The 70,774-nt window shown below is 46.0% G+C and overlaps 4 protein-coding genes across 4 annotated transcripts; 1 reads left to right on the plus strand and 3 right to left on the minus strand.

The window, feature by feature from the left end:
- The first annotated feature begins 21,512 nt into the window (after positions 1–21,512).
- On the plus strand, positions 21,513–32,342 carry Mks1 (MKS transition zone complex subunit 1). Its single transcript, XM_051191059.1, has 19 exons — positions 21,513–21,650; positions 22,082–22,191; positions 23,336–23,406; positions 23,817–23,972; positions 25,028–25,125; positions 25,303–25,431; positions 25,677–25,781; positions 26,348–26,465; positions 27,049–27,105; positions 28,448–28,490; positions 28,680–28,745; positions 29,219–29,289; positions 29,602–29,671; positions 29,769–29,876; positions 30,454–30,587; positions 31,078–31,160; positions 31,272–31,369; positions 31,461–31,522; positions 31,609–32,342. The coding sequence occupies exons 1-19, from the start codon at positions 21,571–21,573 to the stop codon at positions 31,726–31,728; spliced, it is 1,779 nt and encodes a 592-aa protein (XP_051047016.1). The 5' UTR covers positions 21,513–21,570; the 3' UTR covers positions 31,729–32,342.
- An 854-nt stretch (positions 32,343–33,196) lies between these two features.
- On the minus strand, positions 33,197–44,380 carry Epx (eosinophil peroxidase). Its single transcript, XM_051182704.1, has 12 exons — positions 44,305–44,380; positions 44,102–44,195; positions 43,748–43,923; positions 43,485–43,602; positions 43,271–43,400; positions 41,547–41,753; positions 40,317–40,635; positions 38,765–38,925; positions 38,182–38,437; positions 37,333–37,503; positions 34,126–34,363; positions 33,197–33,404 (listed from the first exon to the last, which is right to left on the minus strand). The coding sequence occupies exons 1-12, from the start codon at positions 44,378–44,380 to the stop codon at positions 33,203–33,205; spliced, it is 2,148 nt and encodes a 715-aa protein (XP_051038661.1). The 3' UTR covers positions 33,197–33,202.
- Positions 44,381–55,607: 11,227 nt separating this feature from the next.
- LOC127221333 (olfactory receptor 4D2) lies at positions 55,608–56,543 on the minus strand. Its single transcript, XM_051183225.1, has one exon. The coding sequence runs from the start codon at positions 56,541–56,543 to the stop codon at positions 55,608–55,610; it is 936 nt and encodes a 311-aa protein (XP_051039182.1).
- Positions 56,544–63,346: 6,803 nt separating this feature from the next.
- Positions 63,347–64,282, minus strand: LOC127221339 (olfactory receptor 4D1-like). Its single transcript, XM_051183238.1, has one exon. The coding sequence runs from the start codon at positions 64,280–64,282 to the stop codon at positions 63,347–63,349; it is 936 nt and encodes a 311-aa protein (XP_051039195.1).
- Positions 64,283–70,774: the final 6,492 nt, after the last annotated feature.

Raw genomic sequence — 70,774 nt, forward strand, 5'->3', positions numbered from 1 at the left:
AGCAGGAGAGTGTACAAATGGAGGCTGAGAAAAGCTGGGGAATGTAGAGGTGTTTCGGGAGAACGTCCTTTCCTCGTAAGGGTTAGGGAATGAGGAGAAAGGAGTGGGAAAAGGAAAAACCCAGTAAGGCACCAGAGGATCTAAGAGGAATTTTTAGACTTATCTTAAATTATTTAACTTACATTTACATACTTTAAATCACTTTATAGGACCCTCGTGACTTACTTAAGCTTTTATATTTTTAGACCTTTGTGTGCTTTAAATTACTTTCTGAGACTAGCATAGCTTCTATCATTCATTTTTCTTTGACCTACATAACTTACTTTTCTCTTTCTCATATTCTTCAGAAACTCTTACAGTGTGAAGCCCTTCAGCAAGGTAAACTGTACATGTGAAATGCACCGGACAGCTATCTGGGTGTTCATTGTTGTTAAAGCTACAGTTGGCCATTGTAAGACCCACGGAGGGCATGGACCCTCACGCCCCAACTCAGGAAAGGCCCCCCCCCCAATCACTCACGAGAAGCGGTCTTGGTGCAAAAGCATGAGGTTTTTTATATTCCAGTGCACTGGGGTCCGCAGCCATACTCCACGTGGGGTACAGGACTGGGCACCCTGGGTACAGGGTTCAGACAGCTTTTATAGGGTTACAACAAAGCCCGCACATTACAAACCAATCATCTCAATAGCATCCAGTGTGGACCAATCAATTTGAACTATCCAAGCCCGCGCTTTGCCCAGGAAGTCCGCATTCGCTGGGGCTCCTGGGTAGTGTGACAAGCCCATGCTTAGCCCAGGAAGTCTGCTTTTGATAGGGCTCCTGGGTAGTGTGGCACAGCTCATTTCCTGTTCTCATTCACTCACAGGTGCTGTCAGTAACCCACCCTGTCATAAAACAGTCAAGAATGACCTTTTGCCTACTCACTGCTAGGGGGCAGAGTCTAGGGAAAATTAGGCTAAATTTTTTCATCTTTACAGTCCCCACTTCTTCTCTGGTTAAGTTCTAATCTTGGAACTAGCAGGACTAAAAGGCCATAATTTGGACCGCACTCATTCGCTCCCTAACAAAAGTAACAGTGAGCAACAAATAACAATGAGCAGTTGTAAGAGGCTGTTCCTGGGTCCCATAACAGCCACAAAGTGGGCCCCTCCACCAAATCTCAAGGTTGCTGTGAGGTGACATCTAAAGTAAACTGAATCTCCTCCAACTTGGAAGTGATGTGGAACTTTTAGATCTCCTTCAGCCAAGTAACCTTCCAGGAGTTGCTTCCATGTTCGCTGTCTCACCCATTTGAGCACCTTAAGCCTAGCAAACAAAGGCTTGGAAAAACAGCACATTAGCACCATGTACAAAGGTAATTTTCATCAGTGGAGGGCCCCCTCCCATAGAGCCAATTATAGGGGGTCAGCCCAAACAGTCCAGGGGTGTTTCTAACCCTGAAAGCACAAAGGTTAGGAGAGCTATTCAGTCATTAATGCCAGTCTCTGTGGTCAATTTAGTGAGGATCTCTTTTATCCTGTTTACCTGTCCTGAGCTTTGGGGTCTGTATGCACAATGTAACTTCCAATTAACCCCTACAGTCTTGGCCAGTTCCTGACTTACCTGGGCAACAGTATTTTTTTTTTTTTTTTTTTTTTTTTTAGTTACCATGGTTGAGGTCTCCTTCTTAGGGTAAGTCTCTACCCATCCTGAAAAGGTTTATAAAAACTAATTGGCAGGCTTTACCTCTGCGAAGTCCATTTCCCAGTGCCTGGATGGCTTTTCCTCAGTCTCTTTTAAGGTGGCATTCTTGCAGGGTTAGCATTAACCAGCTGACAAGGCACACAATGTTTTACTACTGAGTCGGCCATCCCCAATAGTCTCAGAACATGACAAGGAGATGCTCTAACCAGTCTCTGCAAATGTTTAGCCCCTAGGTGGGTTAGATGATGTATCTGCTGGACATACTCTAACCCTTCTGAGTAGGGTAAAGCTTCTTTTCATCTGAGGTATAGCAAGTCCCCTTTGTTTACAGACAGCCCCATGCACATGTACAGTTATAAAAGCATAACTGCTGCCCTTGTAGATGTTTACAGATTCCTTCTTTGGCCAGCTGCAAGGCCTGTGTTAAGGCCACGAGCTCAGCTTCTCGTGCTGAGGTTTCTTCTGGCAGGCTGCTGGCCCAAACAGTGCAGGTTTCATTTACATCGTTGCTCTAGTCCTTTTTTTACCTTGTACCATGTAACTGTTTCCATTGGTGAACAAGGTCAGTGCTTCCCCGGCCAGAGGGAAGTCCGTAAGATCTTTGCAAACTCCAGTCTCTTTAACCAGCAGGTGATGACCGTCATGAATTACTAGTTCATCAGTCTTCTCAGAAGAATGGCAGGCAGTGCATCAGTGAGTCATGTGAGCATTGGTCATCCATCGGTCTGGGGCTGCCAGACAATGCTCTCCTGCTCTCCAGTGCATGGGGGGCTATTGTAGTTACTTTCTGCCCCAAAGTTAACTTGTCAGCATCTTTGACCAGTACAGCCATGGCCGCCATAGCTTTTAGACAGCCAGACCATCCCCTGGCTACAGGATCAAGCTCCTTTCTTCTTTATCGGTAACTGATGGCTGTTCAGAGTCAAAATAAATCTGGGCTCCTGCTTTTGATAGGATGTCTCTTCTTAACAGAGGGTAAGGGCATCCTGGGATATCTAGGAACAAGTGAGACATCCGGCCCACGCCAAGGTTTACTGTTCTTTGGGTAGTCCATGCAGTTGTCCTGTGGTTCTGTTGCCCAGGCTTCCTGACTGTCTAGGGCCTGTTCTAAAATGTTTTAATTACTGCGGCCAAGATTTTAGTCAAATTTTTTTCCTGTCTTCTGTCACACCTATTCTCCCTCTAAAGGCCAGAGTCATCAGAGATCTCTGGGCTTCTGAGGTAGGGTCAAAGGGAGTAAACCGCCTGAAGGTCTCCATAAGCCTTTTAAGTAACACTGAGGGAAATTTGGTTGGTACCTGAACTACCTCTCTCACCTTAGTCAAATTGTGGACTGTCTCACATCACCTCGGAGACCCGCCATCAGAGCCTGGCAATAGACTTTTAAGCTCTCCCTACCTTTTGAGGTAGGGTGGCAGGCGAGGTATGGGACAGTTCGGGCTAGTGGTTAGAGTTACCACAGTCCAGGTGGCATCATCAGGGCAGTCTCCCATCTGTCTTCTTTGGAGAATTTTTAAGGGGGGGGGTCTCTGTGTATTGTAGGAAGTTTTTTTTTTTAAACATCTTAAATGCCATATAAAGCAGATAGATCTCTGAGAAGTTTGAAGACTATATTCATTAAGCATGCCTGATTTCAGGTTTAAACTTAAAAATATGCACAGGAAGCTAAATACAGCTTATTTGTATAATTAATCATGACTATATATATATATATATATATATATATACATATATATAGTTTTGAACATGTTAAAGAATTTTATTATTCATAAGATAGTATTAACTTGTATGTCTTAATTATCTTTAATAGTTCATAATAAGTTAGTAGATTGTATAAGATTTGGATTTTTATGGCTTTAGTCCTTTAAGTTTGAGTCTTAAAATTTAAGTTGAAGATTTAATTGAAGATCCTTTAGCAACAAAATAAACCATAAATGTAGTAAACTGATTTTGGGAGTTCCAAGACAAGGTTTCTCTGTGTAGACCCAGATGTCCTAGAACTCACTCTGTAGACCAGACTGATTACTAATTCACAAAGATCCTCTTGCCTTTGCCTACTGAGCTCTGGATTCAGGGTTGAATCATATATATAGACATAACATTACATCAAATATAATTTTTAATATCATACAAATCCATACCAATCCAAAATATTTTGTAGACTTCTCATTGTTTTTTAACCTAAAGGGAGATTCAATGATAAACTAAGTACTCAGTAGGACTAAGAAGATTTATAATTATTGTTGAATACCATGTGGTCATCTTAAGATGGTAAAGTCACATGGCATGTACCTTTTAACCTTGATAAAGAAGGCTTTCAGTCATGTGGTTGTTTCCATCTTGATGAGGTTATCAGCTAAGATGAAGGACAGCCACATGGCTATTATTTGAAACATCTATTATTTTTAGTTCAGGCAGTGGTGGCACATGCCTTTAACCCCAGGGCTTGGGAGCCACCAGCAAGTAGATCTCTGTGAGTTCGAGGCCAGTCTGGTCTACAGAGCAAGTTCCAGGACAGGCTCCAAAGCTACAAAGAAACCCTGGCTTGAAAAACCAAAAAACTAAAACATCTATTTTTTTAAACAAGAGTTGAATCTAAGATATATATATATATATATATATATATATATATATATATATAGTACGCTGCAGTAAATTAAGATTACCTATGTGTGGTGGTTTAAAAGATGATGGTCCCCAAAGGGAGTGGCACTATAAGGAAGTGTGGTTTTGTTGAAGTAGATATGGTCTTGTTGCAGGAAGTGTGTCACTCTGGAGGTGAGTTTGAGGTGTCATATATGCTCAAGCTACCCCCAGTGCCTCAGTTCATTTCCTGTTATCTTTAGAGAAAGATGTAAAAACTTTCAGCTCCTTTTCCAGCACCATGTCTGATGGGAGATTGCCATTCTGTAAATATGTTTCTTTTATTGGTTAATTGATGGGAGATGTCATTCTGTATATGTTTCTCATACTGGTTAATAATAAAGCACTGTTGGCCAATAGGAAAGGAAGATAGGAGGGACTAGGAGACAAGGAGGAAATAGGAAGTAGTAAGGAGGAGCCAAGATGGAGAGTCTGGAGAAAGCAGTATGCCGCCGGCTCCCCGGTAAGAGAAATACATGGCTCCCCGGTAAGAGAAATACATAGATCAGCAGAAATGGGTTAATAATTAAGATAGAGCTAGCCGATAAGAAAGTAGTAACTGGCCAACAGTATAATATCTAATACAGAGTCTCTGTGTGTAAGATAAGACCATGTGGAAATACTTAGATTTAAGACAGAGCTAGCCAATAAGAAATGCTAGTAAAAGGCCAACATCTATATATCTAATACAGTGTCTCTGTGTGTTATTTGGGGTTAATGGGGCTGTCAGACCAGGCTGGCAGGAAAACTGCTGGTAACAAAATGGTGCTTAAAGGTGGGTACTAAGAACTTCCAGTTAAAACTTAACAAAAGCTTAAAAAGAGATTTTAGAAACAAAAGAACAGAAACAAACAAGTCTTCTTGGTAGCAGCATTTTACTTGGTTGGGCTCTGTTTTGCTAGACACAAGCAGAGACTCAAATGAATCTTTTAAGGGAGGTTGTTAGCAGCAACCCCTGCTAACAACTTAATGGTTGTTAGCATTGAGAGCTGGCAATGGCAGTGACCACATCTCCAAGCCGGCAGCATGCTGCTTGATGGCAGCATAGACCAAGGCAGTGAGCACAGCTCTCAGTGCTGTGGGTAAACAAACATAACCTTGCCATCTTGGATAGACTGTGGCTAAAACAGCTGTGGCTTCCACTTTAGCAATGTTGTTTGGCAGATAAAAGACTCGTGGCCAGAAGAAGACAAAGATTTATAGTAAAGACAGATTCAGATAAAGAAAACCCCTAAACATTTACAGTGTGTTTTAAAATATGTGTAGGCTTGGGAAAGAAACAGGATAAAGTAGTTCAAAAAAAAAAAAAGAAAGAAAGAAAAAAGAAAAAGAAAAAGAAAGAAAGGAAGGAAGGAAGGAAGGAAGGAAGGAAAAAAAGAAGGAAGGAAGGAAAAAAGGAAGGAAGAGAGTAGCTGGGTGTGGTGGCACAAGCCTTTAATTTCAGCACTTGGGAGGCAGAGGCAAACAAATCTCTGTGATTTCTAAGTGAACCTGGTGGACAGAGTGAATTCCATGGCAGCCAAAGTTACACAAAGAAACCCTATCTCAATAAATGAAAAAAAAAGGAAGTAAAAGAAATAGAGTAATAAAAAGCCACTTAAAATGGAAAATACACTGAGTCTGGATACTGTATGCTATTGTGTTGTCTTTGAATTGCTCAATTGCTAAGGAAGGAATAACTACTAAAATACCCTTAATTATCAGTGCTGCTGAATTAATCCAATTTATATATTTTAAAAATGCTCTGACTTCAAAATTTAAGTCTAAGGACAGGTTACTGGGGGAAAGAATTTCTATTTTTGTTTCCACAGAAAATGAAAAGCTATTGATTCCTTCAAAATTTAAGTCTAAGGACAGGTTACTGGGGGAAAGAATTTCTATTTTTGTTTCCACAGAAAATGAAAAGCTATTGATTCCTTCAAAATTTAAGTCTAAGGACAGGTTACTGGGGGAAAGAATTTCTATTTTTGTTTCCACAGAAAATGAAAAGCTATTGATTCCTTCTAGATTAACATGTTTTGATCAAGCAAGACCCCCTGAAGAAGTGTCCCAGGTGATCCAACATTCAAAACAGCTAGGACAAGGCAGCCTTGCAGACCACTATAGCCAGGATTTCTGTGTCTTCTTAGGATCCCCATGACAGCGCCCCCTACAAGCAGGAAGCAGTTTAGAAAGAACGATGCCCAAATTCCCAAATATTGTTTATAAATGTTTGTTTTTATTTATATGGGGTTGGTTTCAAATGTAATGATTGATTACAGTTGATCTCTTTTTAAAGGAAAAAATGGGAAAATAATTTAGGAGTGAATACTTTGCAGTGGCATGGATTTTCATTTATTGATACAATTAAAGGTCAATTTTGTGATATGTATATTTCTCCCCTTGTTTAAGTATTGTGTTTATGTAGCTCATTTAGAAACGTAATGTGCAATGTAGTACAGATTAAACTTGTGAACTATAATTAAGCCACTCCAAATAAATGTTTTCCTTTATAAGAGTTGCCATGGTCATGGTGTCTCTTCACAGCAATAGAAACCCAACTAAGACAGAAGTTGGTGCCAGGGACTAGGGCATTGCTATAATAGGCCTGACCATGTTTTGGTTTGGAGGAATTTGGGCTTCGGGATTTTCTGTTAGGAAAGCAGTAAAATGCTTTAAGCACTGGTTAATGGGTCATACTAGTAGGGCCATGGAAGACAATGGTACTGAGAGTGATTTGAACTTGGGGGGAGGGTAGCTCAAGAGTTTTCAGAGGAGAATTTTGGTATGTTGCCTAGAGATCATTCTTGTGATATTTTGGTGAAGTGGCTGCTTTTTTGCCCTTGTCTGAAGAGTCTGCCTGAGGCTAAAGTGAAGAGATTTGGAATAATTCTGTTGGCAGAGGAAATCTCAAAACAGTCTAGTATAGACTCTGTTGTGTGGTTACTAGTGTTCAGGCTTATAAAGATTTATAATGAAAAGAAGCAAGCTGAGCAAGGACAAATACAGAATATGCAGATTGAGGAGAAAAGGGGACCAGGAAGTGGAATGGAGATAAATCCTGTGCTCAAGAAGGTAAACAGATTAAGAAATGGAATAAAGGTAGTGATGACCTCAGGGCAAGATCCCACACAGCTAAATTTCCTACTTATGAAAAGGAATTAAAGAAAAGCTTAGAGCTGGGTGTGATGGTGCACATGCCTTTAATTCCAACAATATGATAACAGAGGCTGCTGGATCTATGAGTTTGAGGCCAGCCTGGTCTACAGAGCAAGTTCTAAAACAGCCAGGCCTAGGAAATGAAGAAAAGCATTAAAAGCAGAAAGCTGGTGAAGATGTAATTGAGCAAGGAGGCCATGTCACAGCCCCAGCAAGCATCAGATCTTGGCTGCTTCAGCCACATGGCCCTGGCTTTAGAGTCAAGAATATAAGAAAGAGGTTATGGAATTTCCCTTCGTGACTAAGCCACTGAGGCCAAGCCTGTGTCAGGAGTGTCCTTGAATGGGAGGCTCAGAGAGGCCATTATGTAAAGCTGTGAAGGAGAAGCTTGGATTGCCTTGGAGACCCCAAGATGTTGGAGATGCCAGAGTCAGAAGATACCTGCCCAGGAGAGCTGCTAACAGGGAGTGGGACCAGCTCAACAGAAAGAAGTGTGTTTCTGTCAACAAAGCTGAAAGGAGTTGGAGATCTGAAGAGCACTTTGACATCAGACAAGGAGATGCAGAGTTTGGAGTTTGCCCAGTTGGTTTTTAGTCTTTCTTTGTTCCAGTATTTCCTTATGATGCTCCCTTTCTTAGGTTTTGGAATGGTAATGCATCTCCTGTGCCATTATATATTGAAAGTATGTGATCTGCTTTTTGATTTTGATTTTACAGAGAATTACAGTTAAGACACTACATAATTCTCAGAAGAGACTCTTTTTTTAAAAGATTTATTTACTTGTTTGTTTATTATGTATACAGTGTTCTGTCTGCTTGTATCCCTTCAGGCCAGAAGAGAGCACCAGTGTAAGGAGTATGGTTTTTCCGCCCGCCGCCGCTGGTCTTGTCCCGCCGCCGCGCCAGCTCCAATTAACACACAGAGACTCTGTATCTGATATAATCCCGTTGGCCAGTTACTAGTTTCTTATCGGCTAGCTCTATCTTAATTATTAACCCATTTCTATGTATTTCCATGTGGTCTTACCAAGAGCGGAGGAATGGCGGTTCTGTTCTCTCCAGACTCTCCATCTTGACCCCTCCTTCCTACTTCCTATTTCCTCCTTATCTCCTACTCCCGCCTATCTTCCTTTCCTATTAGCCAACAGTGCTTTATTCATTAACTAGTATGAGAAACATATACAAAATGACATCTCCCATCACAGCAGATCTTATTTTAGATGGTTGTGAGACACCATGTGGTCATTGGGAATTGAACTCAGGACTTCTGGAAGACCAGCTAGTGTTCTTAACCCCTGAGCCATCTCTCCAGCCCCAGAAAAGTCTTTTTTTCAGTATGTTTGAGACTGTTATAGACTATGGGGACTTTCAAAGTTGTACTGAATGCATTCTTGCATTATAATATGGCTACATGCCTTTGGAGACCAGAGAGTGGAGTGTGGTGGTTTGAAAGAAAATGGTCCCCAAAGGGAATGGCACTATTAGGAGGTGTGGCTTTGTTGAAGTAGGTCTGGCCTTATTGGAGGAAGTGTCATTGTGGAGGTGGGCTTTGAGGTCTCATATATGCTCTGCCACACCCAGTATCTCAGTTCACTTCCTATTGCTTGCCAATCAAGATGTAGGACTCAACTCTAACACCATGCCTAAAGGATGCCACCATGTCCCACCATGACGATAATGGACTGAACTTCTGAAACTGTTAAGTTACCCCATTAAATGTTTTCCTTTATGAGAACTGCTGTGGTCATGGTATCTCTTCACAGCAATAGAAACCCTAACTAGGATACTAGGTATAGATTTTTTAGCCATCATCCCTCATGCTATAAGTTTTCGGTTAACTTTTTGTTATAGATTTTACAGATCTTTAACTACACCCTGTTAGGAGTAGGTTTTCCCTGCCGGCCCGGGCCCACCGCCATGCCAGCCTCAAATCACACACAGATGCTGTATTAGATATAATTCTGTTGGCCTGTTACTAGTATTTCTTATTGGCTAACTCTGTCTTAAATATTAACCCATTTCTATTAATCTAAGTATTTCCGTGTGGTCTTATCTTACCAGAGAGAGGGGCTGGCGTTCTGCTCCCTCCGTCTTCCATCTTGGAACTCCTCCCTACTACTTCCTACTACTTCCTCTCTCCTCCTAGTCTCCTACTCCCGCCTATCTTGCTTTCCTATTGGCCAACAGTGCTTCATTCATTAACCAATAAGAGAAACATATATACAGAATGACATCTCCCACCAACACCCAATAAACTTACAAATCTTGAGGTACAGATATATAACAGTTTCATAAATCTTGAGATAAGAAATATACTTAGCAAATGTTTTAGAGAGTTAAACCAAAAACCAAAGAGTATGAGATAAGTAACAATAGTCCCCAGTAGGAACAACCTATCCCTTTGTCTTGTTTTGTTTTCTTTTATCTGTCACATAGTCAGGTGACCTGCCTGACAAGGGACAGAGATTTTGGAGGAAACCATAACCCAATTCCAGAGCCAGCCTTTCATTGAAGTAGAGCAGCAGTGTCATTGGTCTGGTTCAAGGTCTCTGATTTCTGCTATACTATTGATGCTGGGCCCTCACTGGGACTCCTCTTGGTTATCCTGTTGTTGCCCAGTGTTGTGGAAGTCCTACAGCTTTGGGTCTGAAGGACTGTGATTGCTGAACTTCAATACTTGGATAACTGGACCATGGTAGTCAACCTCAGGAATGAGTCTGGCATAAGAAAGTATCCAAATAAGGGAATAGATCTTGGTGGCTAGCTTTAGGGATGTAATCTATGATTACAAGGGAGAAGGAAGGAGAAAGGGCAAGGCCTGCCAACATTATGTTTGCCATGTTTGGGCCTGGTAGAGCTCCTTAGGATTACCAAGAATTGTCGCACAGAATAATTTATTTTACCTCTCAGTTTCAACTCCAGTTGAAATCAAGTGATTCTTTTGAGACAATAGTTAAAACATGAACAGAAAAAATATCACTTGTGCTGGGCAGTGGTGGCAGATGCCTTTAATCCAGGCACTTGGGAGGCAGAGGCTGGTGGATCCCTGTGAGTTCAAGGCCAGCCTGGTCTACAGAGCAAGTTCTAGGAAACCTCCAAAGCCACAGAGAGATCCTGTCTCAAAAACACCAAAGTAAATAAATAAATGTTGCTTGTATATGAATGTAGACTTTCAAGAGATCACTGGTGGTTTGATCAAGTCCATGGAAACATAATAAACATGGACGTGAAGGATTCTAGAGTTGGAAGAAACAAGTGAAGGAGAAAGTTAACTTTTGATGAAGAGACTGACTTCTTGCAATTTCCATAGAAGTGATGAGAAAAATAGGATCATAGAAGTCTGAATATTTCTTAAAAAGAAAAAAACAGCTATTGGAAATGGAGGAGGCGATATGGGAACCAATATCCTCAGAGGCCTACTACTTAGAACACTCTGTTGTCCCAGGTCTTGACATGTTTGTGGAAACCTGGGCTAACCTGTTGGGACACCGCAGGATAGATGGGACTAGACTGTTTAAGATAAAATCAGTCAAGTACCAGAAGCTTGGTATGTTTCTTGGGAAACAGTGTTTGAGATCTGCCTGGGCCATTCAAGCAAACTGCTGCTCAGACTGAGCTTCTGGGTCCTGCCAACCTCTCCTATCTTCATACTGACACTAGTTGTATCCGAGGTCTCACTTGTGCTGTTGCTACACTGTTTGGGAAAGAGGCTCACTCTCTTGGATCCCAGGTTAGCTGACTCAATTAGTTAGTTACTCTTGGGTGACTGTGACCAAAATATCTTTTCCTCATTGTTTCAGAGTTTTCTCCCAACACCTCACATAATAGTGTCTGATGAGCAGACTAGAGCAGTCAGAGGACAGGAAAGGGCCAAGGAGGGCTATGTCTCCCAAGGACACATCCTCAGTGACCTACTTCTTCCAGCCAAGCCCTACCTCCAATATACCAATATCCTGTACAAAATTGGAATCCATTAATGGATCAAACTACTCATTAGGCCATTGTCCTCCTGGTCTAATAATTTTTTGGAAACATACCAACCAACAGACACAATGAAGGGGAGCTTTGCTAATCAGGGCATCGCCCAACCCGATGGAGTTGAAAATCAAGATTGTTCTTTAGACATGGGTTTAGCCCTCATCCCATCTCCTGAGCACACCTACTGGATCCTGACATCATTTCCTCCAAAATGTACTTGCAGCAGAGCTGTTGCCATCTCTGCAGACCTGATTTTCCAATTCCAAACTTGCCAATTGCTATCAGGATCACTCTGGTGTGATGGCAGCTATCTGGACAAGGCATGCAAGAGGTTCCATTCTGCCCATTCTGTGAAACCAATTCTCCAAGGAACCCTGATTCCTATATAATGGAGAACGGATCTGGGCACTCAAGGTCTGGGCACTAAAGTGTACTCATGCCTACTGGCAAATGACTGCTTCTAGGTTTCTCTGGACAGAGTAGGAAGTACACACATGTATGCCAACCTATGCATTCCATTCATATATACATAACTATACTTAACCATATCGTGGTTTGGGCCTGTCTTTAGACCAACTTTAGAAAATGCCATGAGTTTTACTTCTACCCCATTCAATCCAGAGTCTCTGGGTCCATTCTTGCCTTTCCTCCTTACCTTGCTTGTAACATCTTTTATAAGACAAAGAAATGAGTGTCATTGGCTACTACATATGTACTTATTTTCAACCCTATTATGCATATAATTTCAAAATTGCTAACCTAACTTTGCTGAAAAAAAATGTATTAACTAGAGTTCAATGTTGGCAGGCAATTTGTTTTGTGTTTAGTCTGCAACTCTGTGTCAAAACACTGTTCCCAAAGTTAATCACTCAGTTCCTGTTTTCCTTGCTCCATTCAGTGTGGCTATGATTCATTTGTAGCATTTGCATCTGTCATAGTTTGCATTTTATTCTAAGTACCTTTCAATGCTGCTAATAACCAAAAGTTTACATGCAATAGAATCCATTCCCTGTGGTGATACTCAGTGGAGGGAATTAGGGTCTTAAAACTTCACTCAAGTTGTAACAAAACTCCTTTTAGGGCTTAATTTTTTAAACTCCTTTAGGTTGTAACAAATGCAGTGATCTGTATCCCATCACCACAGAACCATGTAAAGCAGTTATTTTATTTCCAACATTTCACAGTGTCCCTTTATTAGTCAATCCCTATGACCAAACTCAATCCCAGGAGCCACTGACCCACTTCCCATCTCTATACATTTTTGCAAGAATGTCACATAAAAAACAATGCGAGTATGTAAGACTTTTGTGCCTTTTAGAAATTTGGAATCACCTATGCAGTTTTGTGCACTGAACCATTGTTTATTGTGGGTTAGTGTTCCTTCCACAGATGCAATACACTTTCTTGAAGTGTTTAATATTGGTGAACATTATCACTGGTCTCTATTTTACTTTCATGAATAGCTTCTATGAATATTCACAGACATTGTCATTTCTCTTGGGTAAGTACTAATGGGGTGCTAGTCCATATGTTATGCAAATGTTTTACTTCATAAGAACTCTCCAGGGGCTGGAAAGGTGGCTCAGTGGGTAAGGATATGAACTGCTGTTCCAGAGGCCTGGGGATCAGGTCCCAGCCCCATGTTGGTTGACTCACACTCATCTGTAATTGCTCATTTCAGAGGACCTGATGTCCTCTTCTGGCCCCCATGGGCAATGTATTTGTACACTTACGCACACATGCACGTGCGCGCATGCGCACGCGTGCACACACACACACACACACACACACACACACACACATCTCTCTCTCTCTCACACACACACATTAAAAATAAAATGAGCCTTTTAAAAAAAAAACCCTAATTTCCAGTTTTCTAAAAAGGCTGTATTCTTCAGCGTTCTGATCAGCACTTGTGAGAGTCCTATCCTCTCCAGCATTTACTCTTGTCCATCTTCCAAATTTTAGCCATTGCAATATGTATATAGTATTATTCTATTATTTTCTAGAGTATCAAATAACTTGTTTAATGACATGCATTCATTTTAAACAATGCAAAAAAAAAGAAACATTGATTCATATAGGCAGACACCTACAAATTGCAAAAAGGGCACAAATCTTAGCATAGCCTAAACTGCTGGCTATGGCCCGATTCTGAAATTCACACAATGCCACCTATTCATGGTCATGATTCATAGGTGTTCTGAGATATTAATCAGAATTTACAGAATGATTTCTTATATACTTAGTTACAAGTCTGTAACCTAAGAAACTTAAGCAAGTTGCTTCTATGTGACAGGGCTTTAAACTGCAAATCTGCTACATATGATTTAAGGTAAAAAATGAGCAGCCCTGGGTGCGGTCAGGTTAGCTTTAACCCCAACAGTTGGGAGCCTGAGGAAGGCAGTTCTTGGTAAGTTTGAGGTCAGCCTTGGCTACATGGAGAGTTCCAGGTCAGCCAATGCTACCCAGTGGCATGAGGTCACAAAACAAACAAACAAGTGGAGAAGGAAGGAAGGAAAGAAAAGGGCAAATTATGTTCATGTGTAAGCTTTAAAGGTATTAGGTTTTTATATTTATATTTATATTTAAATTATCCTACAATTATAACTTTGCAGTTATAATTGAGGTGGGGCCTGAGTTTAAAGTGGCTGAGAAGTTCTTCTCATGGTGTTAGGTGAACATTTGCAAAGTGGAAAGTCTTTAGGGTCCAAATAGAATCAGGACCGACGCGCTGGTCTGCTAGCCACAGCTCGGTTACTGCTACAAACCTCTGACAGAGGGTGCTGAGGTGATATCACAGATGGCAGTCTTTGTAGGTAGGAGTGTAAGGAGTAGGTTTTTCCTCCTTCCGCTGGTCTTGCCCCGCTGCAGCGCCAGCCCCAAATAACACACAGAGACTCTGTATTTGATATAATGCTGTTGGCCAGTTACTAGTTTCTTATCAGCTAGCTCTATCTTAAGTATTAACCCATGTCTGTTAATCTATGTATTTCCATGTCGTCTTATCTTACCGGAGAGCCGGCTGGCGTCCTGCTCTCTCTGGACTCTCCATGTTGACTCCTCCTTTCTACTTCCTCTTTCCTCCTTGTCTCCTAGTCCCTCCTATCTTCCTTTCCTATTGGCCGACAGTGCTTTATTCATTAACCAGTATGAGAAACATATTTACAGAATGACATCTCCCATCATCTCTTCTGTCTAAAATAAAAGAAAGGTTTTAACCTTAACATAGCAAAATAAATCACACAACAGTTATCAAATAAGAATCAGAGTTAACAATATTTAGTCCATTAACATTTAGTAAGATTTAAGAAAATATTTCATCTTCTATCTTTGTGAATCTGAAGTCCTATATGTAACTTATCTTTAATCCTAACAAAGGAAAACTATAACCATAACTATCTGTCTTCAACTCCTTCAAAGACCACAGAAGGATAGTATATAAACTCTAGAAATGACAGAGACAACTCACTGCCTGGTCAGTCACCCAAAGTTCTTCTGTAATCTTTCATCTTCAGCCCATAGGCTATAGTGTGTTTGGCAGAGTCTTCAGCAAGCAGGAAACTTTAAACTGTCTGCCTGTGTTGGCAGTTTGTCAGTCACTTTTCTCTGTGTCCTGCAGGCTGTCTGGCAGACTCTTCCATGAAGCAGGAACCCTGTAGCAATGTCCATCTTGAATCAGCAGTCACTTTTCTGTGGGTCCTGCATATCCAGTTTATACAGCACAAAGTCAAACAGTCCAGACAAGAGCAGTATCTTGTCCAAATGGCTAGTCTTGCCATATTGAAAGCAAACTCCATAACCTGTTTCTTTAATGTCCATCTTCCTTTCTGGTGCAGATGGTGTTGTCAGGAGCAATTGTGCCTCACTGTTAAGAAAAACCCTAAACCATTTTAAATGCCATATTCTGTAGGTCTTTGAAAGGTTTGAAGAATGCCTATTCATTTCAAATACATCTCTGTATACCTATAAAATCTAACTAATCTAACTATAAGTTTTGACTATTATAGGTAACTATCTATAATCTGTACTAAATTATACATTACATTTCTAAATGAGCTATATAAACACAATACCTAAATAAGAGGAGAAATATACATATCACAAAATTGACATTAGATTTGTATCAATAAATGAAAATCCATTCCAAAACAAAGTATTCATATCTATACCATAATTCCCTTTTTACCTTTAAAAAGAATTGGCTGTGATCATTAATCATTTATAACCCCATTTAAATGAAAACAAACATTTATAGACAATATTTGGGAATTTGGGCGTCGTTCTTTCTAAACTGTTTCCTGTTGATAGGGGGCGCTGTTATGAGGATCCTAAGAAGTCGCAGAAATCCTGGCTGTAGTCTGCAAGGCTGCTATGTCCCACCTGTTTTGAATGTTGGATCACCAGGAACTCTGGTTCAGGGGGTCTGGCTTGCTCAAACCACATTAGTCTGGAGGGAATCTACAGCTTTTCATTTTTTTATGAAAACAAAACTAGAAATCCTTTGCCCCGGTAACTTGCCCTTAGACTTAAATTTTGAAGTCAAAGAATTTTTAAAATATATAAATGGAATTAATCCAGCAGCATTTCCTTTAACAGTTGTTGTTTCCTCAGCAGTCAAACAATACAAAGACAATATAATAGTGTACAGTATCCAGATTTTCTCCATCTGTGTTTTTTTTTTTTTTTTTTTTTTTTATTCCGTTTCTTTTCTATTTTTTGAGACAGGGTTTCTCTGTGTAACTCTTATCTGTCCTAGACCTCACTCTGCATACCAGGTTTACTTTGAAATCACAGAGATCTGCTTGCCTCTATCTCCCGAGTGCTGGGATTAAAGGTGTGTGCCACCACACCCAGATCCTCATTGTCTTTTTAAAACCATTTTATTCCTTTTCTCTCCCGTGCCTACATATATTTTAGAACACATTGTAAACCTTTAGTTTTTTTTTTTTTTTTTAATGTGAATCTGTCTTTACTGTAAATCTTTATCTTTTTCTGGTAAACAACATTGCTAAAAATGAAAGTCACAGCTGTGTTAGCTGCGGTCTATCCAAGATGGCAGCGGCTATTTTACTGCCAGCACTGAGAGCTATGCTCACTGCCTTGGTCTGCGCTGCCATCCAGCAGCATGCTGCTGGCTTGGAGATGTGGTCATTGCCATTGCCAGCTCTCATACACACCAATGAACTGTTAGCAGAGTTTCTTAAAAGCCTTGCGGGGTTTTGCCACTTATGCTGAGTCAGGAAACCTCCCTTAAAGGATCCGAGTAAATAACTGCTGTCTCTCCTAAATCAGAGTCCAACCGAGAAAAATGCTGCTACCAAGAAACCTTGATTGTCTCTGTTTATTTATTTTTGTTTGTTTGTTTCTAAAACCCTTTTTTAAACTTTTGTTAAATTTTAAGTGGAAGTTCTTATTAGCCACATGGGCACCATATGTAAGGAGTAAGGTTTTCCTCGTTCCGCTGGTCTTGTCCTGCCTCTGCGCCAGCCACAATTATTACACCGAGATTCTGTATTTGATATAATGCTGTTGGTCAGTTACTAGTTTCTTAATACTCTCCCGCAGTGCCAAGGTGAGTACTGGGATCCATAATGAAGCCCAATCAACGCTGGGCATTTATGCACCTAGTGACTGGGCTTTCATGAATTATGTCCTGTGGAGTCAGGTAAACTATAAAGTAAAAACTGACAGGAGAAGAGAGACTTTCCTGTTCTTATGTGGCTCATTTGGTGATTGGGGTTCAGGAGGCAGCAGTCCAGAGGAGGATGGGTTCATAGATTTGACATTTTTAAAGTTTTAAAGCACCAGTTTACTGAGGGTACAATTGATGTACATTAAATTGCAATGTTTAAAATGTATGTAGATGGTATTAATACATTCTGGCACATGTGCACACTGGTAAAACCCAGTACCACAATCAAGATAACAAATCCACCATCCCCCCCCCCAAAATGCCTTCATAATTGCTCACTCTTGAGTCTCAGGCAGACACGTTAATCTGTCAGTCTTTCTGTCTGTTTCTTCCTTCCTCCCTTCTTTCTTTCCTCTTTCTTTCTCTTTCTTTCTTTCTTTCTTTCTTTCTTTCTTTCTTTCTTTCTGTTGTTTTCCCCCTCCAAAGTCACCTGTTTGTTTCTGAGATTATTTGCACAAATGCCAAACATTCTGTCTAACATCATAGGTAACCCTCCCTCTTCTGTCTCAATGCAGAATGGCTCAGAATTGAGTCACTATGTATCACTAAAATGATTCATTGTTTGAAGAAACTTTTCAGTTTCATAGACACTTGCACAAAATAACCCCCAAACCCTCTGTACACATTTTATTGTTTTGTTTTTTGAGACAGAGCTTCTCTGTGTAGCCCTGGCTGTCCTGGAGGTCATAGGATATCACCATCAGGCCTAAAAAAAGCATGAGGTTGTTTGGACCTTCTGGACTTCATTGGATTGTCTACTGACCGCCTAGCATTGTCTGGCACAACTCAGTGACCCTGCTTCATTGAGGGCTTGTGAAGCATGTGAACATTAAAATATTTACTTTGGGGATGACAGCTGTGACCTCTAAATGGCCTTGTCCTTGGACTCTTATCAGGTGGGCAGACTGCCTGTGGCCTTTGGCTCAACCCATTGTACCTTCTGGTTTGTTTTGTTGTTTTCTTTTGTTTTTGTGATCTTGAAAGACAAGACTTGAACTTCTTTAAGGAAATGTGTTGTTTATGTTTTTTGTTTGTCTGAGTCCAGGTCTCAACTCAGCTGGCTGTGAAACAGCTGTCCAATCAAAGGTGACCTCGAACTTCTGAGCCTTTGACAGCCACTTCCCAAGTGCTGGTGCTACAGATTTGTACTGCTGCAGCTGGTTGTTTGGTGTTGGAAATCAAACCCACCGCTTCCTGCATGCTAGGCAAGCACTCTGCACACTGAGTGACATCTCTATAGCCCCGAATGCTTCAGATCACTAAGAATACACAATGCAACATAAATGATATGGAAATAACTGTTTTACCATATTGTTTAAGAAATTATGCGAAGAAAAAAGTTTAGCCATGTTCACTACAGATAATAATTTTTTCTTTCCTGAACATTTTCAACCTGTAATTGGTTAGATGTATGTACGGAAAACCCACAAATATGAAGGGTCAATTGGATAGATTGTTGGCAGTGTTTTCTTGACATATAAGTAACACATGAAAAGTTAATGACAAGATAATAGAGTTAATAAAATCCAGGTTGTTCTTGATATCAGGGTGCAAATTCTTTCCATACTCTGCTAAAAACTATGAACTCTTTTGAGAAAATGTTCACATCAGAAACCCAGAGGTGAAACTTTCACTCCTCCTCCAGAACCTCAGATTTTAAAGTCTGGATTTATAAGACTCAGTAGCCAAGGAGAAATATTTTTTAAATGTAATGTATTTGTTCAAAAATAATGTTATTTATGCTTACAGCCTATACCTCCACACCATGTGTACAATAACAGTTTTACATTCATTTTTGTCAGATTGGTTTTGGTGTAAGTTTGATTTGGTCATAAAACTAAATTGTGGATGTAGGATCCATTGTTATTTATTGCTCATGGAACACAGTAGTTGTCTATTAAAAGAATGTTCTTAAATGCTATCCTTTTTTTCAAAGTCTGATAATTTCTTACTCTTGAAGACTTGAATTTTTGACTGGACTCAGCAAAGATGGCCTACATCTCTTGGCAATCTCTTCCTGGCATTTTTCTTTGGCTTCCTTCACTCTCTTGGTGAAAAGTTCAGCATCTTCTGCAGCCTCCTCTGTGTTTTCCTTGATGAGTTGCTTCTTCATAGGCGTTTGTGTTGCAGGGCACATGGAATGATAAGGCATCGAATCTTGGGTGATTTGGCCCCAGGCTTCTCACCCTCTTTGTTTAAGCTCTTTCTGGCAACGTTCTGGTGAGCATCATCTTCTTTAGAGAGACTGGAAAGCTCTCAGATTCTTCTAGCTCTTTGGGGCCGCAGGTGCTGAGACACACGAGTATCTGTCAGCCTGGGAATATCCTTCTCTCCCCCTTTCCACAGTAACCAAGTTGAGAACACTGAGCTCAGCACCCACAAGGCATTTGTGAATAGACCTGAACTTCCTCTCTCCAGTTCTCCTTGGCCTATAACAAGAATGCCCCCTACTCAACACCAGGTGCACTCTGCCATGGGCAAGACACCTTGCTTTATGGGGAAACCTTGTTTGTCATTCCCACCACTGATTCTGAACACACAACCCTTCCACTCTTTACCTGCAGTATCAGCAGTTACTTCTGTGGCCATGAGCTTCAGGTAGAAAGAGTTATGTTTGCGCTCAGCATCCACTTCAATGATTCCTCATAGCCAGTGGCTGGGAAGGAGACCTTTGGCTTCATCTTGATACAGCCAATGTCCTAGGAGGTTCTATTAAAAAAACAAAACAACATAATTTTATTATTATTGGTGATGCTGCCCCAGGGTATGCATGTAGATGAAAGGACAGCTCTGTGGAAATGATTTTCTTGCTCAAAGGATCAAGCTAAGGCTATCATGCTTCGTAGCAAAGTTCTTCACCCACTGAGCTGTTTCTCCAGCCCTTAGTTGATTTTGTTGTTGTTGTTTTCTTGTTTTCCTTTTCTCTTGTTTGAAATCGGGTCTTAAACTTGAAATTCTCCTGCATTCATGTCTCATCTTTAAGAAGAAAAGCTAGAATGCCTTTCTCTTTAATGAGTCAGTTTCCATGGCTTCAGCTATTGGAATCATCACTTCAGTGGAAATTGTGTGTTCTTAATGAGGCGGCCAGGGGACAGTACGTCAGTGGAAGGTCAGATAAACTAGGAAAGATGATAAGCTAGGTTGGAATCCAGCATCTAGCATTTTAGGGTTCATTTATAAGCCCCTTACTGAACTCCTGGCCTTCAATGACTTCCTCTTTAACTAGGAATAAAGTACCTCTTGGAGCTGTTTTTATGAGGATTAAAGTCAATAAAACAAACTGTATTAGATACTGAATAAGTGGGCACAGTTTGTGGTGAGTTCTTGATGTACACAATGAGTTCCTCAGTCCAGGCAACAATTGCTTATTCGGATGAAGGAGCAGCAGGTGTCAAAGAATTAATGTTAATATTGCCAAACTGCCAGAATTAAACTTGTACCATCTTCTTTGACACTCCAGTGAACCATGACTTCTGAATGTCACTTAGGTGGTTTTTCACGGGTTGGTGAGGGATCTAAACTGGCTAATAATCCAGAACCAACATGCTCAGGGGGAAAAACCAGTTCTTAAAAACACCCCTTCCTTCTGTCTTGCTGGCTTCCTTGTTTTTACTGCTGACTTCCTTGTTTTTTTGTTTTTGTTTTTTTTTTTTCTTTCTCTGGCTCAGTGCATAATAAAACAACGACTAATATATCTGACCCATAGTTTTTTGGTTTTTTTTTTTTTTTTATGCCTCCAAGAATGCACAGTGACCAATATATCTGTCCCATTTGCTTTTTCTCCCAAAAATATGTTTTCATGTCTTCATGACATAATGTCCCTGGGACCTTGAGAAAAATGAATGTGTTCTTTCAGTCATATACACCGTTTAAGACAGTTTGTTTGTTTGTTTGATTTTTAATTATTTTATGTGTATGGGTACTTACTACATGTGTGCTGGAAGAAGGGACGGTGTTTGATCCCTGGAACTGGAGTTACAAACTCTGTGAGTGGCTATGTAGGCGCTGGGAAGCAAACCTACTTCCTCTGGAAGAGCTGCCACTAACCACTTAACCACTGGGCAATTTCTCCAGCCCCCTGGGCCTAAGTTTTCAAATGTTCAGTGGAAAGCAGTGTTTGGTTAGAAAGCAAGGACTCAGGGCACATGGTTCTGGGCCCCACCATTTTTACACCTAAATGAAGTGGTTGATGGCGGTTTCCTCGTTTGCGCTGTGCATCAACTCTCACCTTGGTGGTGGGTGAGCTTTATTCACACAGGACAAGCCATTTCTGCAGACCTTAACCGATAGCACCCTGAGTGCCTAGGGACTGACTCCCGCCGGAATGCAGACCTGCGTGCGCAGCGCCACCAGCGACTAAAGAGCCAGCGTCTCCGTTGCCAGGGGAACGGGGCACCGCGCTTTCCGGCGCAGTCGCGGCGCGAAGCAGCTGTCATGGCGGAAGCGGTGTGGAGCACTGACACCGGCGAGGCCGTGTATCGCTCCCGGGACCCCGTGCGCAACCTGCGCCTCCGGTAGTCACACCACTCCAGCACCGGGCCCCCCTAGCTTTATGCTCTTGGACAATCCCACCCCAGGCTTTTGGATGTTCGGAACCTCTCCACCACTTCCGCTTGCAACCCCAACTATTTCCTCTGCCATCTCTGCACATCTTGCTGCCAAGACCTTTTCCCACTGAAAGCTTCCAAGTACATCCTCCAAACCTCACCCCTGCCCAAGTCCCTAAAAGTTATCCTCACTTTCAAAACCCCCAGGTCCTTGTGTTCCCAACACGCCCTCTCAGTTTGCTCCCGCGGGCGCCCCTACCCACGCCCTCCCCTTGCCCTGCTTGCAGACGCCTTAGCAACTCCGCCTCTGTGGTTTTTTTTTTTCTCATCCTTGCTGTGTTTATCTCCTCGCTGTGTGTCTTTGACACGCGGATTTGAGGCTTCTCTTTTCTTGACAGAGTTCATCTGCAAAGAATCACATCAAGCAACTTTCTTCATTACCAGCCTGCTGCCCAGATGGGGAAGGACCTCATAGACTTGGCCACTTTTAGACCGCCTCAAGCAGCTAGTGGGTGTTTTTGGTGATGGTGATGCCTCCCCTTGAGACTTGAGGAAAGGGTCCGGGGCGATAGAGGTACAGAGGAGGGATGGAAGGCCCGGACAGGTTGAGTTTGTTGCCCAGTGTCCCGTAGCTGGGGCATGGGGGAGCATTTGAACCTGGGCAGTCTTTTTTACATTTTTATTTACTTTTGTGTGTGTGCATGTCTGTGCCACAGTGCAGGGGTTCAGTTCCCTTTTCACCCCATGAGCCCTGCGGCTTGACATCAGGTTGCCCATGGCCCCTTTACCCGCTGAGCCATCTCACCCATCCCAAGTGTGACTTGTGTGGAGTTTGTGTGTGGGGGGGGGCTTCTAAGAGAAATGTGTTCCAAACTCCAGATGTAAAACAGGAGTTTGCATTTAATGTGATTTTCCCTGTCTTGGAAGCCAAAAAAAGAGGACAGGTACAATGGGCCAATAATCTTTCATTATCCTGACATTTCTCTTAAGCAGAAAGGGTAGACTGGTGGATCACCAAGTATGCACCATGTGAAAGCCACACGGAACCAGGACTGTATTAAATGTTGTTTATAAAAAAAAAATCATTTGTTTGCTTTCCCTGCCCCCCCGTGACGCTGGTCTCCTGTCAGTGTTTATGTGTGATTCTATCGGTGGCTGCAGGGATATGAAAGAAACACAGCTCCTCATCTAGCACATGCGGATAGGCTGAGGAGGGCTGGCCTCCAGCTCTAACTACATATTCGTTCCTAATACTGGATTTGAGGAAATGTTTCCTGAAAGGCAGGACTGTGGTGATTGAGATGCCACAGGTCCTAATCTTGGCATCTAGCATTAACTGAAACATGCCCACCTCCTCCACTCATGCCTAGACTGAGTACTGAACGAACCACTGAACTCCAGTGGAGTTTGTGGTCCGTGTGAATAGGGACTTTGAAGGCAAGCCAGGTGGTATATGCACGTGATGTCTGCGCTTTTCTGGCTGAGGCAGGAGGCTCTGGAGCATGGGGTTAGACAGGATGGCAGAGTGAGATACTGTCCAACAACACTAGTGGATTTTTAAAACCAAAATGAAACAAGAATAGGAGCGCTCGTTCTAATCAAACACAGAGGAAGATGTGTTGCCGACCTGACTCGTTCTGTTGTGTTTGGAGGTGGACACCGCCCCGATGAGGAAGAGGAGGAAGAGGTTGTCATTGGGTGGCAGGAGAAACTTTTTAGCCAGGTAAGCCATTATTACCTTCCTCAGTCCACCACCTACCACTCCCACCTGGCTGGTGGTGATTCACGCTGTGAAACTGATTTCCAGAGAAGGTTGTGGATGTTTATACTTTCTCCTGTTGTGTTTATTTGGATATTGTAAGGCTGTAACATAACTAAAGTGCTCAGTGTAGTGCTCTGGATAAGGCATGCTGAGACTCTGTCTCTGAGGCATCTCTAGCATGAATTAGAATGTCAGCTTGGTTCCCTTTAACTATAACATCCTTAGATTCCCCTGCCCTTCCTTATTAAAACAAGTGACGGCTGGTTATCGAAACATGTCAACTGGCTCTGTAGAAGTGATTTGATTTGGTAGCTGTAGGAACCGAAGTCTGAGGTAGTCCCAGCTGATGTGTTTCTTTGTGGTGATTTCAGTTTGAAGTAGATCTGTACCAAAATGAATCTGCATGTCAAAGTCCGTTGGATCATCAGTACCGTCAAGAGATCCTGAAGCTGGAGAATTCCGGCGGCAGGAAAAACCGGCGAATCTTCACCTACACCGACTCTGATAGATACACTGACTTGGAAGAGGTACTCCTCCTTCTGAGGCGCCTTCTTTGTCTCCCCTGGCCTTCTAGACTCACTGGGTGGTAAGTGGGAAGCCCAGAAAAGTGAGGCAGGTGGCTCTAGAGGCTGCTGTGAGCTGCTGGCAGCCCAGCTGGAGAGGACAGAGTCTGCAGGTGGCATGAGTGTTACGCTCTTCAGCCTCCTGGAGGGCCATGGCGGGGTAGGGGAGGGGGAGGAGGCAGAAAAATCTAGAACAATCTTTTTAAAATTCAGTCAAAGCTGGTCAGCAGTGGTGGTACACACCTTTAATCCCAATACTTGGGAAGCAAAGGCAGGCAAATCTCTGTGAGTCTGAGACCAATGTGAGTTCTAGGACAGCCAGGGCTGCACCAGAAACCCTGTCTAAAAAACTACCTAAATAAATAAATAAATTCAATCAAAACTCATGAGTTTACTAGTGAGAAGAGGAAATTGCTTAGGGGAATGCCTGTGTTTTTACATGTACCACTGTGCCCTTGTGGACTTGTTTTACATTCTCTTCTATCATTATGTATGTCTTTTCAGGAAGATTGTAAAGTCCTTGAAGTTAGAACTATGTTTTCTGATTTTTGTGTTTTTGATCCTTTGGGGCTCTGGCGGGAGCAGGCATTAGTCTGTGTCTCTTGAAAGATTTGTACAGCTTTTCTTCAGGAGACTTGTGAGCGGGCAGCAAATAAAAATACAGTTGCTGCTAGCTTACCCAAGTGAGAATTTCCTCAAAAACCCTGGTGTCCTATTTGGCATTTTTGACCACCTAGTTAGCACCAATATTTACTAGGCACACTTTCCCAACTTTTTGTTGGCATGTGTCTAGAGAATGCAGGCCGATCTTACTATTAGCACAAACAACTCGTTTCTAGAACCCTAAAGAAAACCACGATACGGTGCCATCTCTCCCCTTGCCCAGCACAGCTAACTCTGAGGGTCTGCGGGTGGGGTTTGCACTCTGGAGGCAGGTCAGGAGGTAGGCTTCCCCTCAGACGCTTTGACCCACGTGGCCCTGACCACACGGCACCCACAGGACAGCTCTCTTTTCCCAGTACTGTCAGGAAATAACCACTGCAGCCAGCGAGGTGCCATCATTTCTGGTTGAGCGGATGGCGAACGTCAGGCGGCGGCGCCAGGACAGGCGAGGGATGTGAGTGCAAGCGGGGACCGGGGGACTCTGTGCAGCCTTGTGCTAATGTCCCTGTAATTTCTGCTGACTAATACTTCCCATCCAGTTAGAGACCCAGTGGGGGAAGGGCTCCCTTATGATCTCCTTTGCGCTTTTTTGTGGGGTGTCAGGGAATTGACCCTTTCGTGATGCTCCCAGGGAGGGCAGCAAACTCAAGTCTCGCATCATCACCTGGGAGCCCTCGGAAGACTTCATCAGGAACAGCCACGCCATTAACACCCCTCTTCAGACCATGTACATAATGGCTGACCTGGGGCCCTATGGAAAGTGAGTGACACTTTGCCCTGCCAGCTCCTGTCCTTTCCCTTCTCTCCTGTCAATCATCAGAAGCTTCCTGTTACAGCCATCTGGGACCATTGGGACAGTGGGTCTTTTCTCTTTTACTGTACTCAGAAGAAAGTGTGTTTCCATGAAGGTCCTTACTGTGCCCCCTGTCCTGTCCCTGGGGTGGCAGACTGCCTCTCTCTTTCCATGGTGACCCCAAACCTTGATGGCGGTTTCCTTGTTCCTAGGCTTGGCTATAAGGCATATGAGCATGTCCTCTGCATTCTGAAGGTGGACAGCAATGGAGTGATCACGGTGAAGCCTGACTTCAACGGCATCAAAGGACCCTACAGGTGGGAATGGGAAAGAAGTGTGTCCAGGCTTCCCTGCCTGACCCCTTGCCTCTGGTTGATCAGAATCCAGAAAGTCCTTCATCTGCTGCTAAACTTTTAGTTCTCAGGCACTGGTTCATGTTCTGTTCTGGGTTATAGGCCTTTAGGAAACTTCCAGGAATTGCATTAGCTGTGCAGTTAAGCGAGAAGGGCTCATGCATTGCAGAGTACAGGAATTGGCTAGGACAGGGGAAGTGGACTCAGACTCAGCCAGACCAGGTCCAGTTTCCTCTTCTGTCTGAGCAGACAGCACTGTGAGTTAGAGACCAAACTCTCCCAAACCCTACAGCGAGAGAACTGAGCGCTGTAGGATTTCCTCTGCCTGTGAGGTAGATCGGGGTTGGAACCCATGGGTCTAGTCTGGCACCTTTTCTGCCTCACTGCTATTTCCCTGTCTCGATCATCCTTGTGGCCATCTTCATCATATACCTCAAGTGAGCTGTGTCGCCAGCCATGTTGACTTCCTGGGCTGGGTCGGGAAGGCCACACCTCTTGCCAACAGAAATGATCCTTTTTGTGCCTTTCAGAATTGACACTGAGGGAGAGAAGCAGGAACATACTTCTGCTTGGAAATACACAATTGACAACGTGTCCTCCCTCGCACAGCCAGAGGAGGAGGAGCGGGAACAGCGAGTGTTCAAGGATGTAAGCACTGGTTTACATGAAACTATGTCTGAGGAAGAGGGGGTTGCCCCCACCTTCCAGAAAACACAACTGGCATAACAGGCAGCTTTGACCATGCGGGAGCATAATACCAGTGGCCACATACCTGAGTAATGATCGTGTGTGTGCTGTGCTGGGCACATCACAAGCGTTTGATTTTGCTCTACAACCCTGGGAGGCAAACATTTTTACCAGTTTGTACACAAGGATGCTGAAGTTAAGGGCCCAAGTAATAGAGCTTGTAAACTTGAGAGCCAGGTCCATTCCCAGCCTGGCCAACTTCAGAGCCTCTGTGCATCACTTTAGTTATTCATTAGTAGGGATGTGTGTGTATGTTGAGACTGTGTCACTCTAGCTCAGACTACCCAGCAACTCCCTTTGTTTCCCACTTGCCTTAGCCGCAACAATATTGAGATAGCAGACACAAACCGCCATACTTGGCCTGTAATCTCCTTAAATGTCAGTATCTGACTCACTTGTCCTGCCCTGACTTTCTCCCAGTCAGAACTAAACCCTGGTCTGGCTTGGGCTGCATTTTGAGGATTGGTTCGCTTTGTTTCCTCAGCTTTATGGCCGCCACAAGGAGTACCTCAGCAGCCTCGTGGGCACAGACTTTGAGATGGTGGGTAGCTCGGCTTCCTGCACGGCTGTGAGCTCTTAGGCAGCGTCTGACTGTGGAAGCACTATAGCACCTTTCTTAAAAGGCTCCAAGTCAAAGAAGCATTTCATAACCCTGTGGACCGTTGGCTTGCACAGAATGGGGTCTGAAAGGGACACACACACTGTGGGGGCCTCTCTCCTGGAACAGGCTGGGTGGGTGGTGGTGAGTGGGTATTGGGCACTGAGAAAAATAGATCAAGCATTTTGACTTCCTGTTCCCCAGGTTAGGTGGTTCTTTGGTTTTTATCGGCGGTAATACATTCATGTATTAATGAAGAGTGGATTAAGGAAGTCCACGAACGCCCGAGTAAAAGAATAGCACATATTTATTTAGGGAATACACACACTGAAAGGTAAAGTGCCGCCATGGTCTTCTGCCCCTGGAGGCACAGTGTGCTGCGATGCAGGATGATGGCAGGCCTCAGCCCATCACTCCAAGAGAGAGAGCGCGTGCTCGACCCCTCCTCTTCCTTATAAGGGTCATGTCTGCACACCAAAGCCACGCCCTAAGACTCTGAAACTGTCATTGGAAACAAACTCCTACTACATATTAATTTACAATTAATTTTTTAAAAAGATTTATGTATTTATTATGTATGTCTGCATGCCAGAAGAGGGCACCGATCTCATTACAGATGGCTGTGAGCCACCATGTGGTTGCTGGGAATTGAACTCAGGACCTCTGGAAGAGCAGCCAGTACTCTTAACCTCTCAGCCATCTCTCCAGCCCTACAATACATTTTTAAGAAATAATATAAAGATCAAAAGATGTCTTCCTCGTCCTTCAAGTGGCTATTGTTCCGGAGCAACACAGACAGGGGAGGAGATGTCATTTCTGCTGATGGAGTCTTTTGGATCTTAGCAAGTGAAACCAAAGCAGCTTGGGCCAGTCACTCTGGGGTCCTGGCTGGGTTTTCCCTCTCACCGGGGATTCCATCTCTAGACCTGCGCACTAGGTTCACTCTCTCTGTCTCTAGAAAAGGGACTCTTAGTGTTTTTATATTACATACATAGGCAACAAATCCTAATGTTAAAAAAAAGTCAGGTCAGATAACACAATTAAAAAGGAGAACCCGGTGGCCTGAAGAGTCCTGGCGTTACCCTCCCTGCCATCTAAGCCATGTGCTGTTACTCTATGAGTCTTGGAAACAGGAACGGCTTCTGTGGAGAAGCGTCAGGGAGAACACACAGTAATGTGTAATGTGTGAGGTCTTCTGCAGGTTCGGGGACAGGGCTGGGGCAGGCAAAGTGGGAGGTGGCTTGACTCCCTCTGGTCGTGACACCTTGCCATTTCTCCACTGTAGACCATCCCAGGCGCCCTCAGGCTCTTTGTAAATGGAGAGGTAGGTAAGTGTCTTGTCTTGGAGCCAGGCAAGAGTCTGATACAACTGTGAGTATCTACTCACCTTGGCTTAGTCTGGGCTAAACATGGGAAACTGATGATGAGTGCTGTCTGGAAACAGAATCCTGGTCCCTCAGAAAGCCCATGGGGAGGGAAGTGAGAGAGCAGGCTAAAATTCTGTTTTCTCCCTTAAGTTTCAGCCCAAGGCTATGAGTATGACAACCTCTACATCCACTTCTTTGTGGAGCTGCCAGCGACCAGTAAGTAAACGTCTTTGCATTTCTTCTTGTATATCTATCTATCCTGACAGTTCTAGTGGCAATTCCGTCCACTCCCACCTCCACATTGCCAGTTCTAATAAAGCATCTTTCTTGGCTTCTGGCACCATTGTCCCTCCTTCTCACTAAGAGCTCATCAGGCTCTTCGGTGGCTTTCTCCTCATCTGCTCGCCCTAAATTGTGAGTGTATCCCAGGCTAAGCCTGGCCTCTGTTACTCTCTACCTCTAGTCTCCCGAGGCAATTACATCTACCCCAGCTTAAATTCCATCCATGTCTCTGACAATCCTGGTCACTAACATAGCCTCAAAACATCAGCATATAGCTCTCAGTCAATGGTAAATGCATAATGCAGCGTGTAAAGCATGATGAATGAATGTATAAAAGGTCTTTGTCCTCTCTCTATGACTTACTGGCCTCTCTAGTGAGCTTATTGTGTCTGGTCTTTGGCTTTCAGACTGGTCAAGCCCATCATTCCCGCAGTTCTCAGGAGTGACCCAGACCTGTGTCACCAAGTCCCTGGGAATGGTATGGAGGACGAGAGGGTCTGTCTGGAAGGGAATGGCAGCTCCAGGTGGCATTTGAAGCTCTATCAGGCCAACCCCCCGGCTAGTCTGGGGGAGTCCTAGCTGGGGCTCTGCCGGGGTGAAGGTCACTCTTGATCTCTCAAGAGAATGACAGCAGCTTATGTTGCTGTCCCTTTGTTGGCTTCCTCCTAAGCTGACAGTTTTCCTTTCCCCTGTGTGAAGGTGACCTTGTCATTGGACACAAAGAGGATCAAATCCAAGAGAGGCTTTGTCCACCGTGTGACCCTGAATTGAAAATGACACTCTTTTTTAGGACAAGGTGGCCTATTTCTCCTACCCATTCACATTTGAAGCCTTCTTTCTCCACCAGGACGAATTGACTGGTGAGTAGCTGCGGTCCTCGGTCTCACTTCTCCTCTCCCAGGGCCCTCTAGTAGCACAGGTCCCCATGACCAGAGGGCCACCTCGATTGCTTTCCAGACACCCTCCCGGAGTGGCCCGTGCTCTACTGTAAGGTCCTCTCCCTGGACTTCTGGCAGAGGTACCGTGTGGAAGGCTATGGGGCTGCAGTGCTGCCGGCCACCCCAGGTAACCGTTGTCCCTGCCCTTCCCAATGCCCTCGGCCCTAGCAACAAGACCAGCACTTCCTTAAGACCCCGAGACCCCTGATGAGAAGTAGAGTTGCTTGTAGCTTTGGGGAATTTCTCCCCTCCCCTGAGAGATACTGTGGAGCTGACCTGAAGTCCAGCAGCCTCCTCCAGTTAGACCACAGCGCTGTCAGAGAAGCCTCAGTCAGGGCTCCCGGCCTGCAGGTATTGAATGAGCCGGCGATCCTTTTGAAATAGAGGTGCAGGCCTGTTGATGTATGCCAGGCGGTGTACTAGTCTCCTGTAAGGCTCGCAGCCCCTCTGTGAGGCGTATGTTGTACTTGTTCTACATTTCACCAGGTCAAAAGAGAAAGAGGCTCTTGGAGGTTGACAAGCTTGTCCTAAGCACACAGTGACCCCTGGAGTAGCTGAGATTAGAAACTCTGTCTTACTATCTTCCGGTGGGGCACTGTCACCCACCGTGATAACCCTTTACATAGATCCAGTCATCACCAACCCAGGTCACTGCTGGGAAGTCAGGCTTGGAACCTGGCCCCTCTCCCCTCTTGCTTGCACAGGATCACATACCCTGACCATCTCCACATGGAGGCCCATGGAGCTGGGCCTCGTAGCAGAGCTAAGGAGGTTCTTCATAGGCGGTTCCCTGGAGCTGGAGGACCCCTCCTACGTGAGGATTCCGGGAACCTTCAAGGTGACTTATCCGTGAGGAGACTTCAGGCTGAGCATTTCTGTTCCTGTGTGTCTGGAGTGACCCCCCCCCCTCCCTTGTTGTTCATTGCACTCATGTTATGTAGCCCCTTCCTTCTTGTGGCTTACACTGTAGGTTCTGCCAATGTTTACAGGTTCAAATATCTATTCTAGTAGGTCCTTGGAAAGTATTGTATTTAGAGATTCCCTCACCCCCATTAGATAACTGGCTCCTTCTGTCACTGAAGGCCTTGGTAATCAGATTCAGGGTGGACTTGCAAAAAGTAGATAAACCTGCTTATTCTCCAATGTGCGTGGAATGTTCCCAAAGTTACAAGAAGAGAGCCTGGTGTTACCCTTGTGGTGTGGGGTCAGAATGACAGAATCGAGTTTCCTTATTAATGCTATACTTCCCAAGACTAGGATGACAAATGGCAGCGAAGCCTCTGGTCTAAAGGCAGCACAAACTGATCCTATCTCTGCTGTCTGCCCAGGGGGAGCGTCTGAGCCGCTTTGGATTCCGTACTGAGACGACAGGCACTGTCACCTTCCGCTTGCACTGCCTGCAGCAGTCCAGGTGTGGGACACTGCCCTCCCCCCACCCCCACCCCCAAGCCCTGTGCCCCAGCTCCTTTTCCTTGAAGGTTGGAGAGTAGCCTTGACAGTAAGTTACTGGGCTTCCCTGTAGGGCTTTCATGGAATCCAGCTCCCTCCGGAAACAGATGAGGAGCGTGTTGGACCGCCTGGAAGGGTTCAGCCAGCAGAGTTCTACGCACAATGTGCTAGGTAAGCTCATTCCCCAAACTGGACACCCAGGGCCACTTTCTTGTCCACACCACAGTAACTGACTAGGTGGCTATATCTCCCTCCCTTACAGAAGCCTTTCGTCGAGCCCGGCGCCGCATGCAAGAGGCCCGAGAGAGCCTCCCCCAGGACCTTGTGAGTCCCTCAGGAACACTGGCCTAGCTCTCTGCAGCCCTGAGCTGTAGAGCAAGAAAACACTCTCACTTCATCTTGTTTTTTAGAGACCACATTGGTCTACCAAACTGGATGATCTAGAAGCTTCCAGCTGGCTCCTCTGTGTAGCCTTCAGCAGGACTTTCTTCCCCATGGAAGTTAAGCCAGAGACTCTGGGCCCCATGTGACCCCCCCTCCTCATGTTTCGGTTACCAAACATGGGCACCATAACAAGACAGGCTGTGTAGTCTGAGACTCGTTTGGTGTGAGCCCAGGGTTAGCCTGTCCTCAACACAGGCTCTTTTCTGGTTTGTCCCACAGTCTGTCTCAGTGGCAGAGAGCTGTAGAAAGCTCCTGTTTCATAGCCCTTAAAAATGGAGCTTGGTGGCCTGGAGTAGTGGCGCACACCTTTAATCCCAGCACTTGGGAAGCAGAGGCAGGTGGATCTCTGTGAGTTCAAGGCCAACCTGTTCTACATAGTGAGTTTCAGGACAGCCAGAGTGCCATAGTGAGACCCTGTATCAAAACAAGCAAACAGCAAAATGGAGTTTGGCATCGTCCAAGGAGAAAGATGCATGAGAGAGCTCTGTCTCCCTCGCCTTCCAAGAAAAGTGGAGGCGAAGAGGCCTCAACTTCCTGACTGAATTCCTGTCACCCTTTCTCAGGCAGCTCATCCTACAGTGCATGTCTGGCCGAGTTTAGGACATGGCCTAGGGTAGTTCTCTGCCCTTCCTGTTAGCTACGTAAGGTCCTTTATTGTATTTGTTTGTTTTTCATATAAAAAGTATTTATATTGACTGATCATCTGTGGACTGTCATTCTTTCTACTCTGAGACCCAAACTCTTCTGCCTTCCTCTCCTTCCCAGAAGAGACTGTGGTGAGTCCCAGGCTGCATCTTAGTAGCTCTCATCTTCAATATGCGGGGCAAAGTTTGGGTCCAAGACCACGCTCTCCCCAGCCCAACACAGAGAATGCAGGCCTTGCCCTCAGCATTGTTTTATTGCTTGAAGTAGAGAGTGCAGCCCTTCCTGCAGGCTCAGAGGAAGGTGTGGCATGGCTAAGAGCCAGGATCCTGTGGTCTTCCAGTCATGCCGTGGGGCAGGAGAAGTTCCTGCAAACCCTCCCACAGTCTCTTGCTGGGACCTCAAAGCCTCATGGCTTGACTCAAGGCTGTTACACCTGGCGCTGATTCATAACTTACTAAGAGGTTGTTGCCCAGGTTAATGGGCCTCTTGCCATTGCATCCTGGGTACTCTTAACCAACGAAGCCTGCAAAATGTAGCCAGGGAAAGCTCCAGAAGGAAATGGTTTGGGGGGAGAAAGCAGCCTCATGATCTCCCCCCTTACCCTCATCTCCAACACTTGAGGTTTTGGCATAGAATCCTGTGGGAATAACAGAAACAAGAGAGTGGGCAATTTGTTAGATATCCAGACAAAGAGCTATTTTAGGACATTAATGGCCAAATGAGGGCAATTGAATATTTCTAGTTGTCCCTGTCCTCCCCTATGAAGTCCCAGCCAGCATTCTTGGAAGCCACTAGGAAAGTACCATGTTCCTAGTGACAGAGTCTATTGTCTCTGCTTAGTAGATGAGATGTCTTATATCAGGGAGAGATGCAAGGGCCTGGCCTTCTCCAGATCTTCCCTTACCTTCTGAAGCCTCATTTGCCTCGCCAGGCTGACAGGTTCAACTTGGGAATACAGCTACAGCTCACAAAACCCCTTGGGTAGATGTTAGCCCTGAAGATGTCCTTCGAAACAGTGGTGATGCCAGTATTATCACATATAATCCGAGATAGAGAAATTCGACTCAGGGCTTTGCGTTGTCTTTTGGTGAAGACTCCCCACTTCTGCCACCAGAATCTGTAGATCAAGAGATTCGGGAGAACACTGGGGAGTTACTGTACAGTGAGCACCTTGTGCATGCCTGGCACATTCCATTTCATTCCTTTCGCACAGTCTTCCTGCCAGTGTCTGCCTGGTGAGCTGCCCAGAAATAAGTATACAGAAATCTAGGTGGCCAGGGAAGGGTTTGAACCAAAGCATATGCCATATCCACATAAGGTCTTAAGCCACAAACTTCCTAGAGAGAAATCAGATTTAGTTCTTTCTGCCCATGCCTTCTGGAATCTGCTAACCCAGAACAGCAAGGCTGGCTAGTTGCTGTTCTGGCCCAAGGAGGCTCCGGCTCAGGCTGTGTCAGCCTTGCATAGGTCAGTATTGCTTTCCCTCAGACCTGCTTGCCACGAGGAAGCCCCTGATCTCAGGTCCTGTGACCTTGGGAGAAATGAAGCTTTAAAAAAGAAGTTGTTCATAATTTATTTTTGTTACATATGCATTGGTGTTTTGCCTGCACGGCTGTGTGAGGGTGTTGGATCCCCTAGAACTGGAGTTACAGACAGTTGTGAGCTGCCATGTGGGTGCTGGGAATTGAATCTGGGTCCTCTGAAAGAGCAGCCAGTGCTCTTAACCACTGAGCCATCTCTCCAGCCCTGAGAAATAAGGCTGTAAAAGGTGCTTTCTCCCTTGTTCAGTCACACAGGTCTGTCTTTCTCCTCTGCTTTGGGCACTGGGGGTCACTTACCTGTCTCCATCTCTGGCTTTTCTGAACTGGTTCTCAAAAAGACAAGCCAGGAGAGGCCCCACACGGGCCCCAGGCAGAAGAGGTTCTGCAATGGCCCCCATCCAGATATCAATGTTGTCAGGTGTCCCATACAGACTCAGGAACTTCCTTGCCAAAGCCTGATTTTTTAGCACCTGGCTAAGCTGGGCCAAGTTTCGAGGCTGGGAAAGCCCACAGAAGCGCCGCCAGGCATTGTATCCTGCAGGAAAGCCAGGAAGCAGCTCTGTGAGTCTCCCATGAGCTTCTGCTGCTCCCCACAAATCCTCCAGAGTATATTCTGTGGTCAATACTGATGGAACCAGCAGATCACCGCCTTCTCTAGACTTTAGGTAGACAGTCATGTTTTGTGTGTATCGGACTGAAGAGTGTGTCCTCATGTAAAAATCCCACAAATACAAACTTGATATTGTGTATGTGTTTACATATGTGTGTGGATGCACATGCATATGGAGGTCAAAGGTCAAAATTAGATGTCATTTTTCAGATGCTGTCTTTTATTTTTAAACTGGCCTGGAACTCATCAAGTAACCTAGGCTCTTAGGCTGGCTGGCTAGGGAATCCCGAACACCTGCCTGTCTCCTGCCTACCAAGCACTCAGATTACAAAAAGCGTGCCATCCAAGCCTAGCTTGTTTTAAAAATTGGTTTGCAGGAAATGAACTCAGTCCCTTCAGGCTTGCTAAGCAGGCACTCTACCAACTCAGCCCCACAGACCTGACATTTAATGATATTATCGTTGGGCTCATACACATTTTATAGGCACAATATTTAGAACACTTTTCTAAAAATCAGGTTTGAAGACTAAGTAAACAAATGGATAGCCATTTGTTTAGCCATTAACCATAATGAGAAAATCAACAACAGATGACGGACTTAGATTAAAAATTCACAACACAAAAGGGCCACACACGGAATCCAAATGGAAAGCAGTGGTCACCAAGGCTGGGGTGGGGCTGAGGAGTGACCTTTGCTATAGAGTTTCTTCTGAAGGGGCTGATAATGTTTAAATGTTAGGCCATGGTCATTGCTTCTTAGCCTTTTGGCTAAGAACACTTATAGATAGATCATGGTGACAGGTACACAATTCTAAATGTGCAGCTGTTTCATTATAGAACTCATGAGGGTGAACAACAAAGCTGTCTTAAAACTTTCATCTCTGACTGGAGAAATGGATCAGAGGCTAAGAGCATTAACTGCTCTTCCAGAGGACCCCAACAATTTAGTTTAGTCCCCAACAATTACATAGTGGCTCACAACCATCTATAGTGAGATCTGATGCCCTCTTCTGGTGTGCAGACAGAACACTGTATGCAGAATTAATAAACAGATTTAAAAGCAAGCAAACATACAAAAACTTTTGATGGGAGATGTCATTCTGTAAATATGTTTCTCTTATTGGTTAATGAATAAAGCACTGTTGGCCAAAAGGAAAGCAATATAGGTGGGACTAGGCGACAAGGAGGATTCGGGAAGAGGTAAGAGAGATTCAACATGTAGGAAGAAGAGAGCAGAACCCTGGACCCTCTCTCCAGTAAAATAAGACCACGTGAGAACACTTAGATTAATAGAAATGGGTTAATATTTAAGACAGAGCTAGCCAATAAGAAATATTAGTAACAGGCCAACAGCTTTGATTCTAATACAGCATCTCTGTGTGTCATTTGGGGCTAATGCGGCTGTGGGACCAGGCTGGCAGGAAAACCTACTCGAAACAGACTTTCATCTGAGAACCTCCCCAAACTATCCATGCTGATTCCCCAACTCTCAGGATCCTACACCAGGGCCAGATTCAGTGGTAAAGCTGCCTTCAAGCCATGACTTTGCCAGACTTGAAGAGACAGCAGCCCGGGGCATCTATTGATGGACAATTTACAAGCACTGCCTTCCAGCCAAAGAAGGTAAACAGTGCCATGCTTTATCATCACTAAGCACTGTTGTGTAGCTCTCAAGCCCCCACAGTGCCTTTGTGATGTACCCTGAGGTTTGTACAGTTAAATCCAGACAGCCATCATCTCTTCCAGGTCATTTAGTACTAAGCAGAGTTCAAGGCAGCACAATTCAAGATTTGTTGTTGACTGGAGAAGGGACTAGAGAAGACTGCAAAAGCCAGTATCAGATACTATCTCCCAGCAGAGGCGGGGGGGGGGGGTGTCACCCACAGCTCCTTAGCTGTCAGGAGTGTCAAGTTGAAGAAGGCTGGGGAGATGGCTCCTCTTGTCACATGAACATGAGGACTTGACTTCGTTCTCCAGAACCCACTTTTTAAAAATCTGGGCATGGTCACAACACTTATAATCCTAGTGCGGGAGAGGTAGAGATAAGCAGGTTTGGGGCTCGATGACCACCCAGCTCAGCCTACATGGTGAGTTCCAGGCCAGTGAGAGACCCTGCCTGAAAAATTCAGGGCAGAAGGCAGTTGAGACAGTTGAGGAATAACACCTGAGACTGGCCTCTAGCTTCCATGTGGAACACACACACACACACACACACACACACACACACACACAAACACACACACACACTCCCCTTCAGCGCCTGCCATGTGCCTGTTGTTGTAGTGAGCAGAGTAGCAGTAGGAAATCCCTGCTTCCTTTACCCATGAGTGAGCATCAGCCAGGACACACGGGGCTTCGGGTTCTATCTAAAGAGGGAGGCTGGAGTTGGAAGGAAGAAAGGCAAACTGAGGTTGAAACCTCTTCATGGTGTTGAATGGGGTCAAACAACAGGAAGAATGAAGGCATTTTAAAATCGGAGTTTTACACACGTTCATGACTTTTGAGCATATTGCTAACTGCCTCTGGCTTACTTCTCCATCTTCAGGATGGCTGGAACAGCTGCCCCTGAAGGTCATTGAAGCTAGGAAATGAGATAAACGGAAGTGCCTTCTCTCTTCACTCCTGTAATGGCTCTCTGCGTCCTCACCAAACAGCCCCATGAGGTCTTAATCTTGTTCTATTTATTCCCCGTCTCCCAGACTCCTTGGCTTTCACCCCTCAGGTCTAAGGGCCCTGCAATTTCTTTGACCCAGCGAGTTAGCAAGCAAAGGATTGTGGGGCATCAACATGGGTCTTGCCTGCTCTACACAACTGCTCGTCTTGTTCCGGTCAGAAGGGAGGGTCAAGGTTTGCTCTGAACCCTGAAAACAGCCCTGTCTGACGTATCCCCTCACCTGGAAGCCCATGGTCCCGGCTGCGCTGCATGTTCAGAGCTGCCAGGTCCAGCCCGATCCGTCTCACTTGCTGAAACAGCTTGTCCCGGAGTTCATCCACCATCATGGAATCTTGCCGGTTCAGCTTAGCTGGGGTGGCCATGAGACCTCGGAGGATAGGGTCAATGCCACCTGGTCACAGGGAATGAGAGGTGCTGGGGTCATCCCATGATGCCAAGCTAGCAGGTAGGAGTCCTTACAGATCCATGATCTACCACTCTGATGTCAAGTCTTAGAAATGCCCCCCTTATCATGCCTGGTGATATGGATTGTATAGATATAATGATAATCTTAGCATCTCAGGAGGCTGAGGCAGGAGAGTTATAAGTTCAAGACCAACCTGGGCTACTTTTTTATGTCTTTTGGTGGGGGTGGGGGATTCCAAACAAGGTTTCTCTGTAGCTTTGGAGCCTATCCTGGAACTCACTCTGTAGACCAGGCTAGCCTCAGACTCACAGAGATCCGCCTGTCTCTGCCTTCCGAGTGCTGGGATTAAAGGCCTGTGCCACCACCATCCAGCCTGGGCTACTTTTAATAAAGCTCTTATATAAAAGTATAAAAGTAAAAGGGATGGGATATAGCTTAATGGTAGAGAGTTTTCCTACCATGCACAAGGCCCTAGGTTTAATTCCCGGTGAGTGGGGGGGGGCTGGGGAGCACTCTCTCGGGACACAAGAGACCCACTGATGGCTGCCTTCTTGCTACTGTCCAGGGGAGGCATTTGCAAAGACCCAACCAACATTCAGCGGCCCACCTGAGGGACGGGTGCTTGAACCTTCACCCCCTTTTGCCTTTGGGAAACCCAGTCACCTTCATGTATGATACGCCAGCTGGCAAAGAATACAGAGCTAAGTGGAACGTGGGGGTTGGTTCGTGAGACCCGATATTGGCTGTTCAAGCGGAACATGAAGGGCTGCAGCATGGTGTGGCCAAAGCGGAAGGCCAGGGTGAAAACGTTGGCTACGCGTGGGTCCACGTTGGAGCAATACCCTTTGTAGGGACCCAAGGCTCTTCTGATCCGGGCCTTGCCCAGAACCAGAGGCAGAAAGTCTCGGTAGGTGATGATCTGGAAGAGATGACACAGGAGGAGTACTGCCTGAGCGACCTACAGCACCCCCTCCCCTTTGCACAGATGCCTGCTTTTCAAAGGGCTTCTGGGGCACCGTAGTGACTATCGCCACTGAAGTATGGTGACACTAATCTCCCACCGGAGGCTGAGACAGTGAAACCCAAAGAGAATGCCACGGATGGGGTTACAGTTAATTGCAGAACCAAGGACAGAGATGTGCCCCAAGCATCCAGACCCAGCAGCCTTGAGGTACAGCCTCAAAGCCCTGTTCAGGAAGGTTGGGAGCCACTCTCTCAGATTCCTGCCGGCCTCTGGACCCCTTACCTGAACCATGGCACCCACAATCTTCCGGGCCTCGTTGTACAGCTTGTCTCCACTCCAGCTGGGATTCAGCCGCCTCAGCTCAGTGGCCAGCCGATTGTGTTCTCTCATGAAGAGGGTGTGCAAGGATGCCAGTTTGGGGGTTTCACTTGACCGGGTATCACCTTGAAAACCCCAACTTCATGATTATCAGATGGTCTTTCAGTAAGGGCAGACTGAGATCTGGGACCCAGAGACCACGTATGTGTCCTTTACAACTATACCAGCCGGCTCCTTACTGACCAACACCTTCCTCTCCAAGACGGAGGGCACAGTGGGTTCCTGGGTCCCTAAGTGGCTGGACCATGTTAGGACTAAGGGAGATACACAGAGAAAATGCTGGTGTCCTTGCCTGGTGATTCTCTTCTGCAAGAAGGCCAGACCCACGACCCTGACCACACATGGTGGGAGCCGATACTGGGAACCTTGACCTTGGGACTACATGCCTCCTGTCTGCATGTGTTTCTCCACTAAGGGCTCTACCTTCCCATGGTTGAATTTGTTGTCATGCTGCCCTTCCAAGGAAGCAGGGGACAGGCACAATGAGCAGGGCCCTTTTTTTGTACTCAGATCTTCCCCATAGGCAGGCTAGGACAGCAAGTTCAGCCACCTGCTGGCTTCTCACCCAATCCTCCCACAGAAGGTCTTATTTAGACTGAGTTCATGGAGACCCTCTGATGAAGGTACATACCGCTCCCCCAGGGTAGATAGTCGTACAATCCTTGCAGAAAGAGTTTTAGTTAAGCAATAGGGCAGAGCATACAGAGGGGAGGCCTGGGAGCTACACTGACTTTGCTCTAGTATGGGCTCTGCCCTCAGAACGCTGCTCTCTTGAACACAAGCATCTTTCCTGGGTCTCAGCCTCACATCTGTAAGTTGAGGATGATACTACCTGCCTTTCTGGGTTGCTGTGAGGTTCAGGGATGGCCCATCTGGACATCTTAAACACCCTGAAGTGATTACTATCATTACCATAAACCACACAGGAAGGAGGGGGTAAGGACTATGAACAGAACATAAACTATACATCTGAGGAAGGAAGGTAACACACAAATGAATAACTATGTAACAAAAAGGAAGGCACAGGATAAGAAAACAGCCTAAAGGAGAAAATTGAGGTACAGGCAACAGTTACTTTCCAGTAACTGAAGAGAAGAACCCTTTCTGTCACAGGGAGAGGAGTCAGCCTCTTTGTCTCAGGTCCCAGTAGCATAACTAAGAGCAATGGGCAGTAACTGAATCCAGATAAAAGGGACCCTTCCTATAGTTGGCTGGAGTGCACTCAGGTGGTGAGCCCCTCATCAACGGAGACCCTGAAGCAAGGATATTTGACCACACCCAGGGAAGAGTCATCGGGACCGATTCCCACCTACCAGTTTTCCCAGTGACTGCACAAATCTGTACCTATGGTGTGCTCCCATACTGAGGGTCCCCTGAGTTCCCAAATAGTGTATCCTCACCACACCCCATCATGCACCTCCATCCTGGAAAGACTCTAACTCCCCCACAGACTGACCTGCCAGGAAGCAGGGGATGCGCGCAGAGCGGTTAGTGAGAAGACAAGGGTCTTCATGCAGGTTGTCAAAGGGCAATAGGGCTCGGCCATTGTCCTGGAAACGCTGGTTGGTGGCCAGCAGTCCCCAGTAGTTGGTCCGATTGCGGAGCCTCAGTGCAAGGGAGACCTCGCTGCCATACACCATGCTGGCATCCACGAAGGATGTGAGTGCATTGATCTGGTTGCGGACTTTGTTCTTGTTTTTGGGGCACGCAGGTGCAGAGCGGAAGAAAGGGATGCAGTCACGCTGGTTCCTGATGTGGGGGTCATTGGGCGGTATCTAGAGTGAAGAGCGCTCACTGAGTCTGGAACTTCTCCACATCAGGCTCACTGACCTGGGGTATCTCCCACTCACTTTTGACCTTACTCAAAACTTCCCTACTTCAGGAAGCCCTCCAGGACTCACTCAGACTCAAACCCAGGGCTTTGTGCTTGCTGGACCAGTGCTGCCCTGAGATGAACCCCAGCCCTGGATGAAGCTCCTGAAATGAGGCAGAGCTTCATCTGACTGGAGGAGAGGTTGAGCCTCTGAGACAAGCTGTTGCACATGCCATTAAGCAATGCTCAAGGGAGGCACCCTTTGCTGTGCTTGCTATATAAGCCCAGTGCTAACACTGTACTAGGAAGATCTAGAAGGCTCCACAGAGGGCATACCCCTGCATCAAGGCTGGAGTAAAGGGGTTTGCTGACACACAGCCCCCTCTGATCGCCTCCATATCTACTACAAGCAAGCAAACCTGTGGGGTGTGTATGTGTGCGTGTCATGTGCGAGTGCGTGCCTGTGTTTGTGTGTCCTTTCCCAGAAGAGATTCTTCTCCCTGAATTCTGTGTTTTCTTACCTAACCCCACACTGTCCTTGCCTTCCAGCCTGGAGGAGGAGGACCCTGCTTATAGCCCAACCCCAGGAGTTGGCAAGAACTGCAGCGCTCTAGGCCTACACCAGCCCAGGAAGAGCAGAAGATAAGACTGGAATAAGCTCCATAGTAGGGACCTAGAGGCCTCCTCTGCTGGAGTCAGACCCATGGGTCAAGACCTGTCTTTGATATATCTCCTCTATGAAACTCCAATAGAGCCCAGCCACCCCCATCCTTCCAACATACACAGCCGGGGAGGGGGGTTGTCTGTTTCTTGGTGCCTGGACGGCTCCCCCATATCCCTTTCTGGGCTGGAGGCTACCCAAGGGCCTTATACCTTGATGGGGAAGCAGGGGGGCAGCTGGGCACAAGTCTTCTCACAGTCCACACCCACAGTGAAGGCCACTCTGGCTGGGGACTCTGGGGAAAAGTCCAAATCATGGTCGATGAACTGTCCCCACTGCATGAACATGAGGGACCGGCCCTGGTCGGAGGCCAGCTTATTTCTGGGGAAACGCACAATCTGATTGGAGACAGCCCGGACCTGGTGGAGGAAATAGGGTCAACCTGAGTCTGGGCTTGCGATCTGGGCTGAGACCAACCCAGGCCTCAGGCAGTGCCAGGGCTCGCAATTTTCCATCCACCCCTTCCCCGTTCTTAGAGATCCAGCCCCCTCTTGTGGTGGCTGTCATTCACAGAAGGACAGTCTATGGCTTGGCCTGAGGCTTCTGGTGGCAGGCGCCTCTAAACCTAGGATTTGAGAGGCTGCGGCAGGAGGATTGTAATTTCAATGAGTTACATGCCATTCTGAACTACACAGAAAGATCCTGTCTTAACATAAGAGGAAGCCGGGCCAGACCAGCCGGTCAGCCTCACCAGCCCTCCCAGAGATATGAGGTCAGTGTGTAGACAGATAGGTTAGAGAACTGTTGATCTTCAGATATAAGACTAATTTGGTAGATAAGAAATAGAGAACTGGATGAACGAATTAATTGAAGAAAATTTAGCATATTAATATTAAGGCAGGTATGGAATTGTTATATTAATATATCAACAGAAAGTTGACCAATATAAAATTGTAGATCATAGATTCACAAATGCATAGAACTTTTATATTTAGCAAGATACTTTGAGGCTGGGCAGTGGTGGTACACACCTTTAATCCCAGCATTCAGGAGGCAGGTGGATCTCTGTGAGTTTGAAGCCAGGCTGATCTACAGAGCTAGTTCCAGGACAGCTAGGGCTGTTACACAGAGAAACCCAGTCTCACCCCCACCTCAAATGCTTTGATCTAAACATGGAGTCTCACACCTATAATCCCAGCCATGGGAAGCAGAGGTAGGAGGATTGCAGTGAGTTTGAGACCAGCCTGGGTTACATCCTAAATTCAGGCAAGTATAAACTATAGAATACGACTTTGTCTCAAAAAGTAAAACAAAGGACCTGGGAGATGACTTAATGGGTAAGACATGAATTCAAATCCTCAGAACCTGCATAGAGCCGAGCATGGCTGCATGGGCCTGTAGCCCATACCTTGAGAGCTGAGAGAGGCCAATCCCAGTAGTTCACTAGCCAATCAGCTTACAGGAAACAGCAAGCATGTATATATGAAGACACCCAAGTCTTTCATGCCTGTGCACACAGAGACATTCACATCACATGAGAGAGAGGAGAGAGAGAAGAGAGAGAGGAGATAAAAGGAGAGGAGGAGCAGAGAGGAGAGGAGAGGAGAAAGACAGAGATGCTTTGACACCTGTTCAACCATGCAAACAACCAAACACTCCATTCCATAGTAGGGAGCATAGGTACCCATAGATCATGGTCTATATAGCTTTTCATGCCAAGGACTTCACTTCCATTCACACAAGCTTAGATTTTGCTATTTACAAGTGAAGAAACTGAGACTCAGGGAGTAAGTGGTATTCTCTACCCAAAGTTACTCATCAGATCAGTGGGCCAGCCCAGATCTGAGCTCTGCCTGCCTGATGGCTCAGGGCTGCGCTTTACCCTCTGGCATCTAAAAGAGAGCAAACATTTTCCAGATCCTCCACTCCAACTCACAAGAGGAAGTAAGAAGCCATTGCGCCTCTTGCCAGGGGTCCAGCCAAAGGGGAGCGACCTACGGTCTTCATACTCAGCTGGCAGCCAGCGGGCCAGAGCCTGGTTGGAGGCTCCCAGCCAGGGTCTCTTCCTGGAGTAGTGAGTGGGTAGGTGTTAGCAGGGTGCAAGGCCTGAGGAAGAGACAGGAGAGCAAAGGCAGAGCCCCGGCACCCACTTGTTGTTGCATCTCCCTGTGATGGTGCGATACTTGTTGCTGCACCTCTCAGCCTGGTCCTGGAGAGCACAGCCACTGGCCTGGGACAGCAGGCGCAACTGCGATTCTGTGAGCACATCTGGGGAGGAGGGGGCCAGGGCTCTGAGTTCTATCCCTCTATCAGCTCTAACATCCCCTAGGCTTTTCACCCCACCTCTCACATCTGGCTTTCTTCCACTCCCAGGCTAGGGAAGGCCTTGGGGGCTCAACGGGAAACACAGTACCAGTGACGTTGAAGGGTCTGGATCCTTGAGACTGAAGCTTCTCTTCCAGAAGCCCTAAGGCCACGTGCATGTAATCAGCAGACCGAACAACCCTTTTGGTGGTTGCTACTGGCTGCTTGAAGTAGGCCAGGAGGTCCATGGGGCTGGCTGAGCCACTGCTAAGGCGTTGCTTGATGCTGTCCCAAAGAGGAGGAGAAAGAGGAGGCTGGAAGTGGGGGCATCCTACCAGCAGAGCCTCAGCCCAGCAGGGACACTCATAGTACCCAGGGTTCAGCTTGGGTAAGATGATTTGCCAAGGGCCTGTCCTCCCTCACTGACCGTCCCAGGCTGGTATAGCCCCAGACCCAGGCCCACCTCTTCTGTGTCCAATTATAGGCAGCATCCACCATCAACTTGGCCTCTTCTATGCAGTTTTGAAGGACTGAATTCTCCACTTGACCAGGGGAAACTGTTCAACGGCATAGGGACTCAATATTCAAGGGAGCCACAGACTCCCCAGATCTAAGTGTTTTTCCCTCCACACCCATCTTCTGCCTTGGTGTCCAAGGGGCTCTTACCTGGGGCAGTGCCCTCAGAGGGCTGGGTAAGGGTGAATGTGGCTAGGACCACTACCGGGGCCAGTAGCAGCTGCATCGTACAAGCAGAGCCCCCGCTACAGCTGAGCAGGCAAACGATACCACAGACCCCACAGGAGAGTCCCACTCCTTCCTCCCCCAGAGGACTGAGATGGTTTCTTTCTGCTTAACTCTGCTCTGGAAGGAGCTAAGAGACTTTATAGCCCATCCTGGGGTAGAGGGGGCAGGTCTTTGTTCCCAGAAGTCCAGCCCCTGGGGCGGAGCTTTGGAACCTCACTCTGGTTTTCAGGGGAGCTGTGTGATTGACACTCTCCATCCTGCTTTGGTCCTAACACATAGGTACATCATCCCTCTTAGTTCCCCTCACCCTTGTTCCATACCACCTCTACTCGGGTCCACGGATGCTTTTCTCTCATAATCCAAAGCAGTGGCTGGGTTGTAGATGGCACCCAGTGAATAATGAATGACCCAGGTACTGACAAGAACACCGGGCTTAGTCCCATCACTGTGGCCTGGGGAAGTCACTCCTCATTTCCAGACCTCATTGTCACATCCCTAAAGTAGGAATTGGGTGGACATTTGGAAAGGTTTATTTCTTTCCCCATCAGGGCAGAAGTAGAATCTAGACTTAGTGTCACACCCCCCACACTCAGCACAAGGCTTCATTCAGTATTCTTTAAATGTCTATAGAATGAATGGATAGTCAATGATTCAGCACTCTCTCTCTCTCTCTCTCTCTCTCTCTCTCTTCCCTCACCTCTCTAGTGCTATCAGCTAATGTTCATCTCTGAACAAGGCTCCAAAGCCACTGCCACTGTGCCGACAACCAACCTATCCTGATCCTGTCAGGAGGCTATGTCTGTTCCTTCATCAGTGCAGACCCTGTACCTTCCAGACCTCACAAGACTCTTGCCAGGCCCTTCAACCCCTGCCCCACCTAAACCTGCCCCTCCTCCCATAGCAATGCTCCCACCATTGCCATCTGGCCTCAACAGTTCCCCCTGAAACAGCCACTTGGCTTTGGCAATCCCTTTCACAAGCTCCAGTTAACAGGCCTCCCCTATCTTATCTCCTGTCTTCAACAGAGGCCCCGACCTATGTGCCAAGGGATAAAAATTTACAGGGAATGATGAAAGTCCACTAGGTCCCCTGTTGACACCTGCTAGACCTCAGTTTCCAAACTGTGAGCCAGTTTCCAAACAGAGACCCCAAGAGACTAAGACTATAACTCCAACAGCTGAGCTTGCATTCCCTTCAAGATGGCTGAAACTGAGTGTGCCAGGTTGCCACGGTGGTCTGCCCTCCTCCACAGGAACCACTGTTCTTTAGCAGCAGGCAGTTAGGTGAGAGTGGCCATAGCCATGGGTTGAGGTGGGCTTGGGCATGAACTAGGGACAGAGCCCTGAGCTCTAGACCCAGCGCTACCTGCTACATTGGTGATGTTTGGCTATCTTAAGGATTTGGGCTTATTGGCTGCTCAGTATAACAATGAGAGAATAGATGTGTAGGGGCCCTCCAAGGGACCCTACAAGCTTGACCATGGAAGACAAGTTCTGGAAGCATTGCTAAAGCTGGTCCTTGGGTCTGGATTGACAAGTAAAAGTGCATGCAGGAGACTGAAGGGGAAGCATGGCCTGTCATGTGGCTTCCCTAACCCCTGGAGCTAATGCTACCCTCCCATGGGACCCTGTCCATAGGCCCCAACCATACTAACCATCTAATTATAATCCTTCCAAGTTGAGCTGGGGCCTAAATCCCTCATTCAGCAGCAAGTAGCCCACTGAGAGCAGCTCAAGGAAGTGCTCAAGAACTCCTGATATAATCCCATCACCCTGTAGGCAAGCTGCTCTGCCTGAAGGTGACCATCTCCTGAAGTGGGGTTTTCCATAGCTGCCTGGTAGAGCTATCATGTGTGACATGTCAGGGAACACACAGTGCCTAGCACAGCAGTGCACTGAAGAAACCTTGTTGTCCCTCCCCCCCACGGTTGCATCTTTATTAAATGCACACCAGGCTGCCCCTCATGCAGCCATTGACTTCAAGCTTGGTGGGAGGAGGGAAGAACGCAAAAGCTTCTCAGATCCTTCAGGGCTGGATCTCTGAAAGTGAGGCCTCCAAAGGGAGGGTGTTGGCTCCTAGTTCTCTGAGCTGGGGACATTCAAACCCAAGGGGTGAGACAGTGATGAAGGGTTGGAGCCCTCAGTGAGGTCCTCCAGCCTAGGTGCCCACTGTGGCCTTCTGAAAGACACAGGTCTGATGGACAGACAGGGTCCTCACGTGCTCATGGTAGTCTGCTCCGACATTGACTTTTTTCTGTAGTCAAAATAATCCGAAAGGTCCAAAAGAAGGTAGAGACCAGAAGAGGAAGGTTGGCAAGGACCTTTTCTCATAGGACCTTATTGGGGTTCTTCTATTTTCCTTGTAGCTGAGGTTTGTCCAGTGTCTACCAAGTTTATCAGACACTAGGACCTCCTTCAGTACCATCCCATACCCATTAAAATAATTTGATAAATACTTGTTAAATGAAACAAATAATAATGGCCAGAAATGTGTGGAAATTTTCTTTCATTGACCTTTGCATATATAGTCATGCCAGTAAAATATATATGTGTATCCACACATACAAACTTACACACACATATATACACAAACATATATACATATACACTTACACACACACACACACACACACACACACACACACACAACACAAGCTAGATGTGCGGTGGCACACGCCTGTAATCTCAACGCTTAGAAGGGAAAGGCAGGTGGATCTTGAGTTCAAGGTCAGCCTCAGTTTCATGGGGAGTTTAAGGTCATCCTGAAACACATGGGACTCTGTCTGGAAATAAACAAATACATGCATACATACAAACAAACATACTATATAGTAGGAAAAGTATAATGGATTAATGTATTTTTAATTAAATGAATGTGTCTTAAATTAAGGGGAAATATCTACCTATATTTGGATTTTGTTGTTGTTGTTCATTCTGGTGTTTGGGACAGAATCTCCTGTAACCCAGTCTGGCTTGAAACTTGCCCTCCTGCCTCCACCTCCCAAACCCTGGTATTACAGGAGTGTACCACCACATCTGTCTTATACTAGCAGTTTTGCTATGCATTATATCATTATTTCCTCAACTTGCATTAAAGTCAGCAATTACACCAGGGTGATGGCCACACACCTGCCATCCCAGCATACGGGAGACTGGCGAAGTTCAAGATCAACTCGAGCTACACAAGAACATCTCAAAAACAAACAAGGGTTCAAGGGGAAAAGCAGCTCAATCTTGAAGACATAAATAAACTAGTAAACTGTTTCATATGTGAAGTAAATTGTACTCAATGATACAGTTTGCAGGCTTGGGAGATGGCTCAGTGGTTATGAGTATGTACTGCTCTTCCAGGGGACCCGAGTTTGTAGGACCCAAGGAAGCTTGGTACACACCTGCCGCTTCACTACACTGCTCCGCTCCGCTCCCGTGCCAAGGCTCAAGCAGGCCTGAGTTTTCAGTTTACCCTAAAGCAACACCTGACTCCAGGAAAAGACCACAAACTGAGATCACCCAGGCACCACCCAGGAGCAGGCCTTCCAAGGAGAAAGTGGCAAAGGAAATTCCTAACATTCCAACCAATGTAGATTGGATCAACTATCTTAACCTACTATACACCCATCCCCTTTCACCAAGACACCCTAGACAACTGTCAGTCAATCAGGGCCTGGAACCCTGAAAATCCTCTCACCCCCAACCTCCTCCACTGCTGAGTCAGTAAGACAAACAGTCCAAGCTCAAGCATAAATAAAGGCTCTTTGCTTTTATATACGGGATTCAGTTTCCTTGTCGGTTTTTGGGGAGACTCTGCTATCTAAGCATAACAAGTTCAGTCCCCAGCACCCACATGCAACAGCTCAGAACCATCTGTAACTCCAGCTCCAAATCTAATGCCCTCTTCTGGATTCTAAGGTCCCAGCACTCACATACACACACCCACATACAGACATATATGTATACAAGAAATTAAAAATTATTAAAAATGAACCTTTTTTTAAAAATACGGTTTCCAGCTGGACAGTGGTAGTGCATGCCTTTAATCCCAGGTGGATCTCTGTGAGTTGAAGGCCAGCCCGGTCTACAGAGAGTTCCAGGACAGGAAAGTCTACACAGAAAAACCCTGTCTCAAACCCTCCCCACAAAGATACAGTTTTCACATACTGTTTTAAACTTAAATATCAATTAAAGTGCTAGTCTTCATATAGAACAACAGAATTAAAAGGAAATCAAATTCTATCTCTTCAACTTTATGAGGACTACACTATCATCATTTAAAGCAACTATTTTTTGTCTTGTTTGAGAAAGAGATCCACAAAACCCAGGCTAGCCTTGAACTTACTATGTAGCCAAAGATGACCTTGAACTTCAGCTCCTCTTAACTATTCCTATCCAGAGCTGTAATTACAGGCATATACCACCACACCCAGTTCATGTGGTGGGATTGAACCCAGGGCCTTGTGTATGTTGGGTAAGTACTCTTTCAACTGAGCTACATTCCCAGCCAAATGAAATGTTTAAACGCAAGACTGTATAGCTTAGTCCTTACTCTTAAGTAAATGCACACAGCTGGGGAGTTTTCTAAATCAACCACAGTACTTATGAGCAATAAATAAAAACCAAAAAACACTAACTTGAAGCTCACAGGGTTTATTAAAGTTAAGCAGTATTTGCAACAATTACTTAACACACAGAGCACACCTTTGGTCCCAGCACCTGGGAGGCAGACGCAGGCATATCTTTGTGAGTTTGAGGCCAGCCTGGTCTACAGAACAAGTTCCAGGACCAGCTCCAAAGCTACACAACAAAACCCAGTTTAGCACTCAGGGCAACACAGACTGTATTTATTGCTGAAATTATTTAGAGTGACAATTGCATGGTGATCATGAGTCACCAGGCCCATTACCTGTGTAATGACTATGTGTGCGTCCCTAGAATCCCTTATTTTCTGTTCAGTGGTCAACACCTACTCTGCTCCTTCATTAGTAACAAGACAGGAGGCTTGCTTGTCTCTCCACATGCACCCCTCCCTACATGTATTGGGTCCCTGGACTTTGAGCATCTGGGGAAGGGAAGGGGCTATTCACAGGTTGTCTTATAGAGGTGCATAGTCCTAGTTGAAGGGTCACTCTGGGGAGTCTACGTACTTTGTCTCTTGGGCAGCAAGAACCAGATATTTCCATAGCTCTTCAGGCTTGTATCATCTCTCTAGCCTCTATTGTCTTTCCTCCCTACCACCCACCACATCCCAGCCTTAATTATGTGCCCCCCACCACACACACACACACACACACACACACACACACACACACACACACACACACACATCTCTAGGTCCTCTCTACTCCCTTTTGTCAGAATAACTCTACCCATTTTACTCCAACTTCTGCCAGGAAACCTTCCAATGGCCATTCCTGCTCACCCCCAAATACACCTCAGATGCCTGTCTTTGATCAACGGGACACCACACAATGATGTTTCTCATAGCACATATTGAACTTTACTGAAGGAATGATGTCACCATGTCCATCTTCTAGACGGGAGAGAGGAGACCCCACATGTGATCTTTATGGGATTTATTCAGCACCCAACATAGGGCTGGGCCAGGCTTGGGTGTTTGGGAAGCTTGGCTCTCTCTGAGGCTAGTGTGAGGTCTTCCCTCAGCAAGTGGAACCCCAAGCCTGCTTCTGGGCTTCGGTAGGTTTCCTCCCAGGCCTGACTGGGCCACAGGCTGGGGAGTCTCAAGGGCAAGCACTTTTTTTCTCTGAAAAGAAAATGGCCGAAACAAGAACTTGAAGCTGACCCGCTCAGGACCAATCAGGAGGGCCACGCTTAGGGCAAGGATGAGACTCAAGGCTGTGTTCCATGTCCAGCAATGAGGGGAAAGATTAGGAAGAGGAGGAGAGAGGGAGAGGAAGGAATAGGGAGGGAGAGAAGGGGAGGGGAAAGGAAGGAGGAGACAGAGAAACGGGTACTGCTCTTGGGTCACAGGAGATGACAAGGCTTCGTGGAGTGCTCCGGAAGTGGAGCTCTGACCAGCCAGCCCCTCAACTGCTTACCTGTGCCCCCTGCTTTCCTCACTTCCTCCATGTCAGGCTGTGAGATATGAGACCATGAGGGAGTTGGTCTTACTAGTCAAAGTCAGCATCCGGTCTCTCCAGGAGTCTCATTCTGACCTCTAGCAGCAACTAAGCAAAGGCCTCGCCCGCAGGGAGTTAATCTGCTAGGTATTCCTTTGCGTTCTAAATACTCTGGCTTTCCGCTCCACTTTGTAGCAAATCTACCATCTTCCAGACAAGAATCACAGTACACGAGGGCTTTTTCTCATCTTGCCTGTCTCCCAGTGAAATCCCAGGTCCCGTCCATCCATAGAGAATTCTTGTCCTCCTCCTACCAGCCAAGACTCAGCAGGTTTAGGCCTTCAAGTCCTTGATCTCACAGCTCCTTTCCAAAACTCATTATGCACTAATGAATTGGTTATGTTCTTCCAGTTCCCTGACATCTGTGAGAGCCACACAGGAAAGTTTGCTGCTCACAGAAGCCTGACTTGTAAGCATGCCTGGCAGGCCTGAGTATCCACTCAGGATGTATGGAACTGATGTGTTTGCTGTGACCTTGCCTGCCATGGTTGCTGGGTCGGCGGATAAATTTGGCCTGAACATGTCAGGACCCAGTCCCTTTGGTAAGTAAGAGCCATTATTCTCCCTGGACCACTAGCCATGGGTCAATGGATGCTGTGGCACAGCAGGCAGACCATGAGGACAGCTTCCTTCTCAGGTACCTTAAACTGCAATGCAGCACTGGAGAAGCACCCCTCCTCTCCTCCCTGGACCGTCTGAAACCTCAAACTTCTGCAACCACTTTCACAAGAACCGACTACTCACCATGGTGGAACTGCTGGCCGCAGACCTGATTGGATCTCTTTATCTCCTCTGCTCCAACTGTCCCATTAAGACAGGGACACCGCAGGGCTCCAGGCTCTGCAAGTCCGCCCTTGCCCCAAAGGGTTCTTTGGAAAGTGGGTTGTTTATCCTAGTGTCTCAAAACACTGAGATGTGCGTGCAGAAGGGGCTTGCTTAAACCTTCGGGGCACCACACTGTGCTGGAGGCCAGGAGCTTTTGAGTGTGTGTGTGTGTGTGTGTGTGTGTGTGTGAGAGAGAGAGAGAGAGAGAGAGAGAGAGAGAGAGAGAGAGAGGAGAGCCATGTGATCCTGAAAGAGGCAGCTCTGAGTACTTTGGCTTTACTTGGCAAGTCCTGAAAATGCAACTTGGGTTTGGAAATCCAGCACCACTACCCTGAGCAAGAACTTGACCTCTCTGAATTGCTAGTCAAGTTAGCAGAAGCAGAAAGGTTCAGAACTAACTCTGAAGCTGGCCTGGAGAGACACTCCCTGCACTGCCTCCTGAATAAGGATCCTGTGGGCTAGCTGCTCAGTTTGTGGGGATAGAAGGCCCCTGGAATAGGGTTGTGGGAACTGGGGAGAAAAGGTTGCATCCTTCCTTAACTCTCCTGGGCTCACACACATTTGTAACGAGTAAGGTTACACATATTTAATAGAGAACCAGCATAGGGCTAGAGCTCAGTTGATAAAATGCTTGTTGATCAAATAGGGGGGGCCCAAGTTTGATCCCCAGAATCCACATAAGAAACCAAGCATTGGGGGCTGAACAGGTGGCCCCTCAGTTAGGAGCATTTGCTGCTTTTACAGAAAGCTGAAGTCAGGGTAACCGCACCCATAATTGGAGGTTCACATCACTTGTCATTCCAATTCCATGGAATCTGATGCCCTCTTCTGACCACTATGGGTCCCAAGCACACCATGGTGTACATACATATGTGCAGGAACTCACTTAAAACAAAAAAACAAAATTAGGGTCTCTCTACATAGCCCTGGCTGTCCTAGATCTGGCCTTGAACTCACAGAGATCTGCCTACCTATCTGGATCAACTCCCTTCTCCCTCATCTCTCAACTCAGCAGTCAGTCATCCCCAGCCCTGCATTTTGACTGGTACCAGTCAAAGGCTCCAAGCCCCTCTTCCATTGCTCATCCTCCCTTCCCAGAATTCTCCTGGTTCTCACCATCCAATTCTGATTCTCTTCTGAATTTCTCAGTTCTCTTAGTGTCATGCATTACACATACACCACAGTAGAACACACACACACACACACACACACACACACACACACACATATATATATATATATATATATATATATATATATATATATATTCACTGTGGGTCCGTAGGGAAAGTTCTTGGTTTTGTTTTGGCTAGTGTAAGGGAAGAGAGACCATTCTACTCTTGGTCAGATGCCTGACTAGCCAAGGTACCCTGAAGGGATACATGCAGTGGCATCCATGGCAGAACACCCAGTAGGTGTTCTGGGTCCTATACATATTAGGACTGAGTGAGTAAGCTGCAGACACTCAAAATAAACACTTGTTCAAAGAATAATACAACATATGAGCATCCTGGCATAGCTAATGATGACTGGATTGGATGATGCCATTTAAGGGATGCTATCCTTACTGCTTTTGTGGTAGACAACATTGGAGTTACCAGGCAACTTCCATCATCACTCTCTTGGAACAACTCTGACCCACAACCCTTGCTGAAGGGGAACAATATGATGATACTTATGTTATAAGGACCTGAATATCCCCCAGCCAATGTCGACACATGGCCCAACTTCAATGTGCTGGATAATTTCATTTCAACATGACACAAACTATAGTCATCTGAGAGAAAGGAAACTTAATTGGGAAGATGCCTTCATACAATTGGGCAAGCCAGTGAGGCATGTTTTAAATTAGTGATTGATGGGGGGAGGCTCAATCCATTGTGAGTGAGGCCACACCTGGGTTGGTGGTCCTGGGTTCTATAAGAAAGCAAGCTGAGCAAGCCTTGAGGAGCAAGCCAGTAAGCAACACCCCCTCCCCATGGCCTCTGGCCTCTGCACCAGCTTCTGCCTCCCGTGTTCCTGTCCTGTTTAAGTTCCTGTCCTGACTTCCTTCGATGACAGAGTACAATGTGAAGTGGAAGTCAAAGAAACCCTTTCCTCCCCAAGTTGCTTTGGTCATGGTGCTTCAACAAAGCAATAAAACTCTAACTAAAAACACTCGCCCAATCAAATGATCCTCATAAGATAATCAGAAGCCTGATAGACCGGGGTAGGCAAAAATCAAGTGTCACAATTTGGAACAATGAACCCCATTTTTGCCAGGCAAGGAGAGATGAAGGGAGAAGGAAAGGGAGCCATGAGGGGTCATATGGATTCTCACTCCCACAATAGACTATATTTTATATCTAGGAGACCTTTCAATCCTTTTTTTTGTGTGTGTGTGGTGTGTGTCTATACATGTTTATGTGTGTGTATAATATGTACACGGGTATGTATACTAATGCAAATGTGTATGTGTGTGCATGTGCATGCATATGAAGACTCAGTGTTGAGTCTTCCTCAATTACTGTCCACATCATCAAACCTGGAGCTTACCCCTTGGGCTAGACTGAATAGCCAGCAAGGCTCAGATCCTCTTGTCTCTGCTTCTCCTTCATTGGGCTTGCAGATGCATGCCACCACACCTGGCTGTGTTACAGGCATTCTGAGGGTTGAACTTGGGTCGTCAATAGATTGAGTCTTCTTCCTATCCCATAGATCCTTAAAAACAAAAACAAAACACAAAACTCTCAATTTGGACATGTCTAAGACACAGTCTCCATTGCAGTGTAAGCCATAGTCTGTCTCTTCTCTCTAACCCTAAACCTTCCATACTGGTGTGCAAGAAAGAGAGAATAGGTGTGTGGCAAAGGGGAGCAAAGCACAGCAGTGAGTTAGAAAAAGGAATAGCCCTAGATGGCTGTAAAGATGGAACTTAGAACAATCAGTGAAAGAAATGGGAGGCAGAAGGAAGGAGAGCTAAAAAGAGATCGATGAAGCAAGAGTCAACAAAATATTACAGTGTGTACTATGGACCAAAATACTGCAGCAAGCCCCAAATGCAAATCTGTAAAAGAATTCTTGATCAAATTAATGGTATTCTGACCACAATTTGCAGGAAACCGTTGCCTCTGAAAATAGGTGTGGATGGGAGAGAGTTGTAAGTAGCCAGACTCTTACCAAATATGACCCGGCTTCTTATGGGTTTCACCCCCTGGACACGGTGCACAGCCACCCTCACTGTGACCCTGTCCTCTTTGTTTCTCCTTTACACCACAGAGAAATTTCTGGCCGTTGTAGAGCATGATTCAACTGACAGAAGAAAAATGTCAAAGGTGATGATAGCACTAATTCTTCCCAAGTCCTATGTCTTCCACAGTATCCTCTTGTATGCTCTTTTCAGATCTTGACAAACCAGTGACATTACTGACAGTGTTGGTTTATGGCAGTTTAGTGAAGATGCCATGACATGAAGATAGTTGAGGTAGGACATCCATGGTCAGCAGTTTGGTGTAAAAGATCAGAACTTCTAATTAAGAACTAGGAATGCAAATCATGTGTGTCCCATAGCCAATGCTCTGTCTCAGAGCAAAATGGATGTTTATAAGATGGATGATACACAGAAATGATCTTCTGGGGGAGATGCCAGCTCACAAATGAGAAATATCCATCAATCAGAGTAGGAAGGAACAAAGAGTTATGGCTGTTCAGGGACAAGCAAGCATGTCTAGTCAGTGTGCAAGTGTTAGAATTCTTAGTCACAAACTTTAACCACCAAAAGAAGGCTTCCATTTTTCCTCAAAAGCTAACCTGCTGAGTCCCTGGGACTAAAGCAACTTAAAGGAGAAGAGACTTTTATTGGCTCACAGTTTCAGGAAATAGAATCCATTGTTGTTGGGAAGATGTGGTGGGTGAAGAAGTGGTCCATGCTGGCAGAAAGGTGAGGTGGCTGATTACAGTGTATTGGTGCAGTCAGATTCAGAAAGCTCTGGAAATGGGGCGTGGATATAGTCTTTAAAGCCTAAGCCAACAACCCATGTCACATGGCTAGGTCCTAAATCCCAAAGACTTTACGAACTCCACCAATAGTTACCCTAGTTATCAGCAGGGGACAAGTATCCAAACAGCTGAGCTGATCCAAAACAGTTTAAAATCAAACCATAGCAGACACTAAATTTCAGAGCAGATCCTTTATAAGAAGAGACTGTGCAAACATGCCTAAGCTAAGAATGGAGAGGGTGTACACTTCCAAAAAGGACAGGCGACAAGAAAAGGACCTTACCTATAGTCACTCTTTTTTACAAACCAGCAGCTGCATCCCTAATCTCTTCAATGCTGCCTGCATCTCCTGGTTTCTGAGGGTGTAGATCATGGGGTTGAGCATGGGAGTCAAGACTGTGTGGCTGAGGGACACAGCCTTGTCCATGGGGAAGGGGGTGAAGGGCCGGGCATACAGGTAAATGCTTGGAATGAAGATCATAGACACCACGATGATGTGGGTGGTGCAGGTGGAAGCCGCCTTCCTCCTTGCTTCTCCTGAGTGGGACCTCAGCATCACCAGGATGACCAAGTAGGAGATGAGAAGAAGAAAGAACCAGATGACATCCAGCATCCCACTGTTGGAGATCATGAGGAACTCCAGGAGGGAGGTGTCTGTGCAGGCCAGTCTCAGCACTTGGGGGACATCACAGTAGAAGTTATCCAGGACATTGGGGCCACAGAAGGGCAGTGGGAGCATCAGAGAAAGCTGGACGATGGAATGGGCAAAGCCTCCTATCCATGCTGTCACCACCAGTCCCATGCAGAGCTGGGTGTTCATGATGGTGATGTAGTGGAGGGGCCGGGAGATGGCCACGAGGCGATCATAGGCCATCACCGAGAGGAAGAAGACCATGGCCCCGCCCAGAAAGTGGAAGAAGAAGATTTGGGCCATGCAGCCTCGGTAGGAGATGGTCTTCCTCTCAGAGAGGAAGTCTGCCAGCATCTTTGGGCAGGTGACTGAGGAGAAGCAGAGGTCTAAGACAGCGAGATTGCGGAGCAGGAAGTACATAGGTGTGTGGAGCCTGGCCTCCGAGGTCACAGTGACTATGATGAGGAGGTTCCCCACCACAGTCATGCTGTAGACAAACAAGAACACCAGAAACAAGAGGAGCTGAAGCTCACGACTCTGTGAGAACCCCAGAAAGATAAACTCTGACATCCATGTGAGGTTCCCTGGTTCCATGGTGTCTCGTGCATACACTTAAGGGAAATGGCTGACAGGCACAAATGCATGAAGCGACTCCTTGCCTTTTTAGTGTGCAAGGACTCAGACTGAGTTGTTCAAGTTCATATGATGCACATCCTCATGTGATGACCATGATACTGCCTGCTGGCTTATCCCTGAAGAGTCTGTAAGTGGGCGTTGGTTGCTACAAACATTCAAGAGATGGTGTTTTAGTTTTGCATTTGTTTGCTTGGTTGAAACAGGATCTCAAGACTGTCATCAAGTTCAAGATCCTCCCATCTCAGTCTCCCCAACATTAAGATGACAGTTGTGTGGTACCATTCCCAGCTCATGAACTATCTTAAAGCTATGCAGTAGAAATTGCAGCCTTCCTGTCCATGTCTGCATAACAGTGGGGAGACATGCAGTGAGCCTCTCGCAAGTGAATTTCAGGTTTTATTTTCCTTGAGATTTCACCAAAAGTGTGTGGCTTGTTTTATTGGGATCCTAACTGGCACATCAGTAAAGTAGGAACACAACAACAAAACAGTTCCCTTTTCTCGTTTTCTGTGAATAAATAGAAAGGCACACATGAAGTCCCTGTAACCATGCCTGGAACAGCATGCAGTACTCACTGTGCTGAGTGTTTTAGTCCCTTCCCCCTCCCCAACTCCAGGCTTCCCTTGTTTGGATCAGTCTTGATACATTTAGTAGGCCCAGTGTTAACAGACCCTTCATGTTGCTAATGCTTCCTCCTCAACTCAATCATATGGTCCTGGGAACAAGGGTTTGGCTTACACAGTTATGTGTTCCCAGCATCACCCAGGACCGGATAATAGAAAGTATTTAATATGAGCTGCTGGTGGGGTGGGGTTAACAAACAGTTACAGGATGTGCAGTCTCTTGTCGTCTTAGGGTTACTACTGCTGTGAGGGAACACTGATCAAAAGCAACTCGGGATGGAAAGGGTTTATTTCACTCACAGTTCTATCTCATAGTTCACCATCAAAAGCAGTGAGGGCAAAAACTCAAGCAGGGCAGGAACCTGGAGTCGGAACGGATGCAGAGGCCATGGAGGGGTGCTGCTCACTGGCTGCTCCCCATGGTTTTCTCAATCTGTTTCCTTAGAGAATCCAGGACCACCAGCCTAGGATGGCACCACACCCTTGTCCATCAATCACTAATTAAGAAAATGTCCTACAGCCAGATCTTATGGTAGCATTTTCCCATTTGAGGTTCCATCCTTTTAGATGACCCTAGCTTGTGTCAGGCTGATGTGAAACTAGCCAGCACACTGGGTGTCCACTGACTACGTGGCCTATCCAGCTACTCCCCAATCCTCAGCATAGAGGCTCCTTCTTCCATGAGGTTCCATATTCCATATATGCAGGCAAGAGAGAGCCGGTGTTGAAGGGTTCATGAAATTAAGACATAGATGGTGAGTCGTGCTGTGGCAGGCAGAGCTCTGAGAGCGCTTCTAGAAGCATATGGAATTTAGCAGACAAGAAACTTTAGGCTAGAGGAAAAAGAAGTTGCTGAATAAAAGAAATGAGAATAGATGGAGTGAAAGGGGATGGTGAAAAAGAAACAAGATGATAGAGTAGGTGAAGGAAGAAAATAGAATTGTTGTGGTTGAAGAGAGACTAGGAGTTGGGAAGTCAAGTGAGACAGATATAGTGACCAAGTGAGGGCAAGGGGCCTCCCACCTTCCTGTCCTTTCACCCCACCTTCCTGTCCTTTCTCAGTCTCCTCCCTTCTCCCCCCTCTGGCCTGTTGGAGTCTGTCTGTGAGCTGCTGGATTCCGTTATCTCTCTTCTCGTTCTCCGTGTGTTCGCCTCCCCTGTCTCCATTCACACAGCAGCCTGGGAGACCTTTCTGAATGGCCATATGGTCATGCTCCTTTCTTGTCATATACTGAACGGCCATCCAGTGCCCACAGCTTAAACACAAACTCTTAGAAGATGCATAAATCACTGCACATAGAAAATGCAAAGAATAAAAGTCTGCTCTTGTGTGTGAACCCCCCTCCAGCATTCCCTTTGAGGCTATAAAGGTCACCTCCATATACCACACCTTTGTAACCAGTGTCCCTGTCACCCAAGAACCAATAGCTATCTATGGAATTCACAGTTCCTACATATACCATTCACTCAACTAAATCAGTGTCTTCTGTAAGAGACTCCTCTTTCCTTTAATAACTTCTGCTAAAAATCCAACCTGGAAACCCAGATGTACCTTCTCCCATGCTCCTTTCCCTGCATCTCCCACAAGAACTAACTCTTCATCCACCTGGGCTCCAACCACACTTCATAAGCATCCCTGGGACGGCACCAATCACTTCTCCTGTCACCTCCTTAACCAGATTGCAAATCCAGCAACAGCATCCGTGGCAGCCACTCTGATTTAGAAGCTGTCCCAACATCTTCCCACTTGATGCAGTTGTTTTAAGTGGCCTTGCTCTGTAGACTATGTGGAGACTCGGGTGGTGGTTTTGCCCATCCTTTCTATCTTTTGCTCTCAGCATCCTCCCTCCCAACAGCAGGGTCAGTTCTAAGCTTAGTTGTTCCATGTGTATCCCGGAAGTCCTGTTTTTGACATCACACCCGCCACGCCTGCTGTACCTCCAGTGCCCCCCTCATACTTCAGGCTCACTCTAGGCAAGCCAGGGCTACTAATTTATTCTTACCTACTGGTGACTGCTTGCAAGGCCCTTCTAACAGCTGACCTGTGTATGAGAAAGCAAACTCTTTTTCTCACCAGACTTCAGCCCAGCATGGGACTTCATGGCTTACATCTTGGAGGTCCTCTGCCATGGCTTCAGCTTTCCAGTCCTTGGCCATCCCTCATGTGGGCTATGTGTGTGGAACCCTAGAGGCACAGGGAATGTCCTAGGGGTGAACCTATTGGGCAGGGCTCAGGAGGCAGAGCTGGGCTCGTTACTCCTGGGGCTGGTGCAGCAATGGGACTTGTTAAAAAGTTTCTGTATGTCTTAAAACACATGCTCTTTAATAGGTCAGTCTTGGTGGCTCAACATACCAAAAAAGTTGAGAATTTTAGTGATTCCCTTGATGTAGGTTTTACAGTCTAAGATCCAAAATGACAAGGTCTTCAACGGGGGCTGGAGAGATGGTTTGTAAGACCCTCAGAATGAGGAGTCTTCCAGGTTCAGTCGATACCCCAAGAACTCAATGTCCAGTCCAGTTGCTGCAAAACGCAAGAGGCTTTAATGAACAGGAAATGTTTGCGCAAACGGGCTCCTCCAGCACGCAGGCTAGGGAGAAGCCCCCTCCCCTGGGCCCAGGTGTTTTTAAAGGCAAACCCACAAGCTTAGGGAGGGGGTGGGACCCTCTGTCCATTGAGTACGTGACCCTTGGAGGCCGGATGGTCTCGCTATTAGGGTCAGCAGACCTTAGGGCTTCAGGTGTGTTAATTAATCTTGTCTGGGCAAACCAGAGTTACAGCTATCTCTTGACCCTATTTACCACCTGTTGACTCACAGGAAAGGAGGGGCAGTGTGAATTCTTCTTATCTCAGGGCCTTGTGAGAGGAAGCTAGCAAATTCCAAGGAACAGTTTCCAGGTTAGTCCATCATTAACATTACTTTTTAGGTCTTTCAGGTTAAGACTGTGTACTGCTCTTAAAGAGGACCTGAGTTCAGTTCCTAGCATCCCCATCAGGTGATTCACAACCACCTATAACTCCAGCTCCAGAGAATTCAATACCTCTTGTTTCTGTAGGCACCTGTACTAACGCACATGTGTACAGGCGCGCGCGCACACACACACACAGAGAGAGAGAGATTAAATTTAAAACTAAGTGATATCTATGACAAAGTTCCTTCCAGACTCAGGGCAAAGACAGAAGAATTACATTTCAATGAGAAGAAGGTGGGTCAATATTTGAGAAAGCTCACTGAATAAAAGAAGCTGAACTGACCAGCTAAGAAAAATACGTATGTCACAAGCCATAGTTCTGACTTCTGAGACACTGTTCCTGCTCTCTGATTGTACCTATCTAAAATGGCATTCTAATCTTGCTTCACAAATTTGCGTTACAGTTGTTAAGTTCCCCACCCTATGCCTCTATCAAAGCGGTATTAATATTCTACTGCATTACACCATGGTTTAGCAAGATTCTCTTCTTCGTGTGTTTAGCCCGCTACAATGGTGTGCCATTGTAGACTGAGTGACTTGCAGGCAACACCCATAAATGGAAGGCAATAATCAGACATCTATCTAGCTTCCTCCAAGGCTCAGAGGAAGAGCTGGAGGAACAGGTGGAGGGTCGTGTAGCTACTTCCTCCCAGCTGAACCTGTTCCACCAGGAGAGAAGACCAGGAAAACTGGCAATTTCGCAAGGCTTCTCACCAGGGTTATACCTCGCAGAACACTGTTTCTAGGGAAGAAGAGACTCTGCCAGAATTGGATGAGAACCTACATGGATTCACCTTTCATGAGTTGTCACCGGTTCCTGTATGAGCCTTTCAGTTATGCAATCACCCATGTCCCTGTGAGTAATCCTAATAGGATCATTGGCTCACCAAGTTACACAAACTCTGATGCACTTATTCCTTTGGTCTGTCTTGGTGCTCTGTCTGGACTGAACAGACACTTGTTCCCAACTTGTCAAATGACATCCCTTATCTCCCAAGCCACTGGGACTTCATTATATTTCAACATGTGAATTTGGAGAGAAAACAAAAATGTAATCAGTAATAAATTGTTCCTATGAGAAGACATTGGGAAGATTTATAATCGAGTGTCGCGCCTGCATGGCCTGGGACCGAGATTGGCGGAGGGTGTCGGAACTGAAACACTTAACAGACCACCATGAGAAGTGAAGAAGAAGCTGCTGCCACCACCGTTTATTACAGAGAGTAATGGGCTTATAGACCCAAGCCAGGGGATGGGCTCAGCATAGGAGGAACTCATGCACCACCCACACCTGGGGTCAAGGTACTCCTGCAGTGCGCACCAGAAAGTTCTGAAAACAACCTTGTTTGCTCAACCTTGTTTGCACGAAGGTCTACAGCTGGTTGGGGAGGAAGAGAGCTGTAAGGGACAAGTACTTAAATTTCCCAACAATAGAGAGGTCTTTAATATTTTTTTTACAGCTTCAAATACAATTCTAAGTAAAAAGTTCAATTAAAAGCATTTTTAAGGTTGGGCATGGTGGTGCGTGCCTTTAATCCTAGCACTTGGGAGGCAGAAGTAAGAGGATTTCTGTGAGTTCAGGGTCAACCTAGTCTACATAGCAAGTTCCAGGACAGCCAGGGCTACATAGAAAGACCATATCTTAAAACTCTCTATCTCACCGGGCAGTGGTGGCACATGCCTTTAGTCCCAGCACTGGGAGGCAGAGGCAGGTGGATCTCTGTGAGTTCGAGACCATCCTGGTCTACAAGAGCTAGTACAGGACAGGCTCCAAAGCAATACAGAGAAACCCTGTCTTGAAAAACAAAAAAGCAAAAAAATTTCTATCTCCAAGAGGTCAAGACCTGGCTGGGGAAACCCACAGAAATAGCTGACCTGAACAAGGGAGAGCTCATTGACTCCAGACTGACAATTCAAAAACCAGCATAGGATGGAACCAGGCTTCCCTGAATGTGAGTGCCAGTTAGGAGGCCTGGGCAATCATGGGGCCTCTGGTAGTGGAATAGCATTTATCCCTAGTGCGTGAATGGACATTGGGAGCCATTGGGGACTAGACACAGGGGAGAGCCTAGGCCCTGCCCCAAATGATGTGACTGACTTTGATGATCCCCTATGGAAAGCCTCATCCTTTCTATGGAACAGAAGGGGAATGGGATGGGGGTCAGTGGGGGGCATATGATTCTGAGCTCAGAGGAGATGGCCAATGTTTTCTGGACAATTCATGGCCCCACACCCCCCAAGTACAGAAGTGTCACTCAGCAAACAGCACATTTGGGAGGGGAGGGGTTGTCACATAAGAGTGGAGATAGAAGATTTACCCAGGAGCTTGTGACAGAAAGCAAGTGGAGGGCCACACACCCTGCACCTGGAGAAGAGGCAGTCTGGAGAACGGGAATGATGTCATGAGACACTTAAAAGTCTTTCGTGTGAAGGGAGAACCTGTGTGAGATGTCACAGGTCACGCAAGTCCACACCGCTCTCCTCTCTAGTCTAGATTTTGGCTGTGGATATGGGTAAATGTGTGAGGAAGAAGCAGACAGGACAGACCCGGGGCTGTCATCGCGGTGCAGAGAGAGATGAGGAGGAGCCGAGACTTCCACGTCTCGGCTGGGATGGTGCTGGAGGGAAGCGGGAGAAAGCTCCCGCATGGTGCTTTTAACCCTGCATCGCTTTACAAAATGATGTCCTCCTCAGGGAGACACAGAGAATAGACACAGAGATAAAGCTGGACAGAGTAAGGCTGGGATGCAGGGGAATGGAGAAATGTCTGCTATGCCAGATGCAGGTCAAGGCACTTGGAGATTCTCAGAGAACTGTTCTGCACCCTTAGCCCTCCCAGGAGCTCTCACTCCAGGGTGGGGATCCATACCTGTGGCCCTAAGGCTACACTCAGGGGAACCACATTCTACTAACAGTTGCTTTGACTTCAGAGCAAGTCACTGTGTTCTGAGTGTTCTTGGTAAAAACTGTTTAATAAATTGGTAACATATTCACTGTCGAGTTTCTGAGGACAAATGAGATATGGAGGTCAGAGTCCGTAACAATTCCTGATACAAGAGGCTATCAAGGACTATTAGTGTAACCCAACAAAAGGGGTTTTCCTTTGTGTTTACCTAGAATAATGCAAGTTCAGGGAGATTTGCCATTTAAAGCCATCCTGTTTAACATTCACTCCCGGTTGCAAATTGTTAGGTTCTTTGCTAGTCTCTTCATGGCTATCTGCATCTCCTGGTTTCTCAGTGTATAGATCATAGGGTTGAGCATCGGGGTCAAGACTGTGTAGCTGATGGACATAGCCTTGTCCAAGGGAAAGGGAGTGAATGGCCTAGAATAGATGTAGATGCAGGGAATGAAGATCATAGACACCACGATGATGTGGGTGGTGCAGGTGGAAGCCGCCTTCCTCCTTGCCTGCCCTGAGTGTGACCTCAGCATTACCAGGATGACAATGTAAGAGATGAGAAGGAGGAGGAACCAGATGAGGACCAGCATCCCACTATTGGAGATCATGAGGAACTCCAGGAGGGAGGTGTCTGTGCAGGCCAGTCTCAGCACTTGGGGGACATCACAGTAGAAGTTATCCAGGACATTGGGGCCACAGAAGGTCAGTGGAAGCATCAGAGAAAGTTGAACAATGGAATGGGCAAAGCCTCCTACCCAAGCAGCCACTACCAGCCCCACGCACAGCCTGGTGTTCATGATGGAGACGTAGTGGAGGGGCCGGGAGATGGCTATGTAGCGGTCCAAGGCCATTACAGAGAGGAAGAAGACGATCCCACCTCCCAGAAAGTGGAAGAAGAAGATTTGGGCCATGCAGCCCTGGTAGGAGATGGTCTTCCTCTCAGAGAGGAAGTCCGCCAGCATCTTTGGGCAGGTGACTGAGGAGAAGCAGAGGTCTAAGACAGCGAGATTGCGGAGCAGGAAGTACATAGGTGTGTGGAGCCTGGCCTCCGAGGTCACAGTGACTATGATGAGGAGGTTCCCCACCACAGTCATGCTGTAGACAAACAAGAACACCAGAAACAAGAGGAGCTGAAGCACATGACTCTGTGAGAACCCCATCAAGACGAATTCTGACACCCGTGTGAGGTTGTTCTGGTCCATAGTGTCTTCTCCATCCATTTAGAGGCAGACGTGGATGTCTGAATGTCTTCCTGACTTTTCAGTAGCAGAATTGTTCAGGCCCCTAGGATGGGCATCCTCATGTGAAAATCATGACATCACTTGCCAACTTGGCTCTGCAGAGTTGACCAGTGGCTACTGCAATACACATTCATGAGACAACGATTTTGTTTTGTCTGTCTGTCTGAGACAGGGCCTCTCTATGTAGCTCAGGCAGGCCTCAGACTCAAGAGCCTCTGCCTCAAACCCCTGAGTCCTCATGAGATTTCTTAAAGCCACCCAGAAGAACATGGGAGCTGCCTTTCCATGACCGACAAGATGACAGGAAGACATTCAGAATGAGACACCCTGGAGCACACTTCAGGTCGTTGTTTCCCTTAAGATCTGATCAAGAATAACGGACTTACTTTGTTAAGATCTCAGCTTTTCCATGTATGGAGAACGAAGAAAAAGGTTTTCCTAGCTAGGTGTGGTAGTGCAAGCCTACAATCCTAGCATTCAAGAGGTGGAGGCAGGAGGATCAGAAGTTCTTGGTCTACACAGGATGCAAGAGACCAGCGTGAGCTGCATGTGCCTCATCTTTCAGTGGGGAGGGGGTGGCTTTCTTTACTGGCTTTTCTGTGGGCCTGGAGCAGCCGCCACCTTTGAAATTCTTGTGTTTGCACTAGTGAGCAGTGCCTGCCAGTTCTAGGTATCCCAGCCTGCACTCCTCCCCCCTGGGCCCAGGCTTTACACTTTTTGTGCAAGTTTTCAACATGTAACACAACAAAATGGTAACAGTTTTTTTCACAATCGATTGTTTTCCCCCTAAAATTCAATCACAAGGGTCTGGGGGCACCGGTTTGAATTTCACAATTAACTTGCTCCCAGCAGTGCACAGCCTGGGTGTAGGCAGTACTTAACGAGGCTCTGTGGATGGTGGCAGGGAGTGTAGATAGATATAAGATGTGCAGTTTCATGCTCCGGTCCACTAACACAACCGGAGACATCAAGCATCCAGCTTCTTCCCCTTACCAGGTGAGGCTCTGAGGGACAGGGGTTCAGGCAAGAAGGAGCTGGCAGCGGGAGATCGGGAGACAGGAGGAGGAGAGCGCTCGGAGCTCTTGCAGGGGGGGATTGATTTTATTACATGGGACAAGTCTAAGGAAAAAAAGACGAGTTGAATGAAAAAGAATTGCTGTCAGTAAAGCAAAAGAAAATTCCAAGGAAGAAAATGAAAACTAAAACAGGTTAAGGGGGGGAAAGAAGACGTCAGGTTGGGGAAATACTTGGCTCACACATGGAAAGTCCAAGGGAGACAGGACTGACAGGGTGAGGGCAAGGAGCCTCCCACCTTCCTGTCCTTTCTCAGTCTCCTCCCTTCTCCCCCCTCTGGCCTGTTGGAGTCTGTCTGTGGGCTGCTGGATTCCGTTATCTCTCTTCTCGTTCTTCGTGTGTTCTCCTCCCCTGTCTCCATTCACACAGCAGCCTGGGAGACCTTTCTGAATGGCCATATGGTCATGCTCCTTTCTTGTCATATACTGAACGGCCATCCAGTGCCCACAGCTTAAACACAAACTCTTAGAAGATGCATAAATCACTGCACATAGAAAATGCAAAGAATAAAAGTCTGCTCTTGTGTGTGAACCCCCCTCCAGCATTCCCTTTGAGGCTATAAAGGTCACCTCCATATACCACACCTTTGTAACCAGTGTCCCTGTCACCCAAGAACCAATAGCTATCTATGGAATTCACAGTTCCTACATATACCATTCACTCAACTAAATCAGTGTCTTCTGTAAGAGACTCCTCTTTCCTTTAATAACTTCTGCTAAAAATCCAACCTGGAAACCCAGATGTACCTTCTCCCATGCTCCTTTCCCTGCATCTCCCACAAGAACTAACTCTTCATCCACCTGGGCTCCAACCACACTTCATAAGCATCCCTGGGACGGCACCAATCACTTCTCCTGTCACCTCCTTAACCAGATTGCAAATCCAGCAACAGCATCCGTGGCAGCCACTCTGATTTAGAAGCTGTCCCAACATCTTCCCACTTGATGCAGTTGTTTTAAGTGGCCTTGCTCTGTAGACTATGTGGAGACTCGGGTGGTGGTTTTGCCCATCCTTTCTATCTTTTGCTCTCAGCATCCTCCCCTCCCAACAGCAGGGTCAGTTCTAAGCTTAGTTGTTCCATGTGTATCCCGGAAGTCCTGTTTTTGACATCACACCCGCCACGCCTGCTGTACCTCCAGTGCCCCCCTCATACTTCAGGCTCACTCTAGGCAAGCCAGGGCTACTAATTTATTCTTACCTACTGGTGACTGCTTGCAAGGCCCTTCTAACAGCTGACCTGTGTATGAGAAAGCAAACTCTTTTTCTCACCAGACTTCAGCCCAGCATGGGACTTCATGGCTTACATCTTGGAGGTCCTCTGCCATGGCTTCAGCTTTCCAGTCCTTGGCCATCCCTCATGTGGGCTATGTGTGTGGAACCCTAGAGGCACAGGGAATGTCCTAGGGGTGAACCTATTGGGCAGGGCTCAGGAGGCAGAGCTGGGCTCATTACTCCTGGGGCTGGTGCAGCAATGGGACTTGTTAAAAAGTTTCTGTATGTCTCAAAATATGTTTCTGGCTTTTTTTTTCCTTTTTCAGATGTCTCCCTTGAGGAACCAAAGCACCACGAAGGCCAACAGTTTTAAGAGTTTTGTTTTGTTGTGTGTGTGTATGAGTTTGTGTGTGTGCATGTGCGAGTGTGTTGTGCGTGTGTGTGTGAGTGTGTGAGAATGTGTGTGCATGTGTGTGTGTGTGTGTGTGTGTGTGTGTGTGTGTGCGTGCATGTGTGCATGCTTCTGGGTTTGGTGTCCACAATCTTTTTTTTTTTTTTTTAACTATCTGAATCTCATGCATTTTATTTTACATAGGACTCTCCAATTCCGTCCAACTCATATAAAAGTAATATAATTTAATGTTTTCTCTATGGTTGAATCTTATTCCATATCACATATTTTCATTCTTTTCTCCCTCTGATATAAGCTAGACTGGTTCCTTATCTTGGTTATTACAATAAAACTGAAGTTGGATGATGAACCTTTCATTAAATGTTACTTGGTCATTTGAGATTCCTCTGTTGAGAATTCTGTTTAGATATGCACCCTATTTTTAACTTGGATTATATAGTTTCTTGAGTACTCTATATATTTTGGATATTAGCTCTCTGTTAGATGCTATCCACAATCTTAAAAGACAGGTCTTCAACAGGAGCTGGGGAGATGGCTCAGTGCCTAAAAGCTCTTAGTACTCTTGCAGAGGAACCAGGTTCAGCTCCCAGCCCCCACGTTCTGGTGTTACCCCCATCCCTACCTCCAGGGACTCTGACGACTTCTTATAGCCCCCACCTCTCTTTTCTGCCCTCTGTGGCACTAGGCATGCATGGGCTGCACATGGCTACATACGGGCAAAAATTCATACACACGTATTTAAAAGTAAAATACTTTCTAACATACTGGGAGTTTTCCAAGAACCTGTTTCTGTTCCCTTCTACTCTGGTCATTTTCCTTGGCCTTGTGGTTTTACCCTTGAAAGGATCACTCAGAGGGCTTGTTAGGAAACAGATTGGTTTGCCCAACCCAGCCTTTCTGATCCAGTGGATTAACTGTAAAACCAAGAGCCTATGTTTGTAGGATGCTCTCAGCTGATACTGGCCGACCTGTTCTAGGGACCAGGCACTGGCTTGCTCATCAGCACAGTGCACAGATCTCTCACCATCATTAAGGTAACAAGCCTGCCTCCCTCCCTCCCTTTATCTTTTTTACTTCTAAACTACATTGAAACAGATTTAAGTAAAATCATAGGTAGGACATTGTATGTATACTATGACAGAACCTTAAAACCTAATAAATCTTGTCCTTCACTTTGCCAACCAGATTGACACCATAGATTACCACCCATAGCCAGTTCTACTCACACTAAAGTGCTGGGATTCTTTGCATGTGACTTATCAGTCTCTTTACATATGACAATTATACAGGAAATCCTTATGTTCTCACATGAAGAGTTGATAAGATGGAGTTAACAGACAGTGTACATACTTGGTGTAATGTAAAAACCGTGTGGGATCTCAGAGGTTTCTCCAGACTCCAGGGGAAGGAGGGTTGCACCTTCCTATGGTGTCCCAGAGTTCCTGAATGTCTCCTTTGTGGGTTTAGGTTTTTGTTTTTTTGAGACAAGGTTTCTCTGTGTAGCTTTGTAGACCAGGCTGGCCTCAAACTCACAGAGATCCAGCCACCTCTGCTTCCGGACTGCTGGGATTAAAGGCGTGCACCACCACCGCCCGGCCTCCTTAGTGATTCTTTTAGAGTGAACATTTCTACTGTCTGAGAGATCCAGTCCCTCTCCCTTGTCCTCAGGGCCTGATAATCTCTCTTCCCCTCAATCCAACCTGTTGCTGAGTCCTTTCCACTGAGCCTCACTTTAGCTCCATATTTGACTTACTGAATTTTTCATTTCAAGCTATATTTCAGTTTGCCATTGCTTTGGAAATTCTATCTCTTTATTAAATTACATTTTCGTATCTCAAATTGTTTTCATTATTTCTTTCACGTGCTTATGTCTTTTGAAGTCTCCATTCTGGCACTCATTCATATCCTCTTTGAGTTCCTTGGAAGTATGTGTTATTGTTGTTTTAAGGATTATGTATTATTGCTGATTGTTTTGACATATCTATTATTGTTGTTTTAAGGACTATGTGTTACTGTTTATACCTAAGTTGCTTTTCTCAGGACACATTACTATAGGATCACTTATTTTTTTTTTCAAATAAGTCTTTTATCTTGGTCGTTCATGTTGCTTGTGCTTTGCAATGAAAGCAAGCCATCTGAAGGTGCTTCTTGGTATGGCTATCTGGTCCTACCTTTGTTGAGTGGAGGATCTGTTTGTTGTCAGATTATGGGAAAACGGGATGATGCTTGGGATTCATTTTTGGACAACTCTGTTGTTATACAAATGGGGTGTCAGAAGGTCCTGGCTCAGTGAGGTGAAGCTTCTGAGGCCAGGTCAGACCCTCAGTGGAATTACAAGAGTCTCACTGCTGATCCTCGGACTCTGTGGACAGCCTGCCAGGCTCTGCAGTTACTCCTTTGGTGACAGGATTTAGGCAGGGTCTTGGCAGGTGTGGGTGTTGCTACCTGGGGAGGTGCACAGGACTTGTAGTCTTCAGGTGTAAGGAATAGGGTTTTTCCTCCTGCTGCCTAGTCTTGTCCCGCTGCCGCACCAGCCCCAATTAACACACAGAGACCCTGTATTAGATACAATTCTATTGGCCAGTTGCTAGTTTCTTATCAGCTAGCTCTATCTTAATTATTAACCCATTTCTGCTGATCTATGTATTTCTCTTACCGGGGAGCCGGCCGGCATACTGCTTTCTCCCCACTCTCCATCTTGACTCCTCCTACTTCCTATTTCCTCCTTGTCTCCTAGTCCCTCCTATCTTCCTTTCCTATTGGCCAACAGTGCTTCATTCATTAACCAGTATGAGAAGCATATACAGAATGACATCTCCCATCATTCAGGGATGGCTCTGTGTAAGAGGGGGTGCCAAGAGTTGGGGGTCCTTACCTGGAGGAAGGAGGAGAGTGTAGGACAGGCATTCCTCAGGCAGGACCACACCTTTCAATGTGAAGAATGTCAGTGAATTTATGAGAAAAGCTTGAGGAATGGAAGATGCTACGCTGATCATCTAAGGAAAATATAGTATTTTACAAACCATATTTCTAATTTCTATGGGTTTTTTTCTCATTCTTTGATGGAATCTTTCTAGAGTAGCATCCTAATCCCCACTCATGAATTTGTGAATCTTAATTATGGTAAATACGGTACAGTAGTATTGGCATGCCCTGAGCACATCAGCGTGCTGACCTACTACTGTTACATGAGTTCTCAAGACGCCTCTTAGTGCAGCTGATCTGCTACGGCACTGCCCGTAGGATGGAACATATATGGAATAGAAATGTATTTCTCATAGCTCTTGGGAGTGCGGGGGGCTGGACTCTCAGGTCAAGGTGCTGCCCCACTAAAGGGCTTAGAAGGTAGGCTCGGTGGCTCACAGGCAGCTGACTTTTCACTGTGTTCCACGTGGTGTGGGGGAGGGGTGGCTCTCTGGGATATGACACTATGACACTGGTCACATTCATAGAGGAAGGTGACCTAGTCAGCTAGCAAAGACCATACAGCACACAGAACATCAGATTTGACTCCGTTTCAACACATGACTTTGTTGGGTCAGCAAACGTCCGATCTGCAGCAGCTCCCATGGGAAGAAATTGGGCAAGCTCTTTATTGTTCCTTACACAGGCAAATGCAATCACTTCAAAATAGAAAGTTCAATTAGGAACATTTTTTTAAATTGTATTATTTTATTTTCCTTTGACTGTCACTGTTTTCTTAAGTTTCTTTTTTGTTTTGTTTTTTATTGTTTGTTGTTGTTGTTTGGTTTTAT

The sequence above is a fragment of the Phodopus roborovskii genome, unplaced genomic scaffold (genome assembly GCF_943737965.1).
Source record: "Phodopus roborovskii unplaced genomic scaffold, PHOROB, whole genome shotgun sequence".
NCBI classification, from domain to species: Eukaryota; Metazoa; Chordata; class Mammalia; order Rodentia; family Cricetidae; genus Phodopus; species Phodopus roborovskii.

Coding starts and splice junctions, on each gene's coding strand:
- Mks1 (XM_051191059.1), top strand. CDS start 21,571: ATGGCGGAAGCGGTGTGGAGCACTGACACCGGCGAGGCCGTGTATCGC. Junction 27,106..28,447: donor TGGGCACAGACTTTGAGATG/GTGGGTAGCTCG, acceptor TCTCCACTGTAG/ACCATCCCAGGCGCCCTCAG. Junction 29,290..29,601: donor TCACCAAGTCCCTGGGAATG/GTATGGAGGACG, acceptor ACTCTTTTTTAG/GACAAGGTGGCCTATTTCTC.
- LOC127221339 (XM_051183238.1), bottom strand. CDS start 64,282: ATGGACCAGAACAACCTCACACGGGTGTCAGAATTCGTCTTGATGGGG.
- Epx (XM_051182704.1), bottom strand. CDS start 44,380: ATGCAGCTGCTACTGGCCCCGGTAGTGGTCCTAGCCACATTCACCCTT. Junction 44,196..44,304: donor CTCTGAGGGCACTGCCCCAG/GTAAGAGCCCCT, acceptor GCCGTTGAACAG/TTTCCCCTGGTCAAGTGGAG. Junction 41,754..43,270: donor ATGGCTTCTTACTTCCTCTT/GTGAGTTGGAGT, acceptor TTCCTCCACCAG/GTCCGGGCTGTCTCCAATCA.
- LOC127221333 (XM_051183225.1), bottom strand. CDS start 56,543: ATGGAACCAGGGAACCTCACATGGATGTCAGAGTTTATCTTTCTGGGG.